Genomic DNA, 69,435 nt, shown 5'->3' on the forward strand with positions numbered 1-69,435 from the left:
GGCCCTCCTGAGCCTCCTTTTCTCCAGCTGAGCCACAAGGTCCCTTCTGAGCCTCTTTTTCTCTAATTTGAGCCCAAAGTTCCCTCCTGAGCCTCCTTTTCTCCAGGATGAGCCACAAGGTCCTTTCTGAGCCTCCTTTTCTCCCGTTTGAGCCCAAAGTTCCCTCCTGATCCTCTTTTTCTCCAGGCTGAGCCCCTTCCCAGCTCCTCAGGGTTTCTCCAGCCCCTCCACCCCTCCAGGTGACACTGACAATGGCATTGTCCCCCTCTGTGTGATCCCCATTGTTTCATTTCCAGGAATTACCTGCCCTTGACTCATCCCTCCTGGTGCTCCATGGTTACCTCCAAATGTTTTCCTTGGATCCACAGCTCCCTGGCCATGGCAGGGGTGGCATGTTCAGACTATTTTTACCACCCTGAAAAGTTGCACCGTGAGGAAATTCCTCCTGTGTGGGGCTGCTGGGATGGCTCTGTCCCCCTCAGAGGGGAATTTTCCAGAATTTTCACCCCTTCAGACCAGGACAAGCAAAGCTCTTCTCCCCTGGGATATAATTTCCTAATTTTAATGCAGTGATCAGATGCAATTAATTGTTGATGACTTCTCAGCTGCGTGGTCTTGAATTGCAGGTGATTAAAGGTGAAGAAATTCTTTTAATCTGCCTGGTTTTGATGCCTTGAGGCATCTGGGAATGGGATTTTCTTTGCCCTTGGGGCAGCCCTGAGAACTACCAGTCTCCACTGGGAACGATGCGGCTGTGGGCTTGATTTTTGGTGGATTTCCGGAAAGATGAGGAAGGAAAGGAGCCCTGAGCTGCTGCAGGAGGGGTTTGCGGGTGTTCCACATCGAAACTGCGCTGTGGAAGCTGAAACTGCCCCGTCTGAGGCGCTCTGTGCAGCAACAGTGACCTCCCATGGGCAGGAGGAGCTGCTCCGCTTCCAGCGACCCCAATCCAGATCTGGAGTTATCACCCCTTCCAGAATGGAATTATCGCCCCATCCCGAATGGAATTGATCATCTAATCCAGGATGGAATTGGTCACTTAACCCCAATGGAATTATGACCTCATCCCAAATGGAGTTATCACCCCGTCCCAAATGGAATTGGTCACCTCATCCCAAATGGAATTGATCACCCAATCCCAGTGGAATTATGACCTCATCCCAAATGAAACTGATCCCCTAAACCCAAATGGAATTGATCACCCCAGCCCAAATGGAATTGGACACCCAATCCAAATGGAATTATGACCTCATCCCAAAAGGAATTGATCACCCAATCCCAAATGGAATTATGACCTCATCCCAAATGAAATTGATCCCCTAATCCCAAATGGAATTGATCACCCAATCCCAATGGAATTGATCCCCTAATCCCAAATGGAATTGATCCCCTAATCCCAAATGGAATTATCAACTCATCCCAAATGGAATTGATCACCCCATCCCAAATGGAATTGGACACCCAATCCCAATGGAATTATGACCCAGTCCCAAATGGAATTGGTCACCCAATCCCAAAGGATGCACTGCACTTCCCAGCTTTCCAAATAACTCGGGATCAACCTTTTTATTCATCGCTTTTCTGACAGGGCTTTTCACCAGTCTGTGCCGTACAAACATCCAGATAAAAGTTTAGATTTAGAGGTCTAATAGGCATGGAAAGACAAAAGGGATAAATTTTATTATTACTGGAGCATTTTGGTGGCTCTTCCTTTGGGTGCTCCTCATTTAATCCATTTTTCATTAAGAAAGTTTTGTATTCAGACAAAAATTTTCAGATGTTTCCCTTATTTTCTGGGGTTTTTTTTAATCTTTCTGATTTCTTTGCCAAACAAACCTTTAGGGATCATCTGCTGTGGTTTCAAAGGCAGCCTGTGTGTGCTCCCTCCGCTGATCAGCGCTGGGCTCTTAGCAGAGCACCTAAAATGGGAGATGGAGAGGAGAATTCAGAGGGGAAAATTCATCCCCGAATCCAACCCTGCTGTGGATGCAGCTGATGAAGTCAAACCTGCTGGTGGCTGCAGTGAGGACTTTGCTGAGCTTTGAGAGGAATAGTTTCGGTTTTTTTGGAGGGGCTGAGTTACAGAAATTGCTCTGCATTCGCAGCACTGCGGGCTCACATCAGAGAATGGTTGGATTTGATGAGTTTGCAGTGGTCAGGGAATCCTCTTTCATTTTTCTTGAGCTCTTCCTCCTTCCCCAGCTGAGTCACCCTGGCTGTAGAGGGGGAGATTTCCTCGCCCCTGCAGAGGCTGGGATGACAATTCCATGATAAAACTGCCTTTCTTCCAGGGCTGGAAATGGCACAGCCTGCCTCTCCACACCAGTTACCTCACTGCCCCTTGGAAATCAGAATATTTTTATTTTTAGCCGCAATTATTTTTAGCAACCAAGGGAGGGAACTGAGTGGTTTAAGATGTTTCACTCTGCCGAGTCCTGGGGCCAGGTTCCTGTTAAATTTTAATGGCAATGCTCAGAGTTCCACCTCCCCAGAACAAGGCTCAGGGGTGTTTGTTCTTGGCATTATTTTCCATCCCTTCATCCTGATGCCTCTAGAAACAAAGTGCACTCAGCTCCTGGGCTCAGAAATGAGTAGTGATGGAGGAACAATGGTTCTCTTCCTCAGGCTGGGCTGGCTGCGTGGAGGCAGACAGAAAAAATGGGATTTAAACCCACGGGGCCTCTTGGGGTTTTGCTCTTGAGGTGAAAACCAGACATTTGTGCAGAGGAATTGGCCACATCCATTTGTGTGGGCACTGAAGAGATCTGAAAGAAAGGTTAATATTAAATTTGCAAACTCTGAAAGGTACTGATGGTTCATCTTTCAAACAAATAACCTTCAGCTGGGGAGTGCTGGCATCGACTGCAGCTCCAGGGCACCGGGGTGAAAGCATTTCCAAGCTCAGCACTTTCTATTCCTTCTGAAATGCAGATTTTTTTAGGCTACCTGAAGTGTTCTGGGAGTTTCTCTGCTGTGATTTGGGTTGAAGGAGATTGGAGCAGAAAGCACAGGGAAAAATTCAATAATTAAGTTTGGCTTTTGAGACGTGTTGTGCAATATTTTTGTAAAAATGAAACTGAATTTTAATTGGTGACGAGTGAAAAGCAAAACCAGGTGAAGAAAATTCAGAGGGAGGAAGACAAAATACAAATACAAAATGTTTTTCTATGCCGGGTTGTGTCACTAGATGGTGCTGGGAATCAGCCCAAAGGAAACCTCGGCAGCAAAAATCCCTCATCAGATTCCAAACAAGGCCAGCAAAAAGGGAAACAGAGGAGATGGAGAGGAAATTTAATGTTGGAACAAATCTGATGTTTGAGGATGATGTGCGAGGGCTTCCCTGTGGTTTAACATGTGCAGAACACGGCAGAAATACAATTTTTAATGATTTTATACCATTTTATGGTATAAAATAATATAATACAATACCATTACAATAATAAAATACCATTTTAATGCTTTTCCCTCCTTGCAAGGTTGATGTCTCAAGCTGGAAGCTGGCACAAAAAGAGGGTGGAAGGGACAGGGCAGAAAACGGAGCTGGTTTTAGCAAAGCTCAGGTGAGAGCTCAAAGGACTCACAGAAGGTGGGAATTAAATGAGAGAATTGTAGAACACACCAGGACTGCAGGAAATGTCCCCTTTTTATGTCCCTACAGCTCACTGGGTAATTTAGATCTAATTTAATTTCAATCTATCCACACCAAAACCCGGTATCAGCGAAGCTGAGGCCTATTCCTGATTCAGCAGAGGATAAACTCAAACCGAGGATGCTCAGGGTTAACATTTTAGGATCTGAAGCCACAAAACCACATATTTTTTGGAGTCTGGGTGCTCGAGTTTCTCCATTTCCAGCGGGGTGTTTTTCGGGATCATTTATCTGCTTTGTTGCCGCAATACAATGCCGTGGCCTGCAGCCAGGCCAAACAGGCTCCTTCCAGCTCTTGCACAAGAAATGTCTCCCTCACCTTTGAATTCCTGCCCCCGACAGGCTCCAGCCCTTGGGAGCTGCTCTTCTCCTCAGGGCCCCAAAGAGCTTTCCTTGCTGAACTGAGTTTTTGCAAAATGGGGGCAAAACGGGGAATTTGGGCCGCAAAATTCCAAGTTTTCACGTTGTTATTGTTATTTTTTTTTTGCCATTCCCTCCCTTCATTGGTGTCCTGCCCATGTTGAGGTGGTTTATCAATGTTTTCTCTCATTTCTGCCCATCTCAGAGCTGGTGGGGAATGTCCCATCAGGGCAGGACGTTCCTCCCTGCCAGATTTTATCCCCTGGATGCCTCTGGCCTGGCAGGGATCCAGGGAAGCTCTTAAATCAGGAATTTCAGGGCTGGCCTGGCATTAATGACGAGCTGCTGCAGTCTGAGCTGGGGCCCTCACACCTTTTTGTTCCTGGGAGTCAAATATTCCCAAATATTCCATGGAATAGTTCCCAAATATTCAATGAAATAGTTCCCAAATATTCCATAGAATATTCCCAAATATTCCATGGACTAGTTCCCAAATATTCCACAGTATAGTTCCCAAATACTCCAAGGAATATTCTCAAATATTCCAAGGAACAGATCCCAAATCTTCCATGGAATAATTCCCAAATATTCCAAGGAATATTTCCAAATATTCCACAGAATAGTTCCCAAATATTGCATGGAATATTCACAAATATTCTACAGAATAGTTCCCAAATATTCTATGGATTAGTTCCCAAATATTCCACTGAATAATTCCCAAATATTCCATGGAATATTCCCAAAATCTGAGCACTTCACTGGCACCCAAGTCTGGAAGGAAGAAAAAAATTTGGTGATTCTCCCCTGGATCATAACAATGAAATGCAAATTGTTTATATTAAATATAAGCTATAAATTTAAATTATTTAAATTCAATAAATTAAATTCAATAAATCAAATCTAATAAATTAAATAAATTTAATACTATAATATAAATATATTTTATAAATAAACATGATATAATATAAATTATAAATTTACGTTAAATATAATATTTATATTCAATACAAGCTCCAAGGTGCCTGGATTAAAGCAGGACTTCCACAGTGAGCTGTGAGGGAAATATTTCAGTTATTCACAATTTTATTTCTGTATAATTCAGTCCCTTGGTGCTGAATTTCTTCTTTGAAGGGGACTTGAACCATTTTAACAACCACTGATGGAATTTGCCAGAAACTTTCTGTTTCTACAGCCAAACCCTCAGCAAAGCTCTCATCCCAAAGCAGAAATCCATGGCAGCAGTGCTCCTGAATACCTGCATGTCAGGGACTCTGGAGCCTGCTCTTCAGCCAAAAAAACCAAAATTAAGATGGGCCAAGTTGCAGCTGCTCTGTGTGAAGGTTGGCAGCATGAAAATTTGCTTATTTGGGGTTAATAATTAAAGCCATACACAAGTGGGGAGAAGAAAATAAAGGCCCTAAATCCATTTTAGTCCTCTGAAAGTCACAAACAACAATGGGGTTTAATCTGGGGTCAGGTTTCAGAGCCCTTTCCCATCCACCCAGATTCTGTTTCACTGCCAGTGGCCTCCATCCAAATTCCTTCAGCATCGGGGAAACAGCTCCCACTGAGGTCACTCAATCCATGGCTGCAGAAAAATGGCGAGAAATGATTTGATTGAGGCATAAAAATGCTGCTTGTTCTGTGTGTGGTTGGACAAAGGGACAGTAAAAAGCCACAGAAAATAAGGGTTTGGAGATTTGTGGGGAAAAACAGGGGAGGGTTCCTCAAATCTGCTCGTGGAGGGATGGGAAAGGTCAGGATCGTTGTCATTGCTTGGAAAGTTATTGCACTTTGCCTGAAAAAGGAGTAAAAATGTTGTTATTCTTTATCCTCAACCTCAAATACTCGCTTGGAATGGATAAATAATTTTGATTTCAAGAGAAACGCAAAGCAAACCCAAAAAAAATTTCTGTAGAAATTGAATTTATTGGGATTCTGGTTGGTCTGAGAGGATGCAGCAAAGAAAAAACATCCCTGCTCTTATGGTCAATATTCAGATTAATGATACCCCAAATTAACTCTTAATTCCGAAATTTGATCTTTGCATAATAACTCTGAATGACAGCAGAACCCTGCAAAACAACCCTGTAAACCTCCCCAGCTTGCTGAGCTGTTTGGTTTGTTGAGTGCTGTGTATTTTATTGCCTTTTTGGTTTTCTTTGGTAATTGTGACAGCTGATATTTACCTCAAAATAAGGAAGTACATCCTGTTAATCAGCAAGGCTGAGAAATGTATTCAGAGGCATTAAATTCCTTTGTAGGGGGATAAATGAGTCTCCAAGGGCTGTGTGTGCCCAGCTCTGCTGTGACAGAATTTTAAAAGCCAAGCCTTTGTTTCATTGAGCTGAGGCACAAAATTTAAGGAGAAACATCACACCAAAGGCAGCTTGCTGCTCTTAAACAGATATATTTTACAGAGATGTGTTGATTTGCCACAGGAGAGATTTCCTTGGGATTATTCTTGCTTTCATTTGCCTGAACCATGAAGAAATAAATGATGGCTCTGTCAGCTTTTGAGGATCAGCCTCTCTGCCCAAACCAGTCCAACCTGGGCATTGTTTGGGTTGGTTTCTTGCCACGTGTTTGTTTGGTTTTGGTTGGTTTTTTTTTTAATTATTATTTTTATTCTTCTCGAGCACTCAGTTCCCATGAAAGTGCCAGCAGCTTCCCCTCCTTGCTGGGAGTTAATATTTCATTAGCATAAATCATTCTGTGTCTTCTGGAGTCTGACCTAATTTCTCCATGGCTACAAAGCTGCATCTCATCCTTCCCTGCTGGAGAAATTCAGCACCACTTCCTTCTGCTAAATCCCTACATTTCCTGCCCCTAAAAGATTTAACTCTTTAACATCAGAGATTTTACCCTTTTTTTTAAAATTTTTTTTTTAGCAAAATCCTTTCAGCTGAGGCACAAAAAAATGGGAACACACTCCTGGAAACCTGAGGTTTTTAGGGCCATGCTGGCCAGAGGATGGAAATACACATTAAAAAAGTGTGGATGGGGTGATTAAAAAAGAGGATGGAAATACCCATAAAAAGTACTCCCCAAAAAAGTTTCATTCTCATAAAAAGTGTTCATAACCCTCACTTCAAACCACAAATTAAGGAATCACTGATTGCAGCAGGGCTTTGCTGACTGAGCCAGTACATGGATTGAGTGCTGAATTCCTGCAGGAAGCAGCATCTTGTTCCCAAAAAAATGACATTTATCATTCAGCTGAGGTGAAAGATGATGCAATTTTCTAGGATGTGCAGCTGGCAGAGGGTGAGTTTGGGTAGGGAAATGAGAAAAATGCAAAAACCCAGGTGTTGCTTGGAATTTGCTCCTCTTTATCCAGGGTTAAGAGGCTAATGGAAAACACGGCTCACACAAGGGGGATCTTGGCTAAAAAAAAAAAAAATAATAAAAGGCAAAAATTCAATATTTACCCAGTGAGGGAAATGCCAATTGCCAGATTAAATATGCAGGTTCTTTGTTATCATTCCTATGATTCCAGGACAAAACAATCAGAGCTGAAGGAGGAGCAAATACCTGAAGGGACTTGCCCACCTGGAGAGCAGCGACCCCAGGAACACTGGGATTGTTCCCCAGCCCCTTTCCATCCCTTCCCACCCCAAATTTGGCCTGCTCCAGGTCAAGTTTTATGTGGGATTTGTGCCTAAGAACCACCAAAACCGAAAGTTTTTTTTTTTTCCCAGTGTTCAACAAGAGTTCCAGTGAGTGGCGGATGCTCTGAATTTTGTGCTGAGTGGAATTTTCTGGAGGGAGTTTTCAGATCTCTGGGTAATTCACAAGCCCTGAAAGGGGCAGAACCAGGTGAGAAGAACCCTCAAATATTTGGGTTTTTTTTCCCCTCCTGATTTGTTTCCCCCTAAATCCCCTATTTTGATGTAGAAATAATAAAAAATCTACATCTGGAATCCTCTCTCCCCGTCAGATCACGGTGCTGGGAGATGTCAGCCGAGGGGGTGCCAGCTTTTCATGACTCTGCACTCATGTAAATCACCCTCAGAGAGAAACTGCTGCTCTGTGGAACCCCACTTGAATTTGCATTTCCTCTCCACAAGCAGACAGGAAACGATGAAGTCAGCAGAACTCACAGCAGGGAGCTGTTCCATCGCTCACCATCCAAACCTGAATTTAAGATTTCCGAGCGGTTTTCCTGTGGCTTTCTAGTGCAGGGATGGTCAGACATGGAAAACAAGGCCACGATGCACGTAATGATCTTAAATATTTAAAAACCCCCAACCTGATCCTCAGTGATTGGCTTGAGATTAGCAAGGATTAAATAAACCCCAGTGTTTCTCATATTTGCAGTCTATTCTTAAACCTCAAACACACTCGAGCTCATGTTTGCAAGTCCTTCCCTGCAGCTGAAGTCCCTGGATTTGCCCTTTTTATTAATAAATTAATTACAGAAATACTCTCACCCACTCGATTGCAGGTGCTGCTTCTTGAAGATAAATGTTAAATGCCAAAAATTTGTAAATAAACCAGAACAGTTGAAAGGGGGGGAAGGAGGAAAAAAAAAAAAGAAAAATGTTGGCACCTCAGACCTGGCAATGAAGTCGCACAGAGTTATTTCAGTTTTTACCCACTTCTCTCACAGAGTTGCTAATTTGCCCCTGATTGAGCAAATCCTACTTTTCCTGCAGGACAGGTGGATTTTAGGGTGAGTCAGGAGCTGCTCCTGCCTGGAGCCACATCCCAAGGGTCAGGGAAAAGGAATGGTCCCCATAAAACAGGACCCAGGCAGAAAAATGCCCATAAAACACGTTGTGACCTGCCTGGCTGAGCCTTGCCAGGCTGAGTTCACTCCCTGCAGGGCTCTCTTCTGCTAACATGGGGAATGTTTGGGCAGAAGCTCTAAAATTGGATTGTTTCCTGGGTTTTCTGTATTTCCTGGGAGCTGTGTTAATGTTATTGGGGGTTTAATTCACTGTTCTCCCTGGGAAAATACAGGGAAGAGCCAAAGCCTCCTCTTACTTGGGAGCTGAATTCCAGGTACAGCTTTAAAATTAAGTTTAATTAATAAATTAACTTCCTCCTGAGCAACTCCTAGGGTCCAGCCATGCCTGGCTCTGCCTTCTCCCAAATCTCAGAGAATTCTTCCTTTAAGTTTTCTCCCGAGGCAGGACATCAACCAGAAAACCTCTGCTGGCTACAGAGGACCAGGACTTTGAAGGATTTGGAGCTAATTTTAATGAGCTCATTGCCTAATTGAGGAGCTCTGTGCCAGGTTTGAGAGGTGGAAATGGCTCAAAGCACAGAGCTCAGCTCAGCCAGGCCAGGGCAGCCTTCACCCCAGCTCACACTGAACCGTGCCCAGCCTTGATGGAAATGCAAAAATGAAGATGAAAATTTAAAAAAAAAAGGAAATTTGGTGCCTTTCCAATAGGATTTGATGCCTTTCCAATAGGATTTGGTGCCTTTCAGTCTCTCTGTTCCTAGAACCACACACAGCAGCACTGGCTCTTCAAGGTCCTGAAGGGCTGCAGGTGGAATTTTTTGGGTTAAAATGCACCAAAAAAAAGGACTCTGATTGAGGTCTCAGTGGAAAGGAATCATCTCTGTCACAGGAGCAAACTGATTTTAAAGCTGCAGGTGTTTTATTGGATATTGTTGTTATGTGAGTAAATAATTTCAGGAAATAATTTTCATTTTCTAATATCTCATAAGGGACTGGTTTTCACAAAAAGAAAAATTTTTACTTCCTGAGTCCTGAGATTTTTGGAGAGATGCTAAAATCGATGACAGAATTTGGAAAAGATTCACATATTTAGCAATACTGTAAAAACCATTTTCACCAAGGGTGGGAACAGCAGGAACCTTTCACCCTGGAGCCCTGACCTGGATGCTCTGTGAATTTGGGTTTTGTTTGCTTTATTTGGTTTATTTGAGTTGTTTTTTTGGTTTTTTGGGTTTTTTTTTCAGACAGAAAAATCAAAAAGCTCATTCATTTTCTGAGCATTCAGTGGTTTAATGGCAGGATGGGATTTATTGCTGTGCTTTGGCTCTTTCTGCCTCACTGAAAAACCTGAAATGTTCCATTTGCTGTGGCTGCTGAGAAAATCCATCGAGTGCTGACAAAGCTTGGAAGGGAAACTGAAAACCAACATTTTTCCTCATATGAAAGCATTCAGCACCTCAGCTCATTTGTGTATTGGCTCCTAATGTTTCATTTAGAAGCTGCAAAGAGAGGAAACATCAGAATAAATGAGTCACAATATTTTTACAATATCGAGAGGTTTAGCTGGGAAAGTCCACGTTTGCCTCGCTTGCAGCGACTGATGGTTGAAACAGCACAATCTGATTTGTTTTGGTTTGTTTTGTGAATTTTTTTTTGTTGTTGTTGTTGGGGTTTTTTTTTTTCCCTCTGATGTTATCGGAACAGAAAACTCCATGCAAATTTTGGAGAGCCCTCAGCAGAAGGCAGATCTCCGTGCCCTGACCTTCCAAAGGCTGCAGGTAAATGAATTATTGCTGAAAAGGGGCAAAGGTTTTTTTTTGGATTTAGGGGATTTTCCCCTTTTCCATGTGAGGAAAGGCTGCTCTGCTCCATCCTCTCTGCAGCTGAGCACGAGGTGCTGTTTTCTCCAGAAATGCAGAGGATGACAGGCATGGAAAATTGGTGTTCTGCACCAAGTGTGCCCCAAACTTGGCAAGTTCTCCCCAAAAAACCCAAATTTTCCCTGAATTTATTCACCTGCCTGCACTTGTGATGCACTTGAACTCGCTGCCTGCAATTGGGAGGGAATAAATGATTTTCATATTATTTAAGGTGTGATCCAAACCATGGGGAGCTCTGAAACCCCATAACAAAATTCTGCCCTTCTGTAAAGAGAAAACCACCTTAAAATCCTTTTTTTTTTTTGGAAGTCACCCGGCTTTGTCTAATATGAAAAGAAAAATACTCCAAACAAATCCCACAGATATGTCTGAATATTTGGGTTTAGGTCTCCCAAAATGTGACATTTGCATTTAAAAGCAGTGCTGGTGGAAAAGTGGCCAGGTCACAGCATCATCCAAAGGGAATCTGGGTTCCAGGGGACAAATGGGATTTTCAGTGGATGTGGATACTTTTCAGTGACATCAGGGCATGGAATTACAAGGAAAACCCTCATTTTTCATCTCTGCAGAATTTATTTCTGCTTTTGCCCATCTGAATTGTAATTCCCCTCATTTTCTGGTATCCCTGTAAATCTGACACGTTCTGGAGCATGGAAAGACAGAAAGGATTCCTGAAATTTGTGGGTTTTTTTTGTTAGGAGTGATGTTTTCTAGTGAGGAAAGAGAAATCATTTAAACCAGATTTGTCCCAGTCTTGTTTTATTGGGTTTTTTACTTATTCAGCATTTTGTGTGAAGGGAAATCCCCAAATTCTCCCGGCAGAACTTGTGTATTCCAACAAAAAACCCACCTGAGAGTGAAAAACGAGCATTTAACCGCGGCAGCCACAACACCTGAGGTTCCTATACCTCACACTGAGCGCAAGAATTGAATTTATTCTGATTTTTTTTGGAGATTTGGGTCACCTGGGGTTGCAGGAGTGGCACTGCAGAGCAGAGCAGGAGCTGAATGAATTCTGGCAGCCCCAGCTCACGTTGCAGGTGAGGATTCCTGAGGCCAGACTCCCTGGCAGGGTAAACTTCCCTCATTAGTCTTTCCCTGGCTCAAAGCACCTTCAGAGGTGAAATTGTGTGGAAAATAAATAACTGCAGAGTGTGCAGAGCTGTTGACAGGTGAACAAAGGGGAGAATTAAATGGAAAATTAAATGCCTTCATTGGTTCTTGCAGCAGAATCACCAAGTTCAGTTCTAGCTGGTTTCTCTACCTCGATTAAACACAATTAAAAATAAAAATCACCCAGTGGGAGCTCCAGACACTGAGAGTGGGGAATTTTCACAGCTGAGCCCTCCAGAGGGAAAACCCTTATTTTTTTCCCCATTATTTTTTTTCCCATTTATTTTTTATCCTTTTTTTTTAGCCCTTATTTTTCCCCCTTTATTTTTATCCCTTATTTTTTTACCCCTTAATTTTTATCCCTTTTATTTTTCCCCCTTTATTTTTATCCCTTATTTTTTTAGCCCTTATTTTTTATCCCTTTTATTTTTCCCCTTTTATTTTTATCCCTTATTTTTTATCCCTTTTCCCCCCCTTTATTTTTAGCCCTTATTTTTTTAGCCCTTTTTTTTTATCCCTTTTATTTTTCCCCCTTTATTTTTATCCCTTATTTTTTTACCCCTTAATTTCCCCCCTTTATTTTTATCATTTTTGTGCATCTGGAGTAGAAGAAAACACCTTTATCTCTCTCTGCACTGCAAGAGAGGAGGGAGATTATCCAAAAATCTGTAGAAAGGATTGTTAGGGAGCAATCCGAATTTTAAATGGGAATGTCTGCTTTGAACATTTTTTCTCAAATACATTCTTTGCTGCTGATGTTACTGCCATGATGATGAAACTTTTAAACATCTGCTGTGTTTTATATCTCCTTTTTTAAAAGAAAAATTAATTTGGGTTAAAGGAAAAGTTTGCAGGCAGAGCTGGGTAACAGAAAATTCGTGTCTGCAAACGGAATTTCTGCTTGATGGGGGATATTTCATATAATGTGTGATAAATCTGCCTGTGAATCCTGACCACTAACAGAAAATTCGTGTCTGCAAAAGGAATTTTGCTTGATGGGGGATATTTGATATAATGTGTGATAAATCTGCCTGTGAATCCTGACCAAAAACCAGAGCAGAATTCTGTGTTTGGCCCAGGACGCTGCTCTTACCTCGCATCTTTGCCGTTGCTGCACTTTCCTTTTTTTAAAACCACGATTTACTGCATGGAATGAGGGGGAACGAGGTTGTTTCTGATTTATTTTTTTCAGCTTTCCCCCTGATTTTAGGACTCCATCGGCCGCAGCAGGGAGGGGACCAGCAGGTGGCAGCTTCACCCAAGGAATGCAATCTGCTAAGATAAATAAATTTATAGATAAATGCTGACTGCAAATCTTCTGGGTTTGGCCAAATTACTGCTTTTTCTTGAGCTTTGTTGTTCATTTGGGGTTTGTTGTGTGTCATTTGGAGTTTTTATTGCTCGTGCTGCAGTTTGGGGACAATGACAGCGAGGAGGAGGAGGAGGAGGAGGAGGCACGGGGATGCTCTGGGCTCTGGCTCAGCGCCGGGCGTGGGTTCGCTGTTGCAGAGGTTGTTTGAGGCAGAAAATCGCCCGGGCTGGTTGAAATGCTGTCAAACACCTCGGCCTGCCGGGCTGGGCTGCGAGCATAAGGAGTGAGTAAAGCACAATGGAGTGAGTAAAGCACAAGGAGGGAGTAAAACACAAGGAGTGAGTAAAGCATAATGCAATGAGTAAAGCACAATGCAGTGAGTAAAACAAAGGAGTGAGTAAAGCACAATGGAATGAGAAAAACAACGAGTGAGTAAAGCACAAGGAGTGAGTCAAGCACAACGAGTGAGTAAAGCAGAACAGAGTGAGTAAAACACAATGGAGTGAGTAAAGCACAATGCAGTGAGTAAAGCACAAGGAGTGAGTAAAGAGAACAGAGTGAGTAAAACACAATGGAGTGAGTAAAGCACAATGCAGTGAGTAAAGCACAAGGAGTGAGTAAAACACAAGGAGTGAGTAAAACACAACGAGTGAGTAAAACATGAGGAGTGAGTAAAGCACAACAGAGTGAGTAAAGAACAATGGAGTGAGTAAAGCACAATGGAGTGAGTAAAGCACAAGGAGGGAGTAAAGCACAAGGAGTGAGTAAAACACAATGGAGTGAGTAAAGCACAAGGAGTGAGTAAAACACAAAACTTTTCCTATTTCCCCTCTCCCCCAGCTTCCTAATGGAGTCCTCATGGCCTGAGCAGGGAATCTGAGCAGGGATGAGCTGAGCTCTGGGGTCAGTCCCACAGGCTGAGCTGTCCAACCCCTCGCACTCCTGGGAAAAGCAAACCTCCCGAGCTTTCCGAAGCAGCTGCACCCTCAGGGGGCTTTCCCCGAGGTTTGGAGGAGACCACAGAAAAGTAAATGAAGCCGGAGGAGCTGCTGTGCACACGCTGAGCTCGCTATTGTTCTCTGCAGCTCTCTGCCCTCTCCTCTGCGGGGATTCGGGGCAAGGCAGGCAGGAGATGCTGCCAGAGCTGCTGGGTCCCGTTCCCCCTCAAAACTCTGGAGGAAAACGTGCTCAGAGGGTGCTCTCAACGTGATTGTTTTCCAGAATGTGCCAGACAAAGGGGGCTCGGCTTTGCTTGTGACTCACTTTGGGTTTGAACTTTTGGTGGCAGGGTCAAGGTTGGTGTGCTAAATGAAGCAGCTTGATTTTGTGACCTGATAGTAAAATATCAAGCACCTCTGGCTTGAAGAGATGCTTGGTGTTGGGTTTTGGCAAGACTAAGTCAATGTCTGAGTGTGAAAGGAGGTGTTGGAGCCCCTGGGCTGCTGTGCTGAGCTGGGCACAGGGCTCGGCTGGATGTGGCTTTTCTAGAAGGGTTTGAGGTGGGTTTGTTCCTCTGTGCGAGCCGAGCACACAGAGTGTGAGCCCTAAAACGCCCTCCTAGGACCTGCCTTAGTGTGCATCCAGTCAAAAGTGCCGTTCTCAGAAGCTGAATTCATGTCAGCAGTAACAGGAATTCGGAATCAAAGCCTCTTCTGCGAATGGCGAATGTAGGGCGTGAGAAGCAGCCCCGAGCTCGTGTTACACACCTTCCCTCCCTTCACTCCTGCTCTGGGAGGAGAAAGAGGCCATTAAAAACCCCTTAAAATCCTGCTGGGCTTTGGCACACCCGGCAAGGAGGGAGAAAAATCTTTTGGGCAAAAAAATCTTCTGCGCATTCAGTGCAGGACGGCAAAATCTGCGAGCCCAGAGGGAGCGTGGAACTTTGTGCTGGGTTTATTTCCCACCTGGGGTAACCCCAGGCTCCCCTGAGGACTCACCCTGGCAGCTCCCAGAGCCCTTTCAGTGGCAGCTTTAATCCTGTTTTCCCTCTGTGAGGGGTTTGTGATTGATTTCTGTCCTTTCTGTTTGTTTTGGGGGCGGCTCTGCGGCCGTGATTTCCCAGCAGATCATTTGGGATGGGTGCTCTGCGCCCTGTGTGCTGCTGAGCACGGGCTCTGGAGGCCAGAAAAGCACCAGGGGGATGCTGCTGTGCGTGGGGAAGTCACAGAGGTGCTGCCCCTTCTCCTTGCAGCCCAGGTGCTTTAGGAGCCTCTGAGGGAATCACAGAATTCATGGAGACAGAGCCCCGAGGCCAAGCTGGGCTTGGGCTGTGAGAGCAGCAGGAAGGGCAGGGGACAGCTGAGAGGACAGTAAAGACTATCAGAAATATTCTATTTTCTTAAGTATTTCTATATTCTTAAATATTTCTGTACACAAATATTTCTATACTCTTAAATATTTCTATACTCTTAAATATTTCTATACTCTTAAATATTTCTATATTCTTAAATACTTCTATGCTCTTAAATATTCTTATATTCTTAAATATTTTTATATTCTTAAATATTTCTATATTCTCAAATATTTCTATGTTCTTAAATATTTCTATATTCTTAAATACTTCTGTGCTCCTAAATATTCTTATATTCTTAAATATTTTTATATTCTTAAATATTTCTATATTCTCAAATATTTCTATGTTCTTAAATATTTCTATATTCTTAAATACTTCTGTGCTCCTAAATATTCTTATATTCTTAAATATTTCTGTACTTTTAAATATTTCTATACTCCTAAATATTTCTATATTCTTAAACATTTCTATGTTCTTAAATCTTTAAGAAGTGCTGGGGTAGTTCTGTGTCCATCTGGGTTTTGTTTTTTTTTTTGAGGGGGTGAAGCAGTCGCATCTTGGAGCTCAGATAATTTCCTAAGGATAAAAAATCCTGGGAAAAACTCTTCTAGTACTTGGTGTGTGTTAAAAACCCCACAAGTAGTTGCTGATGAGAAATTTTCACCTCTCTGAGTGCAGACAAGTATGGTTGAGTTGGATATTTTTTTATTTTCTCTTTACTCTAGAACTTTTTACTCCAGAGCTCAGAATTTTCTTGAGGATGTTTAGAAATATCTGAACTCGGGCAGAGTTCTGAAGGGTTTCCCCCTTAAAAATTCATATTATTTCCTTTGTGCCTGACGTGAAGGATAATTAATTGTGTGAAAAGATCCATGTAATTACCCTGGAGGGGATGTGGAATGTGCCAGGGTCGGGTCCTGGCTGCCTGAGAGGGCTCTGGTGGTTTATTCTGCCCAAGGACTTCGTCTCCAGTGCTGAGCACACCCCAGGGCTGCATCATTTGTTCCTTATCAAAGCTGAGGAATGAATCAGAACTCGTTTCAGAGGGCGCAGTGGGAGGTGTGAGGCTGATATCGACATCAAAAAACGAAAGAAGAAGAAGAAAAAAACCCAACAAAACTGAGTTTGTTGCTCCACGCTCGTTTCGGTGTTAATTATGGCGCTGAAAATAAGGGTGACGCACTTCTTGGGAAGCTCAGGATCAGCAGGACCTTGCTCACAAGGCTGGCCCCAAAATCTGGCCTCTGCTCCTGGCCCTAGAACAGATTTCTTGGGTGACTTTGAGCAAAGCACTTTTGCTGTCTGATCACCTCACCAGCTCCAGAGGAGCCTGGTTTAGACCTGCCAGGAGAGCTGAGGGCTGGGATTTGGGTGAGCTCTGCTTGGGAGCCCCCCAGGGCACAGTGATGTTCCTAAATCAGGGCATGGCCTTTGCATCAGCTGCCTGGAACACTTCCAGCCCCTCTGAGCTCTGGTTCTGGCTGGTTCCCTGCAGTATTTTCCCTTTCAATATCAAGCTACAAAGTAAAGACACAGATTGTAGAATCTGTGATCTGAAATAACAAATCTTTCCCGGTCTTATGTCAGGTTTTGATGCCTTCAGTGAGGCTCAGATTTCCATTTCCTCTATTCTCTCTCCTGATTAGGAAAGGAGTATGAGAACTTTTCTAGGCATGGTTGTCCTCTAAACCCATCCAAAGATCCACTTATTAATTTAGGTTTTGTGTTCTCAAAGGTAAATGTTTGTGCTTGCAGACCACAAAGCTTTCTGAAATATCAAACTACTCCTTATATATTCCTACCTCTCATGAAGACTGAAATGCTAATATTGACTTGTTTAAAAACAAAGGAAAATAAACCCCACACCCCACGACAACAACAAAACCCAACGCTTCTGTCAACAGCATTAATCCACTTCGGGGAGAAAATCACTGATTCCCTGGAGCTGGGCCGGTGAGACAACACCAAAGAGATGAGGAGGTGAATTAAAGATCAGGTTCAGACTGAAAATCATCAGGATATTTCTGTTTGTCACTCAAAATTCTTGCAGGGCCAGACCAGACTGAGCAGGGCCAGCTCTTGGTTTTAGTTCCCCTTAGGAGCAGCATCAGCTCAGAGTATAAACACAGATTTTTCAGAGAGCTTAGCTGCAAAAATCACCAAAAATCTGTTTTCTCTCCATCACTCCACCCTTCCTCTGCACTGCTGTGCTGAGGAGAGGCAGCAGCAGGAGGGATGAGGGTGGAGAAAGCATTTGCCATTAAAAAAAAGGGAAGGATGGATGGTCTGCAACAGTTTTGAGGCTCCGGAGTTATTTATACACCTGAAGTTGATAGTTTATAAACATTCATGTTCACATTTATAAACCTGAATCATGAATTGCGGAGTTTTCGGAGGAAGAGGCAAATACGATGTTTTTGATCTTTCTCTCTACTTTTGTCTCTTCCTTTTCACCTCATAAATAAATGATGCTTAACTAAATTGCATTTATAAAATGCATTAAAGGAGGAAAAATTAATATTTTTACTTTGCTTGGTGTGGGGTGATGTGGTGCTTTATATCTTAATGTACAATTGAAATTACATTTTGGAGAGCGATTCTTTGTTAAGCACTTCAAAAGTTAATCTAGAAACCATGTGTAAAATATGGAAATGGATGATTATCAGCCACCAAAACAGTTTTATCTGAGGAAAACATGCCCCTTTTCTGCAACTTCCTCATTTTAGATGTTTATTACAATAAGACTTTATCTGCCTGGCTCTGTATTTTTAAAGTATCGATGTAAAGACCTCAAAACCGGTTTAATCCTGAGTTATTTAATGTTACCCACAGCTTTTCTAAGCTCAATTAAAGCACAGTTAAGGGCAGGATGATAAGCACATATAGATTCTTTTACTATGAGTCTGTATATTTACTTTGGGCTGTGAAGCAATCTGCCTTCAGCTGCTGTGTACAGACCTCAGCCTGCGCTGCTGCTGCTCTGCAGAGCCCAGGTGTGCACAGAGGGAATTCTCAGGGTGAAAAAGCAGCCCAGAGTCCTGCCTGAGCCCTTGAACTCAGGCTCTGGCCAGCTAGGAGGAAAAATAAAGTGATCTGGTAAGTAGGAAAAGCAATAAACGTGAATAAATTGAGAATGGGCAATTCTGTTTGGATCCTGCTAATTGATGATTTCAGTGTGCTGCCCAGCAGTGAATATTCCAGGAACAGAAAGCTCAGGACTGACAAACATTGCCAAGGAGATTCTTCTCCCCACACAGCCCCTCCAACAGGCCAGACAGCCAAGCACAAAGGATTTCACTGAAAATTTGTACTGCTAGGGAACACGAAAAGCAAAAGGAAATGGGGACAAAGATATTCTTGCAGCTGTGGTCAGCTTTCCACCCTGGGCTTTGCTCTGTCCCAGTAGCTCTGTGCTGTCCGAATCCAGGGGTTTCCACAAAAAAAAACTTCAGCAGAGAACACTTCAAACCCTCCTAAATTTGGCTCCAGCCAAACTCCAGAAGTTCCCCCAGAGCTCCCTGGCATTGCCCTGTCCTTCAGGGCCCTGGCTTTCAGCTTGGATTTGTCAGGAAGAGATTGTGCTGCTGCATTATCTTAATTCTACACGTGCAGGGGCTCTCTGAAGCGGAGTTTCATTAGGCTGGGGAGAAACACAACAGGGATATCTCACAGATAGGAGAGCCCACGGCTCCTTTGTGCCCTGGAGTGGCTGAAATTCCAGAGAAACCAATCTCAACGCTTTTGGCTTCGCTGGGAGCTCAGGCCCAGCCTGGCTGTCTGGTTTTGCAGTATCAGCTGTTACTAAGCACTTCAGCAGCAGGGAGGATGTCCCAGCGTGGGGCTGGTACTCAGCACTAATTCAGATATGCAAAATGTGGCTGAACATTGCCCTGGTGCCTGAGAGCAGAGGAGCTCGGGGCTGGTTTGGAGGGTAGACGTGCACATCCCTTAATTCTTTCCACTCCACTTGCTCTGGGGTTTGCTTCTCTTTTGGGTTTTGGACAAGGCTTTGAAGTAGAGCGAGTACAATGAAGTGTTCACCTGATTAATCTGTGTTTCCCCACTAAATGCAGTTTGGTGTGTCGTGGGATGGTTCACAGACTGGATCTGTTCCCAAGAGCTGCCTGAAACACCTGAAAGCATAAAATTCCTTTAGGTAGAATCCTGGCCAAAAACCCCACCAGACCCTGCCTTGTTCTTTTTATGGGAAGAAAAAAATTGGGAGAGAAAATTTTTGGGGGCAATTCAATGACTAAGAACTGAACAGCAGCATGGGAATGACAAGATCCTGACCTCACTGCAACAAATATTTCTCTGGGAATGAAGCTCCTAAGTCAGTGTTAATTGAAAATTGATCCCAGGGGTCTGATTTTTAGAGGGAAGAGGATTTTGTTAATGGTGTGGATGGTAATGGTGCTGTCATTAATGCCAAGAAGTTCTCCAGGCTCCCGTGGCCTTCCTCCAGCTCTTTTGGAAGGGCTGCTCCTCTCTGGGTAGGAAGTGTTGTATTTTGATAAAAACAAAACAGAAAAAAAAAAAGGAGTTTCTTTTTTAAATGAAGGACGCCCTGGCTTAATGGGGCTTGAAGTGTTTACAGGTGTTTCCTCACAAGTTCAAATTTAGTGGCCCCGGGGAGTTGAGATTCTCATAAGGCAGCAGCAAACACTCCAATTCTGGGTTTTAGAAGGGTGGAACATTTAAAGGGCCAGGCTGGCATGCCCGGGGGGCTGCTTTGGCTGTGTGAAGACAAGAATTGTGCCATCCAGAGCAGCAGAATGTAAGGAAAAAAAATCATCCTCAGTGCCACGAAATCTTCCTGAAAAACCCTTTGCTGCTGCCCAACCTTTTGCCCTGATTTTGCAAATTTGTGGTGAAAACCCCAGGAGAGGCAGGTTGCACCTTGGGCTGTTCAAACCCAGCTTGGTGACACCTTTTTTGTGCAGAACATCTCAGAGGAGCTGCTGAGCGTGGGGAAGGAGGAGGAGAAGAAGAAGAAGAAGAAGAAGAAGCAGCAGAGAGCAAAGGGAAAATGTAGAAGTGGCTGTGGTTGGAGGGGTGATGATGTCACCGGGCTCAGCGGGAACACGGCGCTTTTAAAAAGCTGAAAGAAACATCCTGACCCTCACTTGTCACATCCCCACCCAGGAGCCACGCACACACACACACGGAGCAGAGTTATCCTCAGCCAGGAAGGGGGGGAAAAGCTCCATCCCAGCACAGAATGCACTGGCAAAAATGTAAGTGAGCTCTGGTTTGCTTCTCCTACCTCTGGTGGCAGCTGAGGGAGGTGAGGGATAAATCAGCAGAGAGTGGCAGGGGAGGGGATGCTCAGGAATGGCTGGAGAGAGGCCAGGGCTGAGGTGTGATGCTCATTTTCCAGCAGGGATATGAGCTCAGGGCTGCTTTGTTGGCTTCTTTCATCACTATGAATCAAGTGGAAGACTATGATTCATAAAAACAATAACAGGATGCAGGTATTATATCAAAGGTTACGGTGGTTACGTAGCAGAAAATTTTCCTTTTGAAAAGTGAAACCTGTGAGAAATCTTATTTCTGTGCCTTTTTTTTTTTTTTTTTTTGATATGTACTTCTTTCAGCTAATTAAAAAAAGATAAGGAACAAAGCAGTTGAGGGCAATACAGTTATGACTTTACAGGAAATCAGTTTTCTTGTTTTCAAGATAATTTCACTCCTCTGGGCCCACCTTTGCTGGAGTAGTTTACTGATCCTGCTCCAGGTAGGTGTTTGCTTCTTGCAAGGTTTTCATTCTCACTCTTATCACCACCACATCTCACTTGTCATCAGTAGGGGATGCTCATTTTGGCACCCGTGCTGCCACCCTTTGCCTCTCACCCTACTGTTCCATTAACACAGAATGGTACAACACACCTGAGTGGAAAAATTAATTTCTTAAACCCTCGCCAGCAACTTATCTGACATTACTCATGTTTTATCTCAGCTTGTAGGTTGTTCTGCTGCGTGTAGTAAACCAACCATGTGCCTTTGTGAGCTTTGAAATCCGTTTCCTCTGTTGTTTTTTTTTTTTTTCCTGCCTTCTTTCTTTTCAGCTGAATATTTTGGAAGCTCAAATGTGTATTTGGGAAGTTTGGTTTGTATTTCCCCCTTCACCTTGAGCAGTTTTCAGGAGAAGACGTGGGAAAAACTGCAAGATGATTACATCCAAATCCTGGTTCTAATCTTCCATCTCAGAAGTCCCTGAATGTTTGGGGTTTTTTTGGGGTTCTTTTTTGATTCCTGCAGTGACAAAGCAATGCTAACAGCAATGCTTTGGGTAGGAGGAAATTGGGAACTGTTGTTCCTAACTGGGAAATGCTGGTTTTATTTTGCTTTTTTCCTTTGACACTTGCAGGAATTACAAGTCAAATTATGTCCGTCATTCCCTGATGATAATTTGTAGACAACTCCTGGCCATTGTCCCCTGAGCTTGCTCATGCTTGGATCTCCCTCCTTTTGTAGTTTTGTCAGAATTCCCTTTTCCAGCAGGGAGCTGCTGGAAATCTGATTAATGCTGCTGCTTTTGCAAGGCACTGCACGTGCTGGCTTTGAAGGAGGCAGGAGGGGAGAGCCCTGCTGAGCTCGGGGCAGGTACCCAGGTTTCAGGGGAAGCTGCAGCTCCCAGCAGCTCTGCCTGTCCCCTTGGTGTCACCTCTGCTCCCTGTCAGTGTCACCAGCCGGGAGCTCGCGTTTCTGCACCCCCTGCTCCAGGCCAGCTGTGACCCCACGGATGTCCCCACCTTGCTCTGGAGCAGAACTCGATGCAGGGGCAGCTCAGGTGACCTGGGTGAACTTTTCAAACTGAAACCCTGAGGTTTGGCTCACCTGGGGCTGCCAGCACCAAGATTTTGGGTTCAATCCCTGTGTGGGCCACTCACTTCAGAGTGGGTGATCCTGGAGGGTCCTTCCCAGCTCAGAACATTCTGTGAATCTCTGGAAACCCAGAAGTGACACAAGAACTCCCTGAAGCAGCAGGTGACCTCACCTGAGCGCATTCTCAGGGCGCTTTGTGCTCCTTCAGGGGACATTTCTGCAGGGCCACGAGGCAAGCTGGGCCACTTTTCTGGGCAGGGAGGCTGGCCAGGCTGGCCCTGCAGGCTGGGAATGTTCCCCAGGTCACGGCACAGTGACTCCCCTGCAGGACTGGGGCCCTGGGCTTCCGCTCACAGCGCCGAGCGCGGCTCAGCCCGAAAGCCTCCCCTCCCACGGCCCAGGAGAAGTGACTGGTCGGGGCTCCCCAGGATTCTGCTGAGCAGGAGCAGCCCCAGCAGCCCCTCAGGGATGGGGAATTCATGGGCAGCACCAGCTTTTTCCTCTTGGTTTGCTTTTGTGGTGACCTCCGTAGTGAATTTTTGAAACCCACCCGGATGTTCCGTCCATACAAATGGTTTGTGTTCTGCAAAGCGTGGAAGCAGCTTGGGCTTGATGATCTCAAAGGTCTTTTCCAGCCTAATTAATTCTAATTCTTCAGGAATCTCCTATTTAGGTGCTGTTTTTGCCTGTGTCCAATTTTTTTTTTCCTGTTGCAGTCACTGGCAGAGATTGAGCTGCTCAGATTCCCTTTACCACGGAGAGATGTGAATTCACACCTCTGCAAAATCCCTTCCCAAACCCCTTTAAAGTGAATAAAAAAAATTCTTTCCTGCCCATAACAGATGTGGGGCTGCACAGAGCCACCCTGAAAGTATCAGCTAATGAGACTGAGAGGTGAAACTGCAGCATTCTGCACCTTGTGAGTGCTAATTTTGGTAAAACCCCACCAGGAAAGAGGGATAGCACGAAAGCTGAGCCCATCCATGCTTTGCAAAGCAGGTGTCAAACTCTACGAATGACCACAGCAGCAATTAAATGGAAAGCTTGCATTACTAAAATGGAAAGAGTATTATGGGCTGGGAGGAATTAGGGTGAGACTTAAGGTTAAAGACACTTTCTGTCTATCTCAGCTTCCCCTTTGCACCAGGGCTCCTCTTCTTCTGAAATAGAAAATTTTTAGTGGCCCTCACCACTACAAGGCCAAGGCATCCAACTCTCATTTGGCACTTGAAAGTTTTTAGGTTTTTTAATAAGAATAATCAGAGCAGCAGGGATTAGCCAGCATTTTGTGTCTCCCCTTGATTTTGGTTTCTATCCAAGTGGAAAAATCTAAAATCCACTCTGTATTTGCTCATCTGCAATACCTTCCTTGTGTGGGAGCAAAATGCAGGCTCTGCACAGTGATCTCCACTCATTTAGATCCTTTCAGGTGTGAAGGAAATTGTTTTAAAGGACAGCTATCCAAAGCATTCCTCAAGAACAGCATGGGGCACACAGATTTGCCTGAATCTAGGGCTACTTTGATTCCTGCAAAATCTTCCAACACCTGAAAATGAAGATATTGGGCATAAACCTAAAATATTCTTCTGTCAAATGGATATTTCACTGACTTTGGTGGTTATGATGCAGTGTAGGAGATCTGGCCAAACAGGATTCTGAGAGGTGAAATATTGAGGCTGCTGAATTATGCCCAGGACCCTCCTGAGTTCATTTCCTTGTGCTGAGCAATCAACCATCACTCAGCCTTTTTTGCCCCTGCTCCGAGCTGGGCTGGTTATAAATCAGATTCTCTGCCCTGATGTTGGGTGGGTGCCTTGCATTGGCAAAAATCTTCATTGAATTCCCCACCCACAGTGCGTTGAACAGGATAAATGATGAGTTGGGGATGAGAAACTCCCCAAAATATTAATTTCTGCCACTCCAGCAGCTCTGGCAGAGCTCATGTTTGTGGAGTTGATGTTTTCAAGTAGCACCAGAACTCTTTAGTATTTCCACTCAAATAAATTAATTCCAATTAAAATGAAAAAGTAAATTGTATTAATCCTCTCTAGCCCAATTTTCCTTGTGCTCTCTGTAACTTCAGGGGAAATTTGGGATGTCTCAAATGCACAAGAAGCTGCATGTCCAGCCCTTCAAATGGATGTGCAAACCTGGGGCTTTGGGATGTATCCTTTGGGACTGGAAAGATAATGAAGCAAGGAATGGCCAAATGGAACTCAGACAAACATTTTCTGAATTGTTTCATGATTTACTTGGCACTGATGAGGTTATTCACTCTCAGGACCAGCCAGAGAATTATCAGTCAGGTGGGTATTAATGAATTTGGGTCAGGTGCCAGGGACCTGGTGCTCACCAGCCTGTGGACACCAACACAACTGGTTCAGATGGATCCTGGCAGAAATAACTGGATTTTTGGTTCGGGGGCTGGAGTTACAGGTGGGTCGTGTCAGTGTTTCACCTTTAACTGTTCGTTAGATCAATTAAAATATTAATTAAAAGCAGGATATAACCTGAGGGACTGGGATGGAAATGAAGATTTCTGAGTGACTCCCTGTCATGTCACTATCTGGGATTTTGGGGCAATTAAATGCATTTTCTTTACTCCCCTGCCCTGGACTGGCCACAAAGCAGAGGTAAAGTTCACCCTGGGTCTTTTGAGGGAAAGTCTGCAATTAGCCAGGATCATGACCAATGTTGAGTCCCTTGCCATGGGCATGGATGTAAAAAGGTTTTGATTTGACTCTAAAGCATACAAGCCTATGAAACGAAGCCTCTTTCTTCTTTTTATTAGCCAAAGTTCACTGTGTCTGATAAAAATGTGATTTGGTCTCCAATATCCAAGCCATTAACTCAGGGCTTTGCTAATTGAAATCTAAATTTTTCTTGTTATTTGCAGTCAGCGATTGCTTTTCGGTGTTACTGCAAACAAGAGAAACTATTGTGCTTCTTTTCAATTATTTATTACACTGGAGAATGAAAGGAGGTAAAAAAAAAAAGGGAAAACTATTTGCACAGTTAACACTGATCAATTGATAATTTTATTACGTGGCTGTGAGCACAGAAATCTGTGAGAGGGAGCAGTGGTGTGGTGTTCACATGAACAGAAATTTAGCTTTCTTAGGGTTCTCCTGAGAAAGGCTGTGAGAGAAGCAGAGAAAGAATGATCAAAACAATTCTTCTCTCCTTTGCCACTGCTGTGTTTGTGCCCGTGTGGAGTGCTCTGGAGATTGTTTACCCGAGGTGATTCCTTGGTTGGGTTTGGTGATGGTTTTGGATTCATGGACCAGTTGGATCCGTGTGTGTGTGTGTGTGTGCCAGGATCCTTGGGCAGGAGTCACGGGTTTGCTAGCGAGTTAGTGACTGACAGTTCTTGTTAGTGTAATATAGTTGTAGTACAATATAGTGTGATAAAATCATTAATTAACCTTCTGATATCACGGAGTTTGCACACCATTCCTCCTGCATCCGTCGGGCGTCACAGCGGGATGCTGCTGCGGGCAGGGCTGGGGCAGGACCAGCGGGATGTTCCAGAGTGAAATCTGCCTGCTGGGAAGCTGCTGTGCCTCGGCTGGGGGGCTGAGAGCGAGCTGCAGCTCCTCTGTGTGTGTGTGAGTGCGAGAGGGGCAGCGCTGAGGGGAAGCTCAGTGATCTGGAACCCGCCGCGCTTCGCTGCCCGCACCCTTCCCGCAGCTGCTCCTCCTGTTTCTGCCGTGGTTAAACCAAAATGTAGGGGAGGACAGAGCTTGGATTTTTGGTGATGTCTTGGCGTGGTTTCCCTGCCTGGCCTTTGGCTCAGATCTGTGGTAATCACATATCCTCTGAACAGAGGGAGACAGTTCTCCCAGGGTTTTCCTGAGAAAGCTCAGAGAAAGAATTCAAACAATTATTATCCCTTATTCTGTAACTGTTCTTTATAGATATGATTCTCCAGAGTGTGCCATTCATAGTTCACCAACACCAACTCTCACCAACAGGTGAGAGAAGATTCCTAAAGGGCAACCAGGTCTGAGGTCCACCATCATTTCTATAAGAACTGTAGATTTCTAAATAAAGTGCTTTTCATGCCTTCTGCTGATGGAGCCTCTCTCTGACCTTTGTCTGTCCCCAGTACCCCTTCGGTGATACAGATCAATATTTTTGAGGTATTTATGCAGTCTGTATCTGCATAAGCTGAGGGTGGCAGATCCCTGGAACTTTTTTGGGCAGTTTGGATGCTTGCAGGCTGAGCTGCAGCGTGGTCTGGGATCCAACATCTCCCTGCTGCTGTCACTTGATGTTTTGAGCCATTTGGTGCCTTTCCAGCAGCTCTGGTGTTCAGCAGCAGCTTTTAAAGGTTGCTCACAATTCTTCAAGGCTTTTGTGGGCTTTTAGCAAATACTTCAAGTGATAACATTGATGGAGGGAGCCTGGGCCTGAGCACACGCCAGGGCTGGGGAGGCAGCCCGGCCAAAGCTCTGAAATGGGCCCAAGTGAGATGTGGTAACCATTGCAAAGTGGTTGGATTTGGATTCCTTCTCTTCTTCCTCCACTGGAGATGTCTCAAACTGCCCCAGCTTCACAGAGCAGGTGCAAACCAAAATGTGCCTGCAGCATGTGGGTGTTCTGTGGGCCTGGAATGGCAGGAGACAAGCCAGGACACTGCTGCTATTCCTTTATCTCCTTTAGATCCATTTTATTGAATGGAACTTGGGCTCTCAATGACTAAAATTAAAATAAAACAGAATCCTGGTCCAAGACAGCTTCATAGTTTGTTAAAACCTTTATGTATATTAAATGGAACTTGGGATCTCGTGACTGAAATGAAAATAAAATGGAATTTTGTTCCAAGACAGCTCCGTAGCTTGTTAAAACCTTTATATAAGGATGACTAAATCCAGGTTCTTCCTTTACAAAGATATTTTAATTGTCTCCGAATGCTGATATTTGTATCATTATTCCTCCAAATGCTGATATTTGTAAATGGCCATGTGTCTTTAGCTCGATGAGGAATTGCACCCCGAAGCCCCAAAGCCATTTTGCTGTGGTCTGTCTGTGATGCTCAGACCCCACAGGCCCCTGAGCAGTGGAAAAGCAGCTGTGCTCACATTATTTTTATTTCTGGAGGTCAGCTTGGGGGAACCGAAATATGATCTGCAGACTTTGGTTTTTTAAATTTTTTTTTCTCTTTATATTTTTTTTTCTTTTTTGGTTGCTCTGCTTACTTACACCGGAAACTCTGAATAGGTATATTTGTCAGCTTTTACAGTAAATTTCTTCTTTCCCATCCCCCAAACCTGGAGCCAGAAACCACCATCCTTCCCCACCCTAATTCTGCAAGGAGGCCCTTTATGAGTTGGGGATGAGAAACTCCCCAAAATATTAATTTCTGCCACTCCAGCAGCTCTGGCAGAGCTCAGATTTGTGGATCTGATGTTCTCACGCAGCACCAAGAACACCAGAACTCTTTATTATTTGCACTCACATAAATGAATACCAGTTAAATTGAAAAAGCAAAACGTGAATTGTATTAAAAACCCTTGTGCATATTTGTATGGAGCTTAAAGAACCTTTATTCTCTTTGAAATTTTCATTTTGAAAACCAAAGGATTCACTGGAATGCAAGAAACCTGATTTAAAGAGCTACAAAGGATGTCCACAGCAAGCAAAGGTAGATCAGGCAAAGGCTGGGAAATCATCTTTGCTTCAACTACTGATTAAAAGTGAAATATTTCCTTAATGTGCATAACAAAGGCAACAGTTCAGTGCACAAAAGGAGTTCTGTCTGGTCCTAAAAGGATTTATTGTGGCCAATCAAGATTTCATAATTACATTATGTATCATGAGTTAGCAGAAGAGCCAAGGTGAAGGGAAAAAAGTATTTTTGAAAAGAAATCAGAGCAGAAACATTTATTCCGTTAAGTAATTTTTGTGATGGATTTATGATCTCTGTATTTAGAGCTCCATTTTTCTCCTCCCAGGAAGGTGCAACAGAAACATCTCAGTGTGCACAGAATTAAATGTGGCTGGGAGAGATATCTGAGGTGAAGTTATTCATTCTTGTAGAATATGAATCCAAATAAATGCTCCGGGGGTGGAATAATAGTTTAAAATCCAGATTGGAGCTGGACAGCCACCTGTACCTCAAAAGCAAAGGCCAGCCCCAATCGTTAAAAATGGAAAACTTATCAATTCCTGTATTTGCACATCAAAGTGCAGTAGAAGGGGCAGGCATCTGCTATCAGTGCCTTTGCAAACGCCAGCCTTTGATATCCCCTGGTTTCCTTCTGCTATCAATTCCCTTAAACACTCCAGTAAAATATGAGTTGTTAATTCTGGCTCTGGCAGAAACGTGCTTCCCCTGCTTGCTCTGCTCACATGGCTTTGGGAGAGGCCTTTGGAGCTGCCTGCAAACTTAATTCTTCAAAATGGAGCAGAATTTGTGGGGGGGAGCTGGGAGGTTTTTGGGTGTGAGATCTGTGATGTGTTGTCTCCTGTTTATCAACCTCCTGGCCAGGCTATGAGAAAAATTCCTTCAGAACTGAAATACTCTGGTCTAGGTTGGGACTTCAGCACCTGCCTGATCTCAAAATGAGATACTTAAGTTCAACTAATGGTGTTAAAATGTTTTTTCAAGTGAGGGTGTTTTCCTGATTTGGGTTGTTTTTATACCTTCTACCTAAACAGTGAATATATTTATTTTAAATATCTAATCTCTGCTTTTTTATGTCCCTGCCTGGCCAACAATTCTGGTGTGTCACCTTTTGGGTATATTTGGTCTGATTTTCCTTTTGGGAGTGTGTGAAGCTGCTCTGCAGGCACTGAGGGACACAAAGGAAAGGAAGGATAAAATAAATGTGTTCCTGCTCCAGCCACCAGGCTGCTGTGGGGATTTGGAGTCCCTGAGAGGAAAATAAATGTTACATAAATTTTTTATTTCTTCTTTTCCCCCTCAGCTTCTGCCCCAGAGCAGCCCCAGCCTCGCCCTTACCAAGGTGTCCGAGTGAAGGAGCCCGTGAAGGAGCTGCTGAAGAGGAAAAGGGGGAATGTCCAGAATTCCAGTGCAACTGCAGCTACAACGGTAGGGGAAAAGCAAGCAGGAGGAAAATTCTCCCTCAGGAGCTCAGAGCTTGCCCAGCCCCAGCGCTCCTGTGCCAATGAAAGAAAATCTTTGCATCTCCAAAGCATTTCAAAGGCCCTGCAGCCTGGTGTTACCTGGCAGTGCCATTAATTCTCCTTAGCTGGGGTGCTTTTAGTGAGCTGAGCACTTTCCACCCCTTAATGGAAAGGGGAAGTGCTTTGCACTTGGCAGGAGCTGATTGCTCGGGACTGAAAGTGCCTTGGAGGGAGGCAGCTTGTTCAGGAGCCTGAGAGAGACCACCCCGAGCATCCCTGGCTCTTTGCTGCTTCTTTTCAACCTGAATTTGCCCTCCCAGCAGGCAGCAGCTTGGCTGGCTCCTCTCTGGAGGAGAATTCTCTCTATACAAGGGATTTAAACCCACTTTAAGGTCCCCTTGGGCTGAGGGGACATTGTGGGTGTTTGGGGTGGTGTGTCCTGGCTGTCAGGTCCAGCTCTTCTGGCCCTTTGTGGGGTGGGGGAGTTCAGACCCTGGCACTGCTAATGCCTGCTGTGCTCTGTGCTTCTCTAAGGGATTGAATTCAATGCTGATGGGCTTCACCTCTGATTTTTTATTTTTCCTTCTCTCTTCCAGGTTGTTCTGCCCCATCAGCCAGTCCCTTCCTACTCACCCATGGGTAAATATCCCTGACCCTCCGGGACCCTCCAGGGAAGACTGTGCTGAGCTGGGCTTTAATCCTGTCCTATTTTCCAGGCCAGCCTTGCATTGACATGGACGCTGCTGCCCCTGCTCTGCCCGGCCCAGAGGAAGGAGCTCTGGCCTCTGGATGGATCCCCCAGCCCCCTGGCACCCCCCTGCAGCCCCTGGCTCAGTGGAGCCCCTACCCTGACTACGTGTCCCACGAGGCTGGCAGCTGTCCCTACACAGCAGATATGTACGTCCAGCCCGTGTGTCCCAGCTACACCCTGGTGGGACCCTCCTCAGTCCTCACTTACACTTCCCAGCCTCTCATCACCAATTTTGCAGTAAGTCAAAAGCACCAAGCTGGAAATGATGTTAATTCCCACCTTCTAGCAAGAGCTGCGGAGTGGAGTTAGGCTAATTTATTTAATTATTGTAATGTTGCGTGTCTTTGCATCCGTGCCATGCAGTTCCCAGGACAAATATGGTTTGAGCAGGGCAAAAAGTTGTGGTTGTACTGGAATCAGGCAACATTCACAACCTTTTCCCCAGCTGTCTTCACTCTTCCAGACTGAGCAGGGATTTTCACTCTTTATTTCCAAGTTTAAAATTTAAAAAAAAAGTCAGTGGGGTTCCAGGAAACATATTGATCAGGTGAGGCAGCAAGGATGACTTGGCAATAAATTTAAAGGATAAAGCAGCAAGGTCAAAATACATAAAGATAGCAAAATATTTGGCTTCAGGCCAGACCAAATCCGCTTGGCTGACACAAGATGATGTGCTTCCCTTTAGAGGGGAACAGGGAGCTCTGTTCCAGTGGACCTCAGGAGTTGGTTTTCCTTCCCCTGGCGCAGTTTGGCTGCTCAGGCAGACCCAGCCAACCCCCAAGGCCATTTCTGTGTCCTGCTGGCCCCTGGTGCTGGGCCGTGGGCTGGCTTGGGGATGTGGCTCTGCCTGGGCTGTTCCAGAGGCCACACGAGGGGCCTTCAGCCTTGGTGGCAGCAAAGTTGGGGCTGTGCAGAGGGCAGCTGCCAGCACAGGCTGTGACAGGCTCACAGGGATGGGGACAGAAAGCTGGAGGGAGCCTGAGGCGGGCATGACTTGGGCACAGGAAAAGTGTCACCGTCAGCACCTGGAGGGGAAGGATGGGGCATGTCAGAAGTGGGATGAGCATCCCCATCCTGTGCTGCATCCTCCCCCTGCCCCAGCATTTAATTGTCTCCTGAACGACCCCAGTGTGGGAATAACGTGTAGTGACTCCAATGATTTCAGAAGGCTGAACAATTGCTTTATTAAGCTATACTATACTAATACCATACTAATACCATACTAATACCATACTAATACCATACTAATACCATACTAATACTAGACTATACGAAAACTATACTAAAGAAAAACCCGTGACCCTTTCAGACAGTCATGACACAGCTTTGACCTAATTGGTCAATCAATCCAAACCAACCAGAGTCCAATTAACAAATCCCTTTCGGTGACCAATCTCCATAACACATTCCACGTGTGCCAAACAACAGGAGCAGCAAATAGAGATAAGAATTGTTTTCTCTTCTTTCTCTGAGCTTCCTCACTGCCTTTCCCAGGAGAAATCCTGGGAGAGGGAATTATGTCTCTCTGTTCAGAGAAATATGTGAATACTGATTTGTGGAAGCAAACAAACTCCACAACTTTTGTGAAAGTTGTAAAGCTGGGGTGTTTATTACAGCACTGGACACATGTGGGAATCATTCCCCTTAGAATGACATGTATGCCTCTGGGAACTCCAGATCCTTTTTTATCTCCCTCTCAAATACATATACATGCAATTTCACAATAGGTCCATACATATTCATTCTCCTGATTTTGGTGACATTTGCCACTAATTTTTTCTTTATCAGAAAGAACTCCTGGGTCATTTCTCCCTGCTCTCTCTGTCTGCCCCCCTTATCTCTTGCCCTTCTGCTGAAGCAGTTTCTCCAAGCATACATTTCTGCAAGGCAGTCAGACCAAACAGCTATATTTTGCAAGCTACTCAAATCTTAACTCAAAGATGCACATTTCACCTCAACCAAAAAGGAAAATCTCCACTGTGCCTCAACACCACGCCGCTTGTCTCACTTTGCTGTCTCTCTGTGCCCTTCCCCAGCCCCGCAGCAGCACACCGGCCGTGGTGCCACCGCTGGAGGTGACGGAGCAGCAGCCGCCCCTGACCTACTTCCCGTGGGCACAGCCCCTGTCTGCCCTGCCAGCCTCCACCCTGCAGTACCCTGCAGCCTCCTCCTCCTTCCCCGGGCCCCAGCTGGTGCCCGTGCCCATCTCCATGCCCGAGCCAGCCCCGCAGGAGCTGGAGGATGCCCGGCGAGCCATCGGCGCCCTGCCCATCGAGAGGCTGCTGCTGGAAGATGAAGACAATGATACGTACGTGTTGAGCCACGCTCTCTCTGTCGAAGGGCTTTAGGTTGGCACATCCTCAGCTGCTCAGTGCTCCACCCGGCAGCTCCGTGGGTTTTGGAGAAGCAGGCGGGGTTGGGGTGGGAATTTTAGCGCGCCGTGATTTGTGCGGTGAGGGAAATTTGCTTTGTCCTGGCGCCCAGCACAAGATTCCTCTGCTGTTCCAGCTCCTGCTGCCTCTCCCGGGCAGGTTTGGATGCTGCACGCTTGTGCTCAGCACCAGCACAAGGTGATTTTCACCCTCACGGCCTCAAAATGACAGATTCCAGTGTAGCCACAGCCAGCTGTAGCATTTGGTGAGGGTACAATTGTTTCTAAATATTGCCAAACCCGGTTCAATAGGGTTGCTTTTGTGTAAATGCATTGTCTGTGTGTCTTTGAGCTGTCCAGGAAGGAACTCTCACCAGATTTAGGCCACTAGAAAACATTGTGGGGGGCTAAATTGACATTTTTCTCTCCTAAATTTTACTATTCCTTTGGAAATCAGGAAAACATAAAGCATAGCTTCGTTCTGCTGGTGCAGGTAGGTGCAGTAGTGTGAAAATAAAGCTGAGCTAAACACCAGAGCAGTCAGAGATCCCTGTTTGGAATTCACACCAAGGTGTACCTGAAAGCTTTGCCCTTGTCTGCCCCTGCAGGTGTGGAGCAGAGGGTTGGGGTCGTGTTCTTTCAGCTGCAGAGGGGTTTGGAGCTCTGAAATATCCAGATATGAGGTGTGGGGCTGATTTAGTGGCTGGCTGGTAATGCTGCCAGTGACTGACCCCATCCCACTGAAATCTCTGGGAGTTTTGTCTGTCAGGAATGCAATTCACGGCCCTAGATCAGGAGATCATTGAGAAAACAGGGATTTTCCAGAAGCTGGACTGCAGCCCAGCAAGGACTCCATGGCATTACTGTTACCTGGCAGTATTTTCTCTTTCCTGTAGCGTTTGAGTGTGATGTGCTGAGCCAGGGAACTTTAGTGACCTCTCCTTGGAAAGCTCCCCAGGCCCAGAGGTGCACACGATTCCTTTATGGCTTTCTGATTTCCTTTCCTGGAGAATGAGGAGCTTCACTTTTCCCTCCAATGCGAGTGTAAATATTTTGGTTGAGGCTCAGGAGTGCCATGGCACAGGCAAATATATTGATATATTTAAAGAGATACATCTCCTTCGAACCCTGCTTATTGATTTCTTGACAAACAAGAGGCTCTTGGCTGGTGAACACAATTTCTCTGGGTTTTTCTGCTTTCTAAAGCCCAGGATCGTTAGATGGTTTTATTATTTGCAAGACTAACTGCAAAATAACTTCTTGTACTCTTTATTACCTGGAGTCCAGCTGCCACCCAGGCAATATTTCAACTGGCCTTAGAGTTCGTGCCTGGGTGAGGTTTAAAAACCCAGGTTGAAAGTCTTAAAGACTTTCCAAGAGTATTTTTATTGAATATTGACAAACGTGGAAGACACGAGCACTAGATCATGTAAGTGATCATAAAGTTGCTGGAAAAGAGCAGTAGTTGAGGTTTGCATTGAAATTAGTGGCTTATATTTGCAGAAAAACCCAGCAAAGAAATTAATTCAAAGGAGCTTAATTCACCACTGCTTCCTCCAGTTTTGTGACATTCAGAGATATTCCCTAGGTAAAACTGGGATAAAGCAGTTGTGAATCAAGCCTGTGGTTGCTCTGATTGCTTTTCAATTCCTTTCACTCCAATGTATGTAAATTCTGTGTGTGAACTTAAAACAAAGATGAAACTGTTTCATCATTTCTTTCTGGGTTGTTCTGGTTAGAAAAAAAAGACAATTTTTTTTTTCAATAAAGATCTACAGTAACTTTACTATGCCTAGAGTGTTTTATTTCCTATCCACAAGCATTGGTTTAGCAATTAGTTCAATAATATATGTACAGGCTAGTATCAGAGATTAGCTGTCAGACTTTGTCCTAATTTTACACATTAAGCAGACTAAGAAGGAATTCCTTGATCCAGTTGTGGCCTGGAGGCATTTCCTGCAGCAGTCCTTGCTCCTGCAGTTCAGCTTCAATCACTTTTATCCTTTCCTGGCACCCTTGGGGATGTGTGGGTGTGCAGCCACAGCTAATGCTGAGCTCGACTGAAAATCAGATTAGCCAGAAAATTGTATTTCCACCTCCTGAGATTGCGAGGTGTGTACAAAACTACCTGAGGAGAGAACAACTGCCCAGCACCTTCTGCCTGAAAAGCATCACATATTTCTGTCTGGAGCAGAATGAAGCCAGGGGTTGGGGTGACTGTGCGTGGGGTAGGCTCCTCCTGTTTTAGAGGGTTGGAATTTCCTTCAGGTAGGACCTGGGGGAATGGAAGTGGCTCCAGCCAGAGCCAGATGACCAAAGTGAAGGAGAGAATTGTTCTCCCCACCACTGAGGGCCACCAGCCACTCCCACGGGCTGTGCCAACTCTTTGTCCGGTGTAAAATATGAGGACTGTGTCCCTCTCACCAGGAATTTTGATAGAAATTAGAGTTTACCAGGTTGATATATTACAAATACATCAATTAGGGGGTTTAACATGTTGATATATTACAAATACATCAATTAGGGGCTTTAACATGTTGATATATTACAAATACATCAATTAGGGGGTTTAACCTGTTGATATATTACAAATACATCAATTAGGGGCTTTAACATGTTGATATATTACAAATACTTCAGTTAGGGGGTTTAGCACGTTGATATATTACAAATACTTCAATTAGGGAGTTTAGCATGTTGATATATTACAAATACATCAATTAGGGGGTTTAACAGGTTTATATATTACAAATATATCAATTAGGGGGTTTAACATGTTGATATATTACAAACACATCAATTAGGGAGAGGTTGTTACCCAGGATGATGAGGTTTCACCCACACATCCAAAGCTGTATCACCCCAAAAAGTGATTTATACATCCAATTCCCCAAACTGGGAATGGTGGAGGACTTTGACACCTCCCAGTGGTGAATCTCAGCTGCCAGGAGGTAGGAAGGAGGCAGCAGGCAAAGCTCAGGAGTTCTGAAGGCTCTTGGACACTGCAGCTGCTGGAGGTACAAAGCCCTTCCCATGAAAACGGGAATTTTTGGGGCACATGGCAGGGATTTGTGGAATTCTGGCTGTAAAAACCCAAAAGTGGCAGTGCTACCCTGTAAAACTGTTTGCTCCCAGCGCGGTCCACGGTCCATCAGTGATGGGTGTCTTTATTTATTTGCTGTCTTAGAATTCTGCATATTTATGCAGCTAAAGGCCTGCGGGCCCACACGCTGGCAGCCGCAGAGCGCATGAGAGCCCTGAGGAGACTCGATGCCAAGGAGCACAGAGGAAAGGTAAAAAGAGGCCACTTTGTCCTGCAGACAGCAGGCTTTGGGATGGGAACAGTCTTGGTGCCCTGAAAATCCAGCTCTGCCCCTCTGCTCCTGCAAGGAAGGCTTGACGGGCCTCACCCGGGGGTAGGATTGTAAAATTCAGTGGCAGGATTGTAAAATTCAGTGGCAGGATTGTAAAATTCAGTGGCGTGGCCATAAATCGGGTGGGGTGAGAATGAGGCCGTTCTTTTTTCAGCCCATGAGTGATGTGAGAAAACGCTGGTCCAGTAAAATATTTGTGTGTTGGCATCAGTCTCCGAGGCTGAAGGGTTTACAGCCAACTGACTTGTTGTGTACCTGATGAAATCCGGCTTTAAAAAATGCTGGGTTTGGGTTGCCATCAAATTCAGGGCTGAAGAACACCAGAGGGAGTCCAGCGAGAGCTGGAAATCCCCATCTCACGTGGGATTCCAAAGCATCCTGTGAGCTGGGCTCATTCCTGGCACCACAATCCTTGGCATTTCAGCCAGCACTCAGCCAGCACTTTCCCACTCCTTGTTTTACACCAGCGGCTGCTGCTGCTGCCTTAGGATTTTAGCTTTTATATTTTTCATATATTTATAATCCTGCAATTCTTTAGTGTATAAATCTGAAGCTCCATAGCCTGTCAGTTATTGTTCTCCTATTTTATTCAGACAAAATTCCTCTGTAGGCCTGGAACTCAAGAACACCTCACTGTCTTAGTCCCTAAAAAGGATAAACAAAAGTGAGTTTGGGGGGAGCAAACTGGGGGTAAATTACTTCATTACCTAAAGCTTTAATTGGAGTATTAACCCCTGATATGACCAAACTTATAATTGTCTGAAAAACTCATGACCATCTTGGGTGTAGCCTCTGGAAGGCTTTGACCGCCCAAGGTGTTCCTATTGAAGGGCTTTAATAAATACCCACTTTTATCCTGTTAATCTTGCCTAGCCTCTGTTTTAGGGAGCCATTCCAAGGCATCCCTGCCGGGCTCTGGAGTTAGTCTGAGCTCTCACAGCTGTCTGTGCTGCTGTTGCAGACTCCCCTGCTGGTGGCTGTCACTGCCAGGCACGCAGCCATCGTCCACGACCTCATCCAGGCAGGAGCAGATGTCAACGCCGTGGACAACAAGGGGCAGTCAGCTTTACACCTTGCTGCAACGTATGGCTACACCCAAGTCCTCCAGGTAGGGGAAGTGGGATGGTTTTAATTGCTGGCCGTGTAAAATGACAATAAGGTGTTGGTGTTGGTGTTGTTAAATAAAGGCAAGAGCTCAGTGAGGGATGGAGGCTGAGCAAAGGCTGCTTGTGTCAGGGATTGATTTCCCAGGGCAGGTTTTATTCCTTTCTTAGGGCTGTGCTTGCAGCCTGCTGTTACAGAGGAAAATTCTTTAGTGGCTCTGTGGAGGGAAATGAATTATTTCTGCAGGTCATGGCTCTAAAGGTGCTGGTGGCAGTCCCCAGAGTGGTTCAGCATGGGAGGGCATTCCCCAGCCATGAGGTGTGAGGAGAAGGAGCTCTGAAACCAGGGTGAAACCCCCTCCCTGAGGTCACTGTCCTCCACACAGGGGCAAAAAATTGTGTCCAGACCCAAGCCAGCAGAAGGGAGATGAGATGTGACCCTGCAGACAGGCTCAGCCTTCAAAATGAGGCACATTTTTCAGATTTTCCTTTAAAACCTGACTTATACAAGCAAATCTTTGCTTCCCTGTTGCTTCATGGATTTCTCTGCAGACAGAGCCTGCACCTAAGCTCTGACCAGCCCTGACCAGCAAATTACCACTTTAAAACAGGCGCTGTGGGCATTTTGGGAGGGGATTTCACAGCAGAGATTAGCCCCTCTGTGAGTCTAAAATGCTCCACTATTGGCCAGAAAATGAAATTAATAAAAAAACCCCCTGCCTTAAGCTGTGTCAGGGCTGAGCACAGGCAGAGTTTGGTGGGCTGAGAACAGGCAGAGTTTGGTGGGCTGAGAAGAGGCAGAGTTTGGTGAGCTGAGTACAGGCAGAGTGTGTTCTGCTTAGCACAGGCAGAGTTTGGTGGTTCTGCTGAGACCAGGCAGAGTTTGGTGTCTCTGCTGAGCTCCCTGAGGGCAGGGGACAGGGGTGAGGTGCCAGGGTGTCCAGAAAATGAAATTAATTAAAAAAACCCGCCTTGAGCTGTGTCAGGGCTGGGCACAGGCAGAGTTTGGTGGCTCTGCCGAGCTCCCTGAGGGCAGGGGACAGGGGTGAGGTGCCAGGGGGTGCCCGTGGTGCTGGCACCACGTTTAGCATTCGTTAGCTGTGCCCAGGCTGAGCCCTGAGCGGGCAGTTAATGTGTAACACGGCCAGTTCTCTGGAAAACAGGTGTTTCCTCAAGTAGGAAAAAGGGGGTTTCATCCAGATGATGCCAACAAAGCCTCGCAAGGTTCCTTTGTTTGGTTTTTCTTTTGTGGGTTTCTTTGTTGGGTTTTGTTTTTTTGGTTGTTGTTTTTTTTTTTGGTTTTTTTTTTTTGCCTTGATATAAAAAGGGACAACGGGCAGAGACTTGCTCCTCGATGTGGTCAGAGCCATGAAAGGCTTTATGGTTTGTTTGTTTATTTTATTGGGGTTTTTTTTCCTAATGGATTAACTATCTAATCTCTAATAAGCACCTCAGAGCTAGCTGTCAATATTTGATCTGCACATATTTTATTTTTCTTAGAAGATGATAAGTCAAGCCCTAACCGTTCTGGGTGATCTTTCAGTGGGAGGATTCTGTCCTGAGCCTCGTCTGGCTTGACACAGATGAGTCACTGCAAAAATTCTCAGCCATTAATGTGAACAACTTGCTTTATTCAATCAAATAAATAAATAAATTCTCTGTAATAATACAGACAAGGAGCTACTAACTCCATCGTGTTCAATCTATAATTTTCTTACATTAAAGAGTTTTAAAGTTTTGATTTTCTGCTAAATCAAAGAAATTCTCATCTCCAGATCACAATTCCTGGTGTTTCTGTAGCCTCATTGCCACAAGCTGAGGCTTTAATTTCACACACTGCTGCACACTGAAAACAAAAAGTAAATAAATCCAGCCTGAGAATTGTCAGTGCTGGCAAACTTTTGGGCCATAAACCTTGGCTACACCTGTCAGGGGAGAGATTTTCATTTGTCCTTGTCAAGGATCACTCAGAATAAACACGTCCTGCTGTCACTGGTGGCTTTGCCTAATGCAGGGTGAAAGTGAGGAGTCTGGCACGCCTGAGCTGGGGGCAGAGACTGAATTTCACTGTCCTGAGAACCTGAAAGGATAATTACATGGGAATTAGGAAATCAGGGAATGTGATCACCTGGAATGTCCCTGTTGGGAGCATTCACAGCACTGGAATCTAGTGTCAAATAATGGCTTGTAGTTAAATTATCATTATCTGATCTTGTTTGGGTTTACATTTTGTTAGTCTTGGCCGATTTTGGCTTGCACAGTGTTCTGCTGAACTCAAATTCTGAGTTTCTCTGTTGCCTTCAGGTTATTCTGTCACTGGGTTTCCCTCTGGATCTGGAAATGAAGGATTTTGAAGGTAAAAACTTTTTTCACACGTGGTGTGAAAACATGTATTGGATATTTCATTGCCTGGTGCTTGTTGGGTTCTGGGAGTTTGCTGGGAGGCCAGAGCAGGCTCAGAAAATGCCTGGGAGAGAGAGAGCTGTGTCTGTGCACTCAAATGGCTCAGGGGGGTTCAATTGGAACTAAAAAATGCTGGAATGCCCCAAAAAGTGTCCAGAGAGCCAGAGAAGAAACCTGTGAAGGGCTTGTGCCTCAACAACACCTGCACAGGTTGAATGAATGATTGGCTAAATTATTGAATAAATGATGGAAAGAATGATTGAATTAATGATTGAATGAATGATTGGGTAAATTATTGGATAAATTATTGAATGAATGACTGAATAAATGATTGAATAAATGATTGAACGAATGATTGGATTAATGATTGGATAAATGATGGAATGAATGATGGAACAAATGATGGAATAAATGATGGAATGAGTGATTGGATGAATGATTGGATGGATGATTGAAGGAATGCTGTCTGTGCCAGCATTCCTCTCTCCTCAGTATTTTCCTGGCACTGTCCTCACCTCCATGCCACGTTTCTTTTCCAGGCCATACCCCTCTCCACTGTGCTGTCCTGGCCCATAACACCCTGCTGAGGGAGCAGGGCAGGCAGGCAGTGTCAGAGGAGCAGCACAGGGAGCTCCAGCAGCAGAGCAGGGAGCTGGAATCCTGCATCCATCTCCTGGTGCAGACTGGAGCCTCCATCTACAGCCGGGTGAGGAGGGGCTTGGTTATCCCGGGGTTGCTCTGGGAATTCTCCCCCATCTGCTGCTGAAAACACAGGATTGGAGAAGGAATGAGCTGCTGGCACATGGGCCAAGCCTGTTCTCCCTCCAAGGGACTGCTGGCAGGGTTAGGTGCTTGTTTTATGATTATTATTACTATTATAATGTTATATTACAATTAAAAAATAGTTAACTTTTAATTGTAATAACATAAATTATAACACTTGTATCTCACCCTTCTCATAAGACTAAAAATAAATTAAAATTTTTAAAACACCTCTTAATTATCCCATCTCTAAGTCAATAAAAATATTATCCAACACTGCTGCCTTTTGGAGCTCCTGAAGCAGACACTGGGCACTCAGAGGGTCACTGGAGGGAGGGAATGCTCCCCATCAGCTGCAGAGCTGGCCTGGGTTTCCTCTGATGGCTTTATGGCATCTCTCCAGCTTGTCCTGTAGAACACTTCTTTTTTGGCTTGGGTTTTTTATATACTTTTTCTCTGTTTTGAAATAGGATGTGAAAAGCAACAAGACAGTTCTTCATTACACAGTCCAGGATGGGAACGTCTCCCTGCTCAGGTACTTCCTGCAGCTGAACGCTTTCATGTCCAAGGATTTTGTCAACAGCAAGGTAATTTTTGTCAACAACAGGTTTGTTGTTTTTGTTTGTTTTTTTTTTTTTTTTACAGAGGGAAAGGGCAAAAGTTGCTAATCTGAACTTCTGTTCAACCCCAAACTGATTTTCCAGTAAACAGACAACTCACAGGAAAACAGCACCTGGCTTAAACTCTGTCATGAAAAGCAGGGCCCTGTCCTGCAGGAGTGGAGAGAAGGAGAAGGAGATAAGCAGGGAGGAGGAAGAACAGGGGAAGTGGTTGCTTGAGGAGGAACATGAACTTTAGATTAGGCTGAGGATTGAGCAAACAGCCCTGCAGTGATGCAAGCTTTGACAGCAGCACGACACTGAGAGGAGGCACTTCAGGGCAGCCAGCTATCGATTCATCTCTGCTGGCAGATGTGGCACCACAGCAAGGACAAAGTCCCTGTTTCTGTTAAGGGACATGGGGATTCTTTCTGCCTTAACCATTATTTGCAGATTTTCTGGCACAGCCACACCTAAGTTGGGCAAAGCAAGCTGGAAACCACAGGTCACCTCGGAGAGATCCCAGCACTGCTCATCTCCTCAGGCAGCAGCTCCACCCTCCTCCCAAACTAAAATCCTGACATTCCTGGGAGCCTCGGCTGAGCCCTCACTGCCCAGCAGGCAGAGCTTTGGGACAGCTGCCCCTCTCAGCAGGGCTCAGGGGTGATTCTGGGTGCTGCCCCTCTGTCCTTCTCCTTTGAGGAAGGGGACAAGGCTGGGGGTCCCTGTTTCATTTCAGCACCTGCAGTCTCAGCCTTGCTCCCCAGAGTTTGTGTCCCTCAGGAGGGAGCTGAATTTCTCTGTCAATCCATTGCTCCCCGAGGCAGACAAAGGGCAGCTGCACTTTTTTTTACCCCTCCAGATTTCTGTCGGACTGGAGAAAACCCATTTTGGGTTGTGTTTGTGGGTAATGGCGCTGAGCTGGTGTTTTTCTGTCCAGTGAAGGGCTTTTCACTGCATTCCAGCTGTATCTTTAAAGACCCTTCAGGCAGGTGAGAGCCTGTCCACGGGAGTCTCTGTTGTCTCTTGATCACAATCCTGGGAGAGCTTCCTCCTGTGATAGGATCACTCGGAGTCTTCAGTCTTGTTGCTCAGCTGTCTGGGGCAGGGAGATATCCTGGATTTTTCAGCTCTTCAAAGCATGAAAAAGCCAAGGAAACAGCCGTGTTTAGGTTTCCCTGGCTCACCCACTGCTTGTGCTTGTCTCACTCCAAATCTCTCTCCATGGCGTTTTCATAATGAGTAAAATATTGAAGCCTTGGAGGTGTTTTTCATCTGGAGGATTCCTGGAGCCCACTTTGTCTCAAATGAGACCTATTAAAGTCAGCCTGAGGCTCTGAGGTCAGGCCTTGTCAGATTGCCTCATTATCTTAGCCCATGCCTGGATCTGGAAGCTCTCAAGTGCAGATCTTTCAATTTTAACAAGAAACCCTGTAAAGAGCTTGAACCATCCCTTGACTTTCTGGGATAATAAACTTGACAAGGATCTGCTTGTTCAGGGCTTGTAAAACATGCCTTGTCTTTTGACCCCTCCAGATTTCTGTTGGACTGGAGAAAACCCATTTTGGGTTGTGTTTGTGGGTAGTGGCACTGAGCTGGTGTTTTTCTGTCCAGTGAAGGGCTTTTCACTGCATTCCATCTGTATCTTTAAAGACCCTTCAGGCAGGTGAGAGCCTGTCCACGGGAGTCTCTGTTGTCTCTTGATCACAATCCTGGGAGAGCTTCCTCCTGTGATAGGATCACTCGGAGTCTTCAGTCTTGTTGCTCAGCTGTCTGGGGCAGGGAGATATCCTGGATTTTTCAGCTCTTCAAAGCATGAAAAAGCCAAGGAAACAGCCGTGTTTAGGTTTCCCTGGCTCACCCACTGCTTGTGCTTGTCTCACTCCAAATCTCTCTCCATGGCATTTTCATAATGAGTAAAATATTGAAGCCTTGGAGGTGTTTTTCATCTGGAGGATTCCTGGAGCCCACTTTGTCTCAAATGAGACCTATTAAAGTCAGCCTGAGGCTCTGAGGTCAGGCCTTGTCAGATTGCCTCATTATCTTAGCCCATGCCTGGATCTGGAAGCTCTCAAGTGCAGATCTTTCAATTTTAACAAGAAACCCTGTAAAGAGCTTGAACCATCCCTTGACTTTCTGGAATAATAAACTTGACAAGGATCTGCTTGTTCAGGGCTTGTAAAACATGCCTTGTCTGAGAAAAACTGTTAATTTTTTGCAATTTTATTTTCTGCTTCAGTCCACCCTGATGTCTGAGTGGTTAACAGGAGCTGAAAATCACATTTTTCATTTCACATTTGAACAACTGCAATATCAACACAGGCTGCAATTTGTGCCCAACCATTCCAATGCCACGACAAACCCATCATTGTCTCTGAGAGAAAAAAACCCAAGCAGCTGCCTCAATGAGACTCTTGCAGACTAAAAATACTTCACCTTGTGCTTTTGTTTATCAGCTTTTTCTCATTTACAACCGTTACCAGTCATACCTGACCAGACAGGGCACAGATTTCTACACGGTCTGGTGGCACCAGAGCTTCTGCAGCCTCCTCCATCCATGCCTGGCTTCACAGCCAGCTCTGTCCCTCCTGTCAGTCCTGCCACTGGAGCCAAGCCGTGCCTGAGCTTGGGAATTGGAACCTTCCTGGCCCTTGGAAGTGTTGGAAAAGGGGGGATGTGTGGAGCACAAATGGGGCTTTGTGTGGTGGGCAGCAGTGTGATGTGTTGGGTGTCTGTAATCCAATTTAATGCTTCCCAGTGAAATATTTCCATGCCTGTTACAGCTTTCTCTTTTTCCACTAACTCCCCAGGTCTCTGCTTCCATGAGGGTATGATTTAAGGGGTGATTTCAGAGCAGTTTTAGGGGGTGATTTCAGAGCAATCATACACAAGGCTGTGATTTAGGGGGTGATTTCAGAGCAGTTTAAAGGAGCAAAATTTCAGAGCAATCATACATGAGGCTGTGATTTTGGTGGGATTTCACAGCAGCTTTAAGGGGGAATTTCAGAACAACCAGGATATGATTTAGGGGGGATTTCAGCAGCCAGGAAATGTTCCTGCTTCAAGGCTATTTATCACCTACACCCAAAGCATCAAAGCCCAATAATTTGTGGTGCTTTAGCAAAGAAAAAAAATCTGAATCCACAAACCTCCTGCTGGGAGAAACAGAGCAGAGATTCCCCCTCAGCTCCTGATGACAAATCCCATGAGGATTCTTCTCTCATTTTACGTCTCCATTTCTAGGATGATTCTGAGGAGATGGCACAGCTCACCAGGGAGTTTATCTGGGTTTTTTACTCCTTTTTTTTCCCCTTCCCCCTGCTTTAGGCCCATGGCAACACAGCCCTGCACATGGCAGCTGCTTTGCCCGTGGACAAGAACCAGAAGGAAATCATCCAGCTGCTCCTGGAGCACGGGGCAGACCCCAGCATCAGGAATTTGGACAATGACCAGCCAATCCACATGGCCCCTCCTGGAAAAGCTGGGGAGCAGGTAAGGGATCCACACTGCTGCTCTCCCCTAACACACCTGCGTGCTCCAGGGCTGGGCTTTGTGCTTGTCAATATAAAAATATTCCTGATGTATTTGGATGTTTATTTAGTCGCACATGTGCATGGAAATAATCGTGTGTGTGAGTGGTTTGGGTGGCTCAGATGGTGCTTCCTGAAATTCCACATTTTTTGGCAGGTCAGGAATTTGCTGAAGAAAGGGAAAGTCACACCTGCATTCAACTCCTGCCACAGAAATGCCAGACCCTGATTTATCTGCAGTTTATGGAACGGTTTCAACTCCAGCTTCTGCCTCCTATAAAAACTGTGAGGGTGGCTCTGCAGCACATCCCAGCTCCTCCAGGCTTCAGCCGGGCTGGGCTGAGAGTGTTTCTCAACCTGTGGCCACGAGCAGCATGCCAGACAGCAGAAGATGAGCTTTCAAATGGTTGAAAACTCAATTTTGGTAACAGAAAATGTGAATAAACCTCCAGCAAGGAGGTGAGCAAATCAAGGAGCTGCTATATAAATAAGTAAATATTCCAAATAAGTTCAAAGCACAGCCAAGCTTTGAAACCTCTGGGGCTGACAGAGCACAAGGTGACAGTTTGGTTATAAAAGGTTGAGAAATGCTGCTCTGAGACACCCCCAGACTGTGCCTCTGGCTGGGCCTGTACCCAGGGACTGCTGGAAACGCTGCAGCCTCTGTGATGTGCAGCTCCCACTGACCCTGCTGCCCTGGGCATGCAGGATCCTGAGGGGCAAAGCCTGGATGGAGAACCTGAGTCAGCCCTGGCTGGATTTCACCCGAAGGGATGGACATCCAAAGCCAAGAACCCCAAGGGGGTTCCTGCAAGCTGGAACTCCCATTCTCAGCACTCTGGGAGGGCCCTGGAGCAGCTCCTCAGGGCCAGCCCCAGGACAGAAACAGCTGCTGTGAGAACAAGGACATGGGGCAGCTCTGTGTGGCCCTGAGGGGAGACTTCCAATCCCATCCCATCCCATCCCATCCCATCCCATCCCATCCAATCCAATCCAATCCCATCCCATCCAATCCAATCCAATCCAATCCAATCCAATCCAATCCAATCCAATCCAATCCAATCCAATCCAATCCCAGTCTCCAGCTCTGGTGGCACAGAACAGCTCTGGAAGCCCCTCAGGTGGGAGCTCACCTCACCTGTGTGGGACACACAGAATCCCTTTGGGTCTCCAAGAGCTTTTAGGGCAGCAAACCCGTGTGGGTGTGTGCAAGGAGTGCTTTCCTGCTCCCTTTCCCACCTGAGAGGGTTCAGCAGGTTCTTTTTCGCGTTTCTGTGAAATGATTTGTGGATTGCTGTGCAATCAGTGGCTCTGCAAGGCCGTGTTTTGGCAGGGGCTGGCCCGTCCTCGGGCTCACTCTGAGCTCTATTTTGTATTTTGCTGGTTCCTCGCTGGGCACGGGTGCTGTTCTCCAGCAGGATGAGCAGGGAGATGAGGAGCAGAGCTCTTAAATCTCTGCAGCCACTTCCTTGAGCACCCACTGGCTGCTGCCTGAGTGGGATTTCCTGAGGCACTCACAGGCCTGGAGTGTTTAAACAACTGACAGGAACAAAAGCTCTTAAGAAATGCAGAGATCTCGATTTTCCAGCCCTGCTCTCTGCTGTTGGGCCATTGCCTCTCACCACACGTACCTACAATCCTGCTGACAGAGAAGCAGACGTGTATTTGCATGTGTTTGCATAAATTTTCATGTATCTGAGCACAGGCCAGCAAAAGCCTGTGCTGTCTCACTTGGAAGGATGTTACAATGAGCCCTGAACGCAGTGAGAACGCTATCAGGGAGTTAGTATCGTGTGTCAAGGCAAAATGATGGATAAAATATCAATTTCTGGAACCTGTGGCAGCAGAACTGTCAAACTGTGAGCAGCACGTAAAATGTAAAAAGCTTTTTGCCACCTAGAAATGTCTGTGAGGTGACTGAAGTCCTTTGGCAGTTAAAAAATACAGGAGCTTTCTTTCCTCGAGTGGCTTTTCTCTTTATTATGTCATCTCTTGGGTGTTTCATACAAAGCCGTGTCAATGGGAGTCTGGAATCATCACCATCTCCAGAGTATCAGTGAAAATATCCTTTTAGGGGAGGAATTAAAGCATCCCCCTGGCAGCTGGTGCTGCTGGGAGCTGATGGAGGAGGTTTGCAGTGGGAAGAGCCCATGGCAGCCCCAGGATTGCTCCTCTCTGTGCTCAGCTTCCCAAAGCTCAGCCTGCACAGGCCTGCTCTGGAAGCAGCCACAATCCACAAGCTGCTCCTGTTGGCTTTGGACTGGAGCCACCAGACTGTTGGAAGCTGCTGCTTCCCCCTGTCTGTAAAACAATTTTCCCTTTCCCAACTCCTGGCCTGGCTGTGAAGAAAATCACTTTTAAATCTCAAACCTGTCCCGAGTGTCTTCTCTACCGGGGTGAATTTCACTGATTTAAGCAGTTCACAGCTCACCCCTCAATTTTTTGTTGCTCTTTCAGGGGAAATGTAAAGCTCAGCCTTGCTGAGCCTTCTCAAAGCTTAGCCTTGCTGGCAGTGTGTGATATCCCTTTATTTGCACAGTTTATCTCTTCCTACCTGTGGCTTTGGATAAGTTGTTAATAACAAAGGCTCGTTATCACCAAACAAACGTTCTGAAGTGGCACCACAGCAAAGCTGTCAGTCGGTTGGCAAGTGAAACTTTTAGATCAAATTCTCGGGTCGAGAAGCTGAGAATAAGAACCTTTTCTTTTCTCTGTAAGTGTGGGTGACTTCTGGAGTTATTCATGGCTTTGTAAGCAGGAGATGATCCTCGGGTTTGTGTTTATAGAGGCAGCCAGGGCTTCACCTGGCAGGGACTGATGAAATGCCAGCCTTTCAGTAGAGCCAGCTCTGGTTTAGGTATTTCCTTTAACTCCTTTTTACTTTTGGGAGGGATAAAGGAGGGAAATAATACATTTCTCACAGCCAGAAAACACACAATCAACCTTTGAATGGCTCGTCTGTTGTGTTTTTTCCCTTTCTGTGTCAACAAGGCCTTGTGTCAACAGCCAGCAAGCTTCTACTTGTCCTGAGTGTGTCCCTGGGGCTGTTGACAGCAAGGTGGGGACAGCATCTCAAACCTGTTTGCAGTCTGGCACTGGGGGGATTGCAAAACCACTGGAGAAGGAGCAGCAGGGAAAGAGGAAGAAGCTGCAAGGGATGGAAAAGGTGCTGCTTGTGTGATGGAAGCTGAAAAAACCTGGAGGTTTTGGTGCAGTAGGAACATTTTGCTGGAGATATCTTGGTGTCCTCCACTGAGGAGGGATTTTTTTGCCTGGATCAGGCACCATCCAAGGATAAGGATGGGATTTAGGGTGCTTTTAGTGCTGATGGTGCTAAGTGGCTGTGCCCAGCAGTGGGATCAGGGATGGGCACAGCCACAGCCCTTGCACAGAGCAGTCCTGGGGAGGATCCGCACCACGAGAGATTGATAAGTGTGCAATCTGCCAATAACCTGTCAGAATTACACATCCACCTCAGCTGCAGGTCAGAGATATCTTATCAGACTCCGACACTTGCCCTCCTTGCTGTGCACACTTAGGCTGCCCCTGGGAGATGTTACTGAGTGTTCTTAAACCCTTTTTTATCATTTCATGGTGCCCTTTCACTCCCTGAGAGCATCTCCCTGGCTCTGCTAAGCTCAGGTCAACCTTGCCAAGCCATGGGGAGGATGTGGGCACCCCATTTCCTTTAAAAGCCTCCAATTTCTTACCTCAGCCTTATTTTCTGGCTTTTTCTTGTTGCTGATAAGGGGTTCTGATTTGTGGCTCGAGGTGTGCCCACTCCTGAGGCAGCAGGCAGGAGTAGCTGGCACTGGGTGAGCTCTGGGGAAGAATTTCAGCTCTTCAGGGCCCCAAAATCACTCAGGGGCTGAAGCAGCTGCCAGCACCACTGAAATGACACTTGGTGGGGTGTCCCTGCACAGGGTGATCACACCTTTAACTGCTGCAAAGTTACAGCTCTTTATAATTTATATAATAATAATAATAGATACATTTTGCTGTGACCTCATGCATTTATCACTTGAGCCAATGCTGAGATTAATCGGGGGAGAAGGGGAGATATTATTAGAATATTTTTAAAGCATGTTTTGGTAAAAAAAACCCTCATAACTTACATAAGGTAAAGGAACTGGAAAGGTTTTCAGTTCAGTGTGCAAGTGTCTGGATGAGGTGAGCAAACTGCTGGATAGAATTCCTATTTCTCTTCACAGGTGTAGTTATTTTCTCTTTTTTGTTGAATTCAATATGGAGAGATGCTTCTTTCTTTTTCCCAGTCTGGGTGCTCAGCTGAGAAATTGAGTTTGCCTCACCAAGAGGAGGCAAGACAAACCTAAGAAAGGTTTGAGTTTATGCAAATGCAGGAAAATCCTCAGGTATTACAACTTTCCTATTATCTACCTTTTAAAAAATTAAATAATTTAGCTCCTGTTCAGCTGATTATGCTGAAAATCTTTTATCAACAGCCCAAACTTGATCAAGGGCTGTCAAACTACATCAGCCTCTCACTGAGATTGCCTCCACAGGGAAGCTGGTGCTGAGCAGCAGCCAGAGAAGTTTGGCTCTGGATTTTACCTCTGAGGAGCCATGGGCTAAACCCTGCTGGGGCAAACAGCTTTCATTTTCTGCCAGAACCACTATCACCAGGGAAGCCTGGGCTGCAGCAGAGGGTGAGGAGCTGCAGATTCAGCTCAGAGCTGGGTGATGCACAGCGTTCTCTGGGAAAAGCTGGATTAAATATGGACCTTTTATCTGCTGGAAGGGGTGAATGAGAGCTTTCATGTCATGGAATAGGCTGCTCAAAATCTCAGCCTCACCTCTGTGAGAGCAGGGTCAGCAGCAGAAGAGAAAAGCACTGACCTTTAGCACGTGAAAAATGACCAGGCTTCAGCATTTGCACCAAATGATTTATTTGTATCAAAAAGAGCTGGTTTAATGACAAGTGTTTGATAAGGCAGCTTCAGATTTATTTTAAAAAACAGCAACAATGAAAAAATAAACAGGGAAAAAACCCCACCAAACCACCACACCACCAACAAAACACCCCTGACCGTAGATCAATGTAGTGACAGCATCTTGTAAAAAATGTGTGAGTAGTGAAGAATAAACTGGACTGTGTTAGGCAGCACAACTTTGCATAGTTCATGGGCAATTTAATCTGATTTGGATAGAGTGGATGTGTGAAACCGCAGCCCCCATTAGCTGTAGCAAATGTCACAGCTCCTGTCCCTCCTGAAGAAGTCCTCGGGCACGGCCAGGGGTGGCAGGAATTCCACGCAGTCCGTGCTGGGGCAGGGGAAGCACTGCGGGCCCCGGCTGTCCCTGCTCTGCGAGCCACAGGCTGTGCAGCAGCAGGCAGGGCTGGGCAAGGGACACGGGGGGTGGCAGGGCCACTCCTCCATGGGACAGCTGTAGGGTGGGCTGGGGGTCAGCGGGGTGAGGGGAGAGAGCTGAGGGGGAGAGCAGCTGGAGTTCCACGGGCTGGGCAGGTCGGCTGAGCTGGGAGAGCTGGCAGCCTGGAGTTGGAGAGAGAGAGAAAAAAAGAGAAAAAAAGGAGATTTCAGGGGAATGTGGCCAGCAGCCAGAATTCCTGAGCTGTTGCCTTTCTCATCTGGCTGCCCAGGGAGATCCTGGAGGTCCAAACCCAAAGGCAGTTTCTGTTAGTAGGGACAATCCCTGCCCAGGGAGATCCTGGAGGTCCAAACCCAAAGGCAGTTTCTGTTAGTAGGGACAATCCCTGCCCAGGGAGATCCTGGAGGTCCAAACCCAAAGGCAGTTTCTGTTAGTAGGGACAATCCCTGCCCAGGGAGATCCTGGAGGTCCAAACCCAAAGGCAGTTTCTGTTAGTAGGGACAATCCCTGCCCAGGGAGATCCTGGAGGTCCAAACCCAAAGGCAGTTTCTGTTAGTAGGGACAATCCCTGCCCAGGGAGATCCTGGAGGTCCAAACCCAAAGGCAGTTTCTGTTAGTAGGGACAATCCCTGCCCAGGGAGATCCTGGAGGTCCAAACCCAAAGGCAGTTTCTGTTAGTAGGGACAATCCCTGCCCAGGGAGATCCTGGAGGTCCAAACCCAAAGGCAGTTTCTGTTAGTAGGGACAATCCCTGCCCAGGGAGATCCTGGAGGTCCAAACCCAAAGGCAGTTTCTGTTAGTAGGGACAACCCCGACCAGGAGCTGTGCTGCTATTTGCACAAAATCTACAGGGCCTCTAGAAGGGACATTCCTCATCCTGCAGCCTCTCCCAGCTTATTTGGGGCTCTCCATGGGAAAGCATTCAAAGCCCATGAGCATCCCAGGCTCCTGAAAGCAGCCAGATTCCCTCATTGCTGCTGGAGGTGACTCCCTCCCCCCTTGGGGACAGCTGTGGCTGCGCCCCTGGTCCCAAAGCTCACCAGGCCCTGGTTGAAGCAGAGCTGGACTGGCTGGAAGGTGTCTGGGCTGTAGTGTGGGGATGGCTGGAAGGCACTGAAGGCTGGCTCAGAGGGTGCATCCGACTGCAGGCAGGAATCTATCAGCTGCTCCAGGTATCCGGGGCTTTCCTCACAGGAGAGGCAGCTGGAAAACTGCCAGGATGGGCAGCAGCTGGGCACAGGAGGGATGGGCTCTGCTTCAAAAGGTTCTAGGAGAGAAAGGAAAGCAGACAGCAGCAAATGAATCAGTGTTTATCTTCACAAAGGGCAGGATTCAGTGCTCTCCTATGCTCAGTAACCCTGTGCATTTAGACATTAAAACAGGCCTTTCAAGGGCAAGGTGGATTTTGTAGGAAAGCAGAAACCACGAGGGAGATGCTCAAAGGCATGTGGCTAACTCAGGGAATGCAGCCCTCTCAGATATAAAGCTCTTTCACTGCTGGAAACTCTTCAGGCCCCAGGCATTTTGGACAGGGATCAGCTGGAAATTCCCTCCCACTCTTGACCCTCTGACCTCCCTTCTGTGCCCTGTTTGCAGCCCCAGAAGGTGCCAGGCAGTGATTTGTTCTTCCCAGCCTGGCAGAGGTGCCTTTGCCTCATCTCCAGACCCAAGGCAGCTACACCTGCAGGAAAAATGGGATAACAGGAGGATAATTTGCTTTTTTATCCCCCAAACAGCCAGACAGGAGACAAACTTCTGAGCAGAATAAATGGAGCAATGCAGGACTGATGTGGCATCGTGACCATGTAGTGTTACTGGCCAAAGGGTGAGTTCCTGGAAAGCTCACAGCAGATCTGGCTTTTCAGAATTATTATCTTTACACACCAAACTCAAACATGGTTTAAGCCCTGTCCATGTGAAGGGCACAGGTCTGAAATGCACATTGCAGGGTCAAAGGTGGCTGTGGGGAGTGAGAAACACCCAAAATACATAAACTGATGGAGACTTTCCAGCCTGAAAAGGCTTTGGCATGTCAGCTTTGGTGTGTCTCACGTTTCTTTATTAACATAAGCAAATGGATTCCCAGCTATCGATGATTTAACAATTTCCTTGTCCATGCAATGTGTGCACTCACACCTGCCCAGCCTTTCCTCTGTGCTGGGGATAATTGAAGGATCTGTGAGCCCACAGTGCCCCTCCCCTCACCCCTTCCCCCTTTTCCTTGGATATTCACAGGCAGGAGGAGGAAACTCTTGGTGGTGTTGAAAATCTGGTATTTCTCTCACTCCTGTGGATGCTGGCAGGAGAGGGAGGAGAGAACAGAACCCAGCCAGGGGCTCCAGGGCACTCTGACCCTCAGTGGCCCCACAGCCTGGGGAAGGCGATGTTATTCCCTCGGGATGAGCATCCCTTCCCAAGGGGATGCAATTCCCTGCTGTGGGAAGCTCAGAAAGGAGAGCCCCGTGCGCTCTCAGCTCCTCATCTGCATCCCCCGGGCTCCCTGCGGGTGCTGATTGGCCGCACCGCGGGTGCTGCCGGCCTCAAAGAAGGGCTGGGAAGGCTCGGGGCTGTGGGAAAAATTGGGAATGGGGCGGGAAGGGCCGTGTAGATGGGCTTTGTACCAACCTGGGTGAGGCGGAGACACAGACTCTGCAAACTGGATGCTGCTGCTGCTGCTGCTGCTGCTGTCCCAAGGAACCTGAGCAAGGAGAAGGGAAGGAGAGAAGCTGTGGCACAGAGCAAGGTGAGTCTGCATTTCAGAGAAAACTCTTTAAATAAACCTTATTTCCCTCCTAACTGTGGCTGGGAAAACCTCCCTGGCATCAGATGAACATTGCACAACACGATTTTTGCTGGTCGCAGCACCCACCCCGGGGTGAAGCCCCTGAATCAGCTCCGTGCTGAGGGGCTCTTTTTGCTGCATTCCCGATTCTACAGAGCTGCCTCTGAAACTAATGTGTGTTAATTTCCAGGTGCGTCAACCTGGAAATTCCACGGTGAATTCAACCGTGAAGGGAATCCCAAGGAATTCGTAGGGATGGATATTACTGGGAATGAGTAATTAACTAAAGACCACCGCAGGTGTCCCATCAGACTGGATTGATGTCGTTTGAGAAGCAGCTCTGGCAGTGATCCTTGAAAAGGGACAGCTTCGTTTTTTAAGGAATGCTGGAAGCTGAAGCAAGACAGATCAACCACTTCTAGGAACTTGACCTGCTGGAAGGAAGAAATCCACCCCAAAAGCAACAGGATGTTGGCTGCTTGGGGGCCAGGATTTTACTCTGCAAGTACAAATACTGGCGTGGGTTTTCCCCTTAGATTTAATTCATACAGCCCTCCTCTTAATATCCTTTATTCAAGATGCTCTCGAGTGAGCAGCTCATTTCCCTGGCAACAACTTCCTGGCACATCCCGTGCATTTAATTCCTTAAACAGTGGCTCTTCTGGGCTGAGGGTGCCTTTTGTCCCTGGTGCAGACGTGACAAGGCAGAGATGGAGTCCCCAGGTTGAGCTTTTCTCAGCACACATCCTGCCAGCCCAAAGCCTCGGGGCTTTTGGGGCGGGCCGTACCTTGTGCAGGTCACCGAGGTGACTTCCCTCACCGCCACTTTTCACTTTTTCCTGTGTGGGCACCACAGGGGTTGTGTCAAGTGCTGGTGGGAAGTGAAAACCGGTTCCACGCAGCCCTGGGACACCTGGCTGTGATGAAGAGGCTGCTGCTGTTGGGGCTGCAGGGGAGCAGTGACCCAGCATTTCCAAAACCAGACAATTCTCTTCACCCAGACCTCTCTGCCCATGGATCTCAGGCTGATTTTCGTGCAAAGTGCAGAAGCTGAAATCTGAAAGGCTTCAAGAGCTGCGGTGTCATGAACCAGGAAGAAATAATGATTTGCCAAGCTCTTTATGCAAATCCCCTGAGTGGCTGGAGCTGGAGGAATCCTACAAAGGCTGGAAGAGGGAATGAGAGGGAATGTGCACGTGTGTGTGCACACAGAGCTCCAGCCCCTCCTCCAGAAGGGATGGGGCTGCCCAGGTGAGCCTTCCATCCCGGAGAGAGTGACTTTTCTGGAGCAGCAGCTTTGTTTTTTCCATGTATTCCTCAGATTCTCACTCCTTTAGGTCACTGCTGCAGCTACTCTGACTAAATGTTCCTTTCCCCCATCCTCACCAGCCTGTTACACTCAGATTTTGGCCCAGAGATAACAATCCTGGCAAAAAAAACCCCTAAAATATTAAAAGAGAAGGTACAAAGCCAACACCACAATACTTTTACTCACTGCTGAACCAGTGGCTGCTTGTCGTGCTCTCCGCTGCTGCAGCAACTCCTTGACTGTGATCTTCACCCTCACACCTTGGTACACCTTGGGCTTTCCTGAAAGAATTTGTGGAAAAACACTTTGCAAGGAGGGAGAATCTCATAGCAAACAGCAAATCCAGCAGGTTTTCAGGTGTGCTCTATGTGGAGAACAGTTTTAGACTTAACATGACTAATTTTTTAGTCTCTGTTTGCAGTCACACTCACAGCCTTCTTTAACACCTGCTAGTCCAGCTTGGGACAAGCAGACACTCATGAAAATCTTGCTGTTGATAATATTTAAAAACCACATGTTTTTTCTTATCTATCTCCTTCTTCCCCTGCCCCCCTTCCAGCTTTCCCAATACCAAGCTCCATCTGGTGCTGCTGTTGGATTCATTTAAATTCCTGACATATTTGCCTCTCTCAGGACCTGAAAATAAATGTGGGAAGCGTTTCATCTGGCAGATGAAGCCCAGGAATAAAACAATGGAAATATGTGGGTGGTTATTCAGAGAGCTCAACAAAACACCAATAAAATGACTGCTTTCTTGCAAAGCCTAGATTATCTCTTTATTCTGCTCATGTACACCCCTATTTATTTCAAACAAGAATTGAGGGTGTGTTTAATCCAGCCAAAACCAGCCAGCAATCACCAGTCACTACCTAATGAGGGATTTTTAGGACAGGAAATGATAAAGAATTTACTTCTTCTGAAAAACCACTTTCACTTGTTGCACTCATGGTAAAACACTCAGCTCCTCTGGCAGTTTCTGTCCTAACTTTCTGCTGGTGTTTTAACTGAAATCACACAATAAAAGGAAACACACCCAGACTGCTCTCTACACTCAAAAAATGCCAGAGCAGGGAGCAGACAGCCCCAAAGGAGGCACCAAAAATAAACTCCCAGCAGGAGAACAGCACTGCCCGAGCTAAACCTGGCCTTCCAGTGCCACCTCTGGGCACGGAACACCTTCTCCAAGGCAGCTGCACAGTGCCAGGAGATCCTGGCACAGAAACAACGCTGGGTTTGCAGGTTCTGCCCCCAGGGCCGGGGAATCCTGCACTGCAGGCACTGTCCTCTTGTGCTGTAACCTCTGGCAGCCCTCTCAGTGCCCCCGGGGTGCTCCGGGGGAGGACGAGCTGGGACAGGCACCCGGGGCCCTCCAGAGATGTGACAGGGCTGCCTTCAGGGCACTTTGCTGAGCTGGGCTCAGCTGGGGATTATTCATCTCGTGGTTTGTGTTTTGTTTCTGTTCAACAAGCTGGGGAAAATGAGGGGAGGGAAGGGTGGGATTTAAGGAGAACACCCCGGTTACCAGAGCTCCCTGCAGCCAGGGAGGGCTCTGAGGTAGCAGGGCCAAGGGTAGGATGGTGAGGGTGGGCAGGGAGCAGAATGATGGGGCTGGGGGCAAGGACAGGGTGGGCACAGGGTGGGCAGGGCAGGTGGAGAATCAGGAGCAGGGTGACAGGGACAGGCTGGGGGTCAAGGGCAGGGTGATGGATTTGGGACTCAGGGGGCAAGGTGATGGACTGGGGGTCAGGGAGGAGGGTGGCCAGGGTGGGTTGCCCACTCAAGGGGCAGAGTGATGATTCTGAGGGTCAGAGAGCAGGGTGATGGAGCTGGGGGTCCAGGGGCACAGTCATGGTGCTGAGCATGGAGGGAAAGGCTGCTGAGGGTGGGCTGGGAGTAGGGTGACGAGGACAGGGGGTGGACTCGGGGTCGGGGAGCAGGGTTGGGATTCAGGGGCAGCGTGGCCGGGGCGGAGTATGCGAGGAGGGCACAGAGAGATGCAGGGAGGGCAGAGATGCAGAGAGAGCACACAGAGATGCGGGGAGGGCACAGATGCAGAGAGAGCACACAGAGATGCGGGGAGGGCACAGAAGTGCGGGGTGGGCACACAGGGATGCAGGGAGGGCACAGATGCAGAGAGAGCACACAGAGATGCAGGGAGGGCACAGATGCAGAGAAGGCACCCAGAGGCACGGGGAGGGCACACAGATGTGCGGGATCCCCTGTGCCCCGGCGGCTGGGAGTGGTAGCACAGCCCCCCGGGGCAGAAGCCCCGCTCGGTGCCCGGCGGTGCCCGCGGAGCCCCTTCCCGAGCCGGCCGCGCTGGCACCCGGCGGGCAGCAGCCGATCCTTCCGTGCCTCCTCCCTCCCTCCTCCCCGCCCTCCCCGCTCCCTCCTGCCTTGGCAGGCGGCATCGCCTCGCTGGCGAAGTGACCCCGGCGAACCCCGAAACGGCCCCAAAGCGGGGTGCGGGGGCCGGCGGGGGGTCGGAGCGGGGCTTACCGGACATGCCGAGCCGGAGCGGGCAGCACCTCGCCAGGTGCCCGGTGCAGCAGCAGAGGTGGCCCTTGCCCCGGCCCCACAAGCTGGCCAAGGGGGCAAGAGGAGTCAGGCTTGAAATTTGGGGGTGAAGGGACCTGCCTGCCTGGTGGTAATGGCAGGTGGATCCCGACAATATTATTGTTTTATCCCTACGGGTATAAGTTTGAGTTTTTCTCTCCTAATGCCAAGTATTTAAAACCTCTAGAAACCAATGATTTGACAATCAATGATTGCGCGATACTTTCAATTTGAATATTCAAAGGCTCCACAAAATGGGCTATCTTTTTGTGAAACCGAGCACATCCCCATCTAGCAGAGGGTCTGGGGGAATAGGATTTGGTGGGGTCACCCTCCCCACCCTTTGCTTTTGGGACATTTGCAGGGTTTTATCCATCTTTCCCTGAATGCAGCAGATGCCTCCAAAGCAGCTCAGTGTTTTCCCCTCAGATGCACAGGCTGGGCTCCAGCCCTCTCATATTTCATTTGCTACCTGCAGTGTGCACTCTGCAAGGGGCCGACTTGCTTTTTGCACATTTTTTCATGTTTTAAGGCCAAATTCTGAGGTTTTGGGGCCAAAATGGCAGCGGGCAGGTGTGGCCTAACAAAGAGGCTGCCCTGGGCACCCAGGTGGTTGAAGTTACCTGAGCCCCACTTCTCCCCACAGCATTCCCTCCCTCTGCCTGGATGCTGGGCTCACACTGGAGTTTATTTGTGCTTTCCCCCAGTTCAGGCCGTTTGCCTGTGCTGTACAAATCGGCCTTTTCCTCACAAGCCTCAGTGCTGCCTGCCCTGGCAGCTGAAGCTGTGGGGTTCAGCGTGTGGCTCAGACTTTTGGGATGGCCATCCCTTCCCAGCAAAGCTGGAACTGGGTTTTTAGGCTGCCTTTAAGCTTTTCCCTGAGGACCACAGCCTCAGCCACAGGCAGGGAGTGAGGCAGAGAACAGGCCAGGCTGTTAATCATCTACCAGCAGCTCAGGCTGGCTGTCGTCACGGCTGAATCTTTTTTTTTTTTTCCCTTTAAGTTGAACAAATAACACTTGATTTCTGTGGAGAGTGAGGCCATTCCTGGCTCTGAAATGTGCCCCTGCAGCTCCTGGTAGGCCAAGCCTTGCCTGGGACAGCTTTATAGGGACACAACCCACCAGGAGAGGAGCCCACCTGCTCCAAGCACAAAGGAATGTGCTCTACAGGGAGGGGAGGGGGGGTCTCACTGAGGAATTTGGGATCTGAAACCCTTCCCTTACTGGGGCTGCACCCTCCTGTGGGTGGGTGCAGGCTGCAGGGAGCTGGCGTGGTGATTGTTTACCCCTGTAAGCAGAGAGCAGAGCCTGCAGGCTGCCCAGCTCCAGTCCTGGGGGAGCTGGATGCCCTCAGGAACCACAAGGCAGCAGAGTTCTGGCTGTTCCTGGGCTTCAGAGCACTTCCAGGCTGAGGAAAGTGTGTGCAGTGGTGTCAGCTGTGGAGTGGAAAAGGCTCGAGCTGGGTTCAGGTTTGGGGGGCAGCAGGGCTGGGTGTGGGCCAGGAGAGCTGCACACACCTGAGGTGAGGGGGAACAGCTCAGGTTTGGGGCCAGGAGAGCTGCACACACCCTGAGGTGAGGGGGGACAGCTCAGGTTTGGGGCCAGGAGAGCTGCACACACCCTGAGGTGAGGGGGAACAGCTCAGGTTTGGGGGAAGGAGAGGCACACACCCTGAGGTGAGGGGAGACAGCTCAGGTTTGGGGCCAGGAGAGGCACACACCCTGAGGTGAGGGGAGACAGCTCAGGTTTGGGGGAAGGAGAGGCACACACCCTGAGGTGAGGGGGGACAGCTCTGGCTGGGCAGGACCACCCCTGGAGGCTCCACAGCTGCCACTCGTGGGAGTGGAAGGTGCTGGGAAAGCTTGAAATGCCCCCGGGTTTGAGGAGAAAAGGCAAGGAGGGATTTAAGCGCCTCATCCCCACACGTGCCCTGGCGCTGGCATGCTCCAGAGCCTCCTGCTGCTGCTGTGGGTGCCAGGCTGGGGGGAGAGCTGTGCCAAAGGGGGTGAACCCTCGGTGGGACAGAGCAGGATGTGCTGCTCCGGGAGGGCTCCACGGCGCTGTTCGTGTGTGCAGAGCTACCTCTAGTGGCCACAGGGCTGGCTACCGGTGCCATTGGCACTGCCAACCGACCTGGATGTCCCCAGGGCTGGCTACCGGGGCCACTGGCACTGCCAGCCCACCTGGATGTCCCCAGGGCTGGCTACCGGGGCCACTGGCACTGCCAGCCCACCTGGATGTCCCCAGGGCTGGCTACCGGGGCCACTGGCACTGCCAGCCCACCTGGATGTCCCCAGGGCTGGCTACCGGTGCCACTGGCACTGCCAGCCCACCTGGATGTCCCCAGGGCCGGCTACCGGGGCCACTGGCACTGCCAGCCCCCCTGGATGTCCCCAGGGCTGGCTACTGGTGCCATTGGCACTGCCAGCCCACCTGGGTGCCCACAGGCTGGCTACTGGTGCAATTGGCACTGCCAGCCCACGTGGATGTCCCCAGAGCAGCCCACCAGGTGGGTGTGGATCTGCTGTGGGCTCATTCAGGGTAAAAGAGGTGTTGGGGAGGGGGTGTTTGGTGCCCTGCAGGGATGGAGAGGCTTCCTTGGGCACAGGTCAGCAGGCAAGGCAGTGCCCACACCCTACAGAGCCCCCAAACCATTTAGGCTGGGAAAGCTCTCTGAGGAGGGATCCTTGATGGTAGGAAAACCCGTAGAGCACAGAGGTTTTTCAGGGTGAGTATTTTACTTGTGGGGCTGGGAGAAATTCCTTTCTCGAGGCACTGGAAGGCAGCACCCTGAGCTAAATGTGGTGTGTCCAGTGATTTTGTTTCTAACCAGAGCACGAAGCATCACGCTTGAAGGAGCAGTTTTAGGAAGGAGCATAAAATTTGCTTTATAATGGTCTGGTTTTCTTTCCTCCAGCTCTTCTCTCTCCTCAGTAAGGTCTCCTGCCTTCATAAGTCCCCCAGAGGGCACTTCCATCCTCTTTGGCCCAGGCAGAGTGCTCGGGAAGGTGTGGTGGCTCCGAGGGTGGCTCAGGGCACAGGTGGCTCATCCTGGAGGGCTCACTGGCCACGGCCATGAAGGGGGACAAGCTGTAGGGCGAGGTGGCTGCACAGCTGGGGGAGTAGTGAGCATCTTCAAGGGGGTGCAGAGGGTAGGGCTGGGCTCCAGGGAGGGCTGGGGTCCAACCTGAGCCTCGGAACGGGGCAGCAGCTCCAGATTCAGGCAGGGAGAGGCAGCTGGAGGTGGCAGGGAGCGGCTGCAGAGGCTCTGAGCAGGCACTGCCAGGCTGGCTGAGGCTCTCGGGTGAGGGCTGCTCCCAGGGCTCTCTCTGCAGGGAAACAGGGAGAGAAGGCAAGGAAAACACTTAGGAACAAAAGCCTGTCATGAATGTAATGGAATATCCATCCCTAGGAATGCCCAAAGGGTTTCTGTGGCTCTGGAGCAGTATTTGGTGTTTGAAAGGGAACCTCCATCCTGGCAGTAATGTTTGGTGTTTGAAAGGGAACCTCCATCCTGGCAGCAATGTTTGGTTTTTGAAAGGGAACCTCCATCCTGGCAGTAATGTTTGGTGTTTGAAAAGGAACCTCCATCCTGGCAGCAATGTTTGGTGTTGGAAAGGGAACCTCCATCCTGTCAGTAATGTTTGGTGTTTGAAAGGGAACCTCCATCCTGGCAGCAATGTTTGGTGATTGAACTGTGAAAGGGAACCTCCATCCTGGCAGTAATGTTTGGTTTTTGAAAGGGAACCTCCATCCTGGCAGCAGTGTTTGGTGTTTGAAAGGGAACCTCCATCCTGGCAGCAGTGTTTGGTGTTTGAGCTGTGAAAGGGAACCTCCATCCTGGCAGCAGTGTTTGGTGTTTGAGCTGTGAAAGGGAACCTCCATCCTGGCAGTAATGTTTGGTGATTGAACTGTGAAAGGGAACCTCCATCCTGGCAGTAATGTTTGGTTTTTGAAAGGGAACCTCCATCCTGGCAGCAGTGTTTGGTGTTTGAAAGGGAACCTCCATCCTGGCAGCAGTGTTTGGTGTTTGAGCTGTGAAAGGGAACCTCCATCCTGGCAGCAATGTTTGGTTTTTGAAAGGGAACCTCCATCCTGGCAGCAATGTTTGGTGTTTGAGCTGTGAAAGGGAACCTCCATCCTGGCAGCAGTGTTTGGTGTTTGAGCTGTGAAAGGGAACCTCCATCCTGGCAGCAGTGTTTGGTGTTTGAGCTGTGAAAGGGAACCTCCATCCTGGCAGCAGGGCCTGGAGCAGGGTCCCTGTAGGACTGACCAGATCCTACAGGATCCAGGAGCTCTGTGGTGGGGCTGTGAGTGGAGCTGGGATAGGGAGCCTGGAGTCACCAAGGGCTGTTTCTAGAAACTCAGGGAAGGAGAATTTCATAAAATCATGGAATCACAGAGTTATCCTGAGTTGGAAAGGACCCAGCAGGATCATCAAATCCTGCTCCTGGCCGTGCACAGGCCGCCCCAGCAATCCCAGCCTGTGCCTGGGAGCCGTGGCCCGTTCAGAGCAGAATGGGATGTCTCCAGGGATGTCTCCAACAGGAACAAGGGACAATTAGATGGAACCAAAGAGAAAAACCCTCCCCGCAGAGCCCAGCCCCACCTGCCACGGCTGCTCCTGTAACAGCCACACCCTTCCCCCACGAGTCCCCCTGACTGAACCCCACATTTAAAGGGGGTGACCCTCCCAGGGGGACAGAAGCACGGAGGCACTCACGAGCAGGAAGTGCCCCGTGTCGTTGGGGAAGGATGGCAGGAGAGGGGGCACGGCCGGAGCGCTGAAGAAGGAGCTGGTGGCAGCTGGGACAGGAGGAGCACGGTGATCCCCGAACTGCTCGCTGAGATAGGGCTCCAGGAGGGCTGGGTAGCCCTGGGGGGCAGAGGGGTCACACGGGAAGGGTTTGGAGCCCAGAGGGGAGGGATAGGCATCGCTGACAAACTGCTTGGTGCTGTGGAAATCCAGCTCGGCCGGGAAGGATCTGCGGACGCCGTAGTAACCAGCCGTGGTGGGTGAGCCTGGGGACAGAAAAAAGAGTGGAAAGTGTAAAGAAAATTCTAACAGCTGCCACAGAATGATGGACACCCCTGTGGGTGCAAAGCAGAGCTCTTTTCTCTCCAGCATCACCCAGGAGCCCACCCTGCCTTGACACAGGTGTGTGAGCCCAGAGGTGCTTTTGGTTCCACCTGGTGACTCCATCTGCAGCAAACCAAAAGTGTTGGGGAAGCTTTAAATAGGAGGGCAGGGAGATGGAGGTCAGCTCAGCCAGGCTGTGCTTCCTCCTTGCTCTGCTCCAGGCCCTGGGGAGGAGGTTCCAGCCTCACTCTGCTTTCCCTGCCCGAGAGCCAAGGGATAAAACAGGTCAGCTCCTGGTTTTGTGCTTTTTCTCTCCAGCTCCAGGGAAAATGGGAAAACACAGGAGGAAAAGGAGGGATTCTGTATGGCTCCTCTGCTAAAGGAGGTGGGAACTGCTTTAATTACTCTCTTTGAGGATTTTATACATTATTGCTGTTCTTTTTTTTTGATTCTTTTAATTACTTTCCTCCTGGGCTCCCTCTGAGGGGTGGCCCCGCTCTGGGGCTTGTTTCACATCCTCTGGAGGAGGACAGAAGGGCTGTGCCAACCCTCCCACCTGCATGGAAGGTGTTTAGCACTGGAGGGAAAACCTCACCTGGCATTTGGCCAAAGGGTGACGGTGCTGTGCTGGTGCTGCCCTGCAAAAGATAAAGAGATGTTTGAAAGAATGACTTTTCAAAGCAAGGCAGCTCTCTGAGTGGAATTCACACACATTATTTGAGCCTGGGTGCTGTGAAGGGTTTAACTCCACGATTTCCTCACAGGAATTAACAGATGTAGGCTAAGCAGAGATTGTGAAGGTCTTGTGCAGAGCTGCTGAGAGGAGGAGTATCAAGACAACTGGCTTCTTCCTCCTGTCCCACAGGGTCCCTCAAAGCAGGCAGAACGCTGAGGAGTCTTTGGGTGTTGGCACAAACCAGGCAAGGTGAGATCTGAGCCCTTGAGTGGCCAAAATGGGCAGATTCCAGCCCATGTTCCAGCTCAGCTGTGCTGGGTCTGCTGCCCCAGGGCTCCTTTACCTGCCCCTTCCTGGCAGGCTGGGTAGAGAGTTCCTAAATCCTCTTTGGGTCCTACAGCAATGATTATGACAATAATAATTATATTATTAATCATCATCCTCTCGTCTTGGTCCCCAGGTAAAGGAGAATTACCCCTGGAGTGACCCTGGTGCTCCCAGTGCCTAATTCCTTACAAAGCACCCTGGCAAGGCATCTGCTCCTCTGGAATCCCACTGAGCTCTGGTTTGGGGAGCTCCAGGCCCCCAGAGCAGGAATAGAGAGCCCCCAGCTGCACTGCTGTCACTCTGCTGTCCCTGGCCATGCTGGTGGCACGCTCTGTCCAGTTTGCATAGTGCAAACAGGAGGTTCCTGCCATAGCAGGCAACCAAATTTAGAGGTTTAGATTTGAATTAAATTTGCCAGCACTGAGGACTTCCTTCTACAGCAAGGGAAGGTTTGCAGCTGCTCCCTGCTCCACCATGGAAATGAGCTCTGAGCCTGCACAGGCCACACGGGCTGCAGAGGTGGCAGGAGGTGACAGGAGGTGTCAGGAAGGAGCCCTGGGCTTGTGGACAGAGCAGTGTCCTTGTCACACAGGCAGGGCTTGCACCTGTCCCCAGCTGAAGCCATCACATGCAAATCCAGGTCACTTTTAGAGGAAAAAGCCAAGCTGGGAGGGTCAGGCAGCACAGATGCTGCCCAGAGGACACGGGGCTGCGGGGATGGGAGCTGGGATGCTCTGCCCAGCTCCCTGGCACGGCTGGCAGCCTCCAGCAGGGATCATTTCCAGTCAGCACAACATTTACTCTTTGATCCTGTCTGTTCAACAGCTACTGGAACTGCCTGGCTGTGTGTACACACCTGTGGGGGAGAGTCCCAGAGGTGCCAGGAGCTACCAGGGCTTCACCTGCCTGAATTCAGAGCAGGAGCCTCTGCTGCAACCCATCCTTGGCCTCATCAGAGCAGAGCCCGGCATTTCATTCCCATCCTTGCTCCTTATCAGCCTTAATTGAGACCCATTAGTTCATTTCCTCCCTGCAGTGCTTCCTTTCCCTGCCATGGGAATGGGGAGCCTGGATCTGCTGCAGCTCTGCTCAGCCTCCCTGGGGCCCAGAGCGTGTCCAGCTGTTGATAAGCTGGGCTCAGCCTGCCCTGCCTGTGGCCAGGCACAGATCCTGCCTGGGATTGCTCCAGAGAGCTCTGCTGCTTCACTGCCTCCTAACTCGCCTACAAATCTGCCTAAATTTAAGGATCCAGCTCCAAATAATGACCTGGCCCTGCCCTGTGGCAATGTTTTGGCTTCAGGGCATCCCCTCTCTGGGCCCAGTCTGTGGTGGAGCAGCTGAAGGAATAAAAATCCTCCATAAAAGCAAAGCTGAGGCTGGGCAGGGCAGTGCTGGCTGTGAGTCCCTGCTCTGGGAGTGCTGCTGGGCACTCAGCAATGAATCCTCTTTAAACCACAGCACAGCACTGCTTCACCTGTGCAGGCACCCCCTTCCACACCTCAGAGAAGACAGGAATCCTTCCACCCTGCAGAGGACACCTGCAGGTTCACACCTGTGCAAAGGAAAAACCAGAGCCTCCCTAAAGCTCAGCCCTGAGCGCTGCAGTTGGTGCAGAGCCCTGATTTTGGGGGGGTTTCCTCACAGCACACCCTGATTTCCATCACTCCGTGTGTGCAGGGCCAGGAAATTGTCGAAACCTCATCCCAAAGCTCTGCTCTGCTGAGCCCTGACCTCCCCAGCTCAGCACAGCCTCCTCCAGAGGCCTCACACCAACAACAGCTGAGGGCTGGTTCATTTCTGGAGCAAAGATCACCCTCAAACACAAGATGCAGCTAAATTACCCTGCATCACCAACAGCCAGAGGGGTGTTCAGTTATCTGCCCCTGGCTTTGATTCTGGGTTGTTTTCTGAGTTATATTCTGCCAGACAAACAGAGCTGCGCTTCCAGCTGCCCTTTTCATCATACGTCCGAGCAAATACGGATGTTTGCCCTGCACAATCACTTTTTGTCTCTCGCAGGGAATGAGCAGCAGGGCTGGTTTTTCATCAGGTACACACACACAACTGCTGGGCTCTGCAGCACAAAGCCAAGGGCAATAAAGCAAGGAGGATTTTACACTCCCAGGGCGTTTCCACTGTGGCTGTTGAAGCTGCCACCTGCACAGAGGGAGCAGGTCAATGGTGATAGCACCAACAGGAGCTGTTTTCTCAGCTGCTTCCTAAGAACTCTTCCTAAATACCTGCCTGCTGGGCCTGTGTCCTCCCCAGTGCCTCTTCTCCATGGCTCAGGGGGCTTCTGCCTGCCTGCAGCAGCTGGAGCCTGTGGGGATGGATGTGTGGCTGGATTTTGCTGGGTTTGGTGATGCCCAATCCTGTTCTGTTGTTTTTTTGTCCTGACTGTTTTGTTGCAGAGTTAATAGGCCTGAAAGTCACAGCAAGTAAGTCCCTGTGAGGCCTCTTCAGCATAAAAAAAAGCTCCAGAGATGAATGGTTTTGGGGAAAAAAGCATCAGCACTCCAAATTTCTCCCTCTCTCTCCTTGCAGGACACAGCTCCAGCTCCCCCTCCTCTGCCAGTGTCCAGCTGGAGGTGAGGAGCTGCTGCCCAGCAAAGGTGAGTGCCAGCAGCAGCCAGGGAAGGGCTCCTCGTGCCACTGGATGCCACCACATCCTGCCATCAAAATATTGTGTCCCCTTCTGGGGACAGCCTCGCTTTCTGGCTGGCAATTGAGGAATAAAAAACAATGTAGTGCAGCAGGACTTGGGTTTCCTGTTGCCATAGAAGCACTTTAAGAGGAAATCATCTCTTCCAAGCTGATGCTTGGCCTCTTTCCAGCCCATCACATCCCTGCAGCTCCCCTGGCACCCTGAGAGGAGCTGGAAGGAGCTCAGCATTCGGGGAAGAACAGATATTTTCAGGGCACTGACTTGTCCAAGTGTAGCTGGTGGAAAAGGAAGTTGACTCAGGAAGGTGTCACAGTAGGATGTGAAAGGAAAAAGGAATTTAACATCACTGCCATGCTTGAAAAGTGGGAGGGAAAAAAGGGCTTTGAGGCATTTAAGGTTGACAGATATGAAAATCAAGGAACCATCAGTGATGTTTTGGGGCATTATATTAATTATATTAATATCGGCAGTGCCCCAAACTCTCCTTAAAGCAGAGGGTGGGATGACTTTATGGGGTTAAAAAAGGGGGTGGGGGACGGACGGGACTCACGCTGAAGCGGGAGCCGCTGCTCTGCCGGGATCGCTTCTCAGCCAGGAGATCCTTGACCGTGTGCTTCACTCGCACTCCTTGGTACACCCGTTTGCCAAAATCTGCAGGGACTGAGGGATTGCAGAGTTCAGGGAAAGCACAGAGCAGCAAATTCATCACCTCTGTGCATCGGGTTGGGAGGGAAAAATACAAGTCTGCAATTCTTAGATTTAGAAATGTAGAAATATTTGTAATCTAGACATATATATATTTCAAGATATAGAAATTATTATCTATATAAAATCTATTCCCACATATAGAGAGAAAATATAGAAAATATCTTTTAAATATAAAGATATACATATATTGATACTATTAATATGAATAAAATATTATGTTGATATTAATAGAATATTGTGTTAAATATATTAAATATATTTAAATTATGTTAAATGTAGTAATTGTAATAAAATGTAGAAAATATATAGGAATATAGACATATTTCCATATATAAAATATATAGCAATATAGAAATATTTCCATATATGAAATATATAGAAATATAGAAATATTTCAGTGCAGAAAATCATCCCTTAGGACCTGACAGCGAGAGCAGAGCAAAGCCTGCTGTGTCCTACCCTCTCCATGCAGATCCCTCTCTGCCTGCTGCTTTTGGGCTTCTGTTTTTGCAAAGGGAACCCCCCGTGTCCCCTTTGGCTCAGTTCATTTCACTGATATTTCAGCACAGGGGTCGTGGCTCAGCCCCTGCTGCCTCCCAGCACAGCTCTGATCCAGGGAATGCCCTGGGGATGGATGGATGGATGGATGGATGGATGGATGGATGGATGGATGGATGGAGAGGCTCCTGTGAGCCTCCAAAGGAGAAAGGAGCTGCCTGCCCAGCCTGTTTTGTATCCAGATTGTTGGGAAGGGTCCGTGCCGTGGCACCTGCAGGGACTGGCTCTGGTTTTTAGCCCTGGAGCACAGCACAGCCAAAACCAGCTCTGGGTGGCTTTGCCACGAGGCATCTGCCCTCCCCCTGAGCCTGGAGTGAATTTTGGGATCTGTGTCAGTTGTGGCACAGGTGAGAGCTGAGGGACAATGCAGGGACAGCTCTTTTATCCTGCCTGAACCCAGCTCGCACCTGCGGAGCCAGGGAGGACTTTCCATGTGGCTTTTCTTGAATTATCCCGGAAAAAACCTCCCTGCCTTTGAAGCTAATCCCTTGGAAAACACACAGGCACGCTCTCCTGAGGGAGAGCAAACTGCCAGGGCACAGCTGATGTGTTTGATCTCCAGGATTTCTCATTTGGCTCTTCTGCCCCTCAGGATGTGTCCCTTGGCTCGGTTTCTGGTGGCATTGTGGCCCCAGGTGCACACACACACACCAGGGGAGGTGAGAGGGTTTAAACAGCTTGGCCTTGCCCCACATGTTTTGATTTTTTTTTATTTTTGGGACTGTAGCAGCTGCAAATTTCAGCAAGTGGAATTTTATTTTGGTGTTTGAGTGCTGACCAGAGAGCTTCAGCCAAGGTCAGGCACAAAGCAAACACAAAGCAAGGGAGAGATTCCCAAAAATGAGGTGAAGATGAGAGCACCAAAAAAAAAAAAAAAAAAGCAACAAAAGTGGCCAGAAATGGACATCAGCTCTCACAGGTGGAGGAATTCCAACAGGTCTGGTGCTCTGAGGTTTCCTGACACCTTTGCTGTGCCCTGAAGGCATTAGGAAAGCTCCTCCACACCCCTCTGCTGTTCTGGGCTGTTGAGATCGCTTCACTCACATCCTCACTTATTCCTCCACCCAAATTGTTTTAATTCAGCAACACTCAGCCCTCTGACCCTGGGCTGAAGGTGTCACACAACTGAACTTGTTGCTGCCAGTGGATTATCCAGAGACATCTGATGCTGAGCTGTCAAAACTTCAGATAACTCTGCCACTGGCAGAAGATTTTCTTCCCACTGGGGAAGAAAATGCTAATTCAGGCCCGAGTTTCTATCATTTCCAAGCAAATTGAATCCAATTTCACATCACTTTGATCTAACTGCCTTTTGAAAAAAAAATAAAAAATAAAGCATTGCACTGTGAAGGAATATAAATTCAGTCTGGAGAAGGCAGAATATGAATTGATACTATTAAATTCTTGGGACATTTAAGATGTCACATGTCTATTCTAGATAAATTTTTGTGGGTTTTTTTTTCCAAAAGGAGCCCAAGGACAGCACAGTTTGTTCCTTCCCTGATATTGCCATGAAGATGCCTCAGCTTGTGAAGATCTGAGCTGCTGGAACTCACCTGTTTCCATTGTTGGTGCTGCTGACGAGTCCCAGCTCCCAGATCCTGCAGGAATTTGGGGAAGATCTGTCCCTCATCAGCTTCCCAGAGCAGAGTGAAGCCTGTGCTCATAATTCCCTGGGAAAGTCCCAGCTGAGCCTGGCGGAAATGGGTTTTCTAGAATTTAGGGATGTCTCCAGCACCATACATCGTTTGGGATTTGCTTAAATGCAAATCCCTGGATCTGTGTTTCACTCCACTTTGCATGGTCAGTGTGGGTCCTTCCCCAGGAGCCTCCTTCCTCTCTGAGCTGACATTTCATGGCTGAAAACCAGAGGGGAAAGGAAAGGAAAGGAAAGGAAAGGAAAGGAAAGGAAAGGAAAAGGAAAGGAAAGGAGAAAGGAGAAAGGAGAAAGGAAGCTCCTGACCCACACTAAAGGTTCTGGTGGCCACAACTGCTGTGGCCACTCCTCTGTGGGCAGCAAGACCTGGTTGTGCAATATCCTGATGCCTTTGGGGCTACCTAAAACCAGAGGCCAGGCAGAATTAAGGGAATAAAAAGCAGTTCTATTTATTGAAGGGCCTTCAAGTACATTTAGGGCAGACAAAACCCACCCAAAAATGGAGAATTTGTCACGGGTTTCACACTTTTATAAGTTTGGTCCATTTGCATTTTGGGGGTCAATCTGCCAATTCCAGCTTCAGCCAATGAAGTCATTGACCCCAAGTTTGCTCCCCCAACTCCCTTTTGTTTCCATCTCTCAGGCCTGAGGCAGTGAGGTGTCCTTGACTGCCAGGCCTGGAGAGGAATTGTTGTGTCTGCCCCAAATGGGGAAGCAGCAGCTCCCACTGTGTGTGGAGTTTGGAGTTCTGCACTAAAGAACTGCAGGTTACAAATAGAGGAAAAATATAAAAATCCTAAGGCATCAATCCCAATCAATGAATCAAAACCTTCAAACCAAAAACCAAAAAGAAACATTGATCCTGTTTTATTTAAGGATGTAGGACACATTTTATGGTGCAAAAGGAAAGGATCCATCCCAGTTTATTCAAGGATGGAGGATAAGTTTTATTGTGCAAAAAACAAGGATCCATCCCATTTATTTCTCTCTTTTTACAGGGTTTTTAAAGACCATCCCATGTCCATCAGTAGCAAGCTGTCACCCTGTATTTATTGCTCACCCAAACCCCCAGTGTGTACATGCAGAAAAAAGTTGTTTGTGAGAGATAATTTCATTTTTCTGACCGTGTAAAAACAGTTTATACAGGTAGCTAGTGTTTACCACAGCCCTAGAGCCCTTCCTCAGAGAAAATCATGTTGTTTTCCTCAATCCCAGAGCTCTTTCTCAGGGAACAAAAGAATTAAGGGAATAAAAAGCAGTTCTATTTATTGAAGGGCCTTGAAGTACATTTAGGGCAGACAAAACCCACCCAAAAATGGAGAATTTGTCACGGGTTTCACACTTTTATAAGTTTGGTCCATTTGCATTTTGGGGGTCAATCTTCCAATTCCAGCCTCAGCCAATGAAGTCATTGACCCCAAGTTTGCTCCCCCAACTCCTCCATCTCTCAGGCCTGAGGCAGTGAGGTGTCCTTGACTGCCAGGCCTGGAGAGGAATTGTTGTGTCTGCCCCAAATGGGGAAGCAGCAGCTCCCACTGTGTGTGGAGTTTGGAGTTCTGCACTAAAGAACTGCAGGTTACAAATAGAGGAAAAATATAAAAATCCTAAGGCATCAATCCCAAACAATGAACAAAGCCTTCAAACCAAAAACCAA

The 69,435-nt window shown here is 47.5% G+C and overlaps 3 protein-coding genes across 3 annotated transcripts in view; 1 reads left to right on the forward strand and 2 right to left on the reverse strand.

The window, feature by feature from the left end:
• The first annotated feature begins 20,460 nt into the window (after nt 1–20,460).
• Nucleotides 20,461–32,318, forward strand: POU2AF1 (POU class 2 homeobox associating factor 1). The gene is made up of 5 exons (XM_041413965.1): nt 20,461–20,536; nt 29,060–29,184; nt 29,816–29,858; nt 29,936–30,207; nt 32,007–32,318. Exons 1-5 carry the CDS (start codon nt 20,521–20,523, stop codon nt 32,316–32,318), a joined length of 768 nt encoding a protein of 255 aa, XP_041269899.1. The 5' UTR covers nt 20,461–20,520.
• A 16,989-nt stretch (nt 32,319–49,307) lies between these two features.
• On the reverse strand, nt 49,308–56,058 carry COLCA2 (colorectal cancer associated 2). The gene is made up of 5 exons (XM_041413735.1): nt 56,052–56,058; nt 53,739–53,875; nt 53,032–53,082; nt 50,502–50,669; nt 49,308–49,436 (listed from the first exon to the last, which is right to left on the reverse strand). The coding sequence occupies exons 1-5, from the start codon at nt 56,056–56,058 to the stop codon at nt 49,308–49,310; spliced, it is 492 nt and encodes a 163-aa protein (XP_041269669.1).
• Nucleotides 56,059–59,040: 2,982 nt separating this feature from the next.
• The window catches only part of CUNH11orf53 (chromosome unknown C11orf53 homolog), a 12,548-nt gene continuing 2,153 nt past the window's right edge, over nt 59,041–69,435 (reverse strand). The window contains exons 2-5 of the mRNA XM_041413736.1: nt 65,409–65,518; nt 61,786–61,828; nt 60,834–61,132; nt 59,041–59,439 (exon numbers count right to left, since the gene is read on the reverse strand). Of these exons, the coding sequence (XP_041269670.1) occupies nt 59,041–59,439; nt 60,834–61,132; nt 61,786–61,828; nt 65,409–65,518 (851 nt within the window). The remainder of the gene's footprint in view (nt 59,440–60,833; nt 61,133–61,785; nt 61,829–65,408; nt 65,519–69,435) is intronic.

This window comes from Onychostruthus taczanowskii, unplaced genomic scaffold (assembly GCF_017590055.1).
Source record: "Onychostruthus taczanowskii isolate IOZ18803 unplaced genomic scaffold, ASM1759005v1 scaffold43, whole genome shotgun sequence".
In the NCBI taxonomy this organism is placed as follows: domain Eukaryota; kingdom Metazoa; phylum Chordata; class Aves; order Passeriformes; family Passeridae; genus Onychostruthus; species Onychostruthus taczanowskii.

Coding starts and splice junctions, on each gene's coding strand:
- POU2AF1 (XM_041413965.1), top strand. Junction 29,185..29,815: donor GTGCAACTGCAGCTACAACG/GTAGGGGAAAAG, acceptor TCTCTCTTCCAG/GTTGTTCTGCCCCATCAGCC. Junction 30,208..32,006: donor CTCTCATCACCAATTTTGCA/GTAAGTCAAAAG, acceptor GCCCTTCCCCAG/CCCCGCAGCAGCACACCGGC.
- COLCA2 (XM_041413735.1), bottom strand. Junction 53,083..53,738: donor AAGCAGCCACTGGTTCAGCA/GTGAGTAAAAGT, acceptor GTGCCCACACAG/GAAAAAGTGAAAAGTGGCGG. Junction 50,670..53,031: donor ACCTCGGTGACCTGCACAAG/GTACGGCCCGCC, acceptor TCCTGGCAGTTT/TCCAGCTGCCTCTCCTGTGA.